Raw genomic sequence first — 72,089 nt, forward strand, 5'->3', positions numbered from 1 at the left:
AGAATTCATTTAGGTGACTCTCTAGTTACACACAGACATATGCAGTGATCTTGTTAACCAACTGAGGTTTCATACACCCCCACCCCTAATGTGTTTTACTTTAATTTATTTTTCATTTAAGGTGTGTGTGGGTGTGGTATTTCTATGCACTTACCTTATGTTAGAATTGTCAGTCTTACGGTGTACTTCCCCCAAACTGTTTGCTTTTTTCCTCTATTTTTTAGCTGATCTTGTTTTTGCTGGGTCTGTTAACCAGTACTAAAGTGCACATGCTCAGGCCATAAACATGGTAGCATTGGCTCATACCCAATTGGCATATTTAATTTACTTATAAGTCCCTAGTAAAGTAGCAATACATGTGCCCAGGGCCTATAAATTAAATGCTACCTGTGGGCTTGCCACACCGATTGTGCCACCCACTTAAGTAGCCCTTTGAAAACATATCTCAGGCCTGCCATTGCAGCCTAAGTGTGCAGTTTTAAACTACCATGTTGACCTTGCAAAAAAAAACCTTTTGCCAGGCCTAGACCTCCCCTGTTTACACGTATTGGTCACCCCTAGGGTAGGCCATGGACAGTCCGGAGTGCAGGGTGCAGTGTATTTAAAAGGTAGGGCATGTACTTGTAAGTTATAAATGGCCCAGTAGTGAAAACCTCTTAAATTAATTTTTTCATTAATGCATTTCCCATAGACTAGCATTAGAATAACCTTATAACATTTAATAAGCTATAATTTTCAAATGGGACCAGGTAACCAGCTCATATTTGGTGTCTTTGGAATTGTAATGAAAAATCTTAACATGCTGAAGTAGGATTTTTAATTAAAAATTTAAAAATGCCACTTTTAGAAAGTTGCCATTCACCTGCCTTAGCCCTTTTGTACCTGTATCCTATACCTGGGTCACATGACTGAGTAAAGCTGACAGTTGAGCCTTGCGTATTCCTCCCAATAAGCCACACACAAAGAGGTGCATACCCCGGGTAGATAGTCTGAAGCCAGAACAGGGAAGGTAGGATGTCTGGGAACCTCAAAGGGAAACCTCTAAAAGCTTTTCCCCAACTTCAAAGGTACAACTGAGTATACATATTGGACATCATACACCACCACTTCAGTGAACTAGTGGACCTGTGGATAATCCGCCAGAAAGAAAGACTGCTGAAGGACTGTCACTCTGCCAGACTGCTGCCCTGCTGGACTACTGCTTTGCTGTACTGCTGCTGTGATGTTTCTTTTGCCTGGGAGAGAAGGACTGGACCTTCATCTCTTGAACCCAGAAGCCCAGAGTGACTACAAGGGCTAGTTGGCTGGCCTCCTGACTTGAGCCTCGAGGACAGAAGCCTCCAATAAACTTGCTTCTGCACCTGGACTCTGCCATCTGTGAGTCCACTCTGCCAAGAGGTGCCAGCCCAGTCCTGGATGTTTGGAAATGGTCTCAAGTTGCTCTCCCAGTCTCAGTAGATGCAACAGAACTCCCACATCTGCTCTGTTGTGCAGCACAACCCGAGCAGAACCAATGCATTGTCACTGCTGCATGGATCACAACTGCCAAAAAGCCCCATGTCAAATCACAGCCCATTGCTGCATCAGAACTGTTGCTGCACAATGCATCCATGGCACAGGGTTTCACATCCCTCATCAAATGGCAGCCTCAACGATGACAAAGGGCTCCGCATCTCAGCCTTGCAGCTCCTTGGAACTGATACATCACCCCGACTGTGAAACGCATCCCTGACTCCAGACAGCACATCACCAGCCCTTGTCGATGGGATCTTTGATGACAACGCAACTGGACCTAGCGCTGCAGCCTTGCTGCATCTCAAAACCGATGCATTGCTTCAGCTGCGCAGCGGGTCATATACGTGGATCCTCGCAACGCTCCGCAGACCAGGATTCAAGGTATCTGTTCAGTGGGCCTCACTGGGGCCCTTGTGGTTGGTCTGTACTCTGACGCAGTCAACCTGAAGATGTAACTTTGTCCAGGTCCGGCAGATATTCAGAGTTGGCGCTTTTAGGTGCTATTTTGTACTATGACCTTAAAAACTGAGGGGCATACTATCAAGGACCGGGGTTAAAATTATCGCCGTTTTATCGGCAGGAAACTGCTGAGAAAATGGTGATAATGGGCTTGATAATACGCCCTTGTTAATTCCCATAGAAGCCCATGTTCTGATGCTAACATGGGCCTATATGGGAATTAATACTCGTACTTGATAATATGCCCCTGAGTATCTCCAATTTTTGTCAATTTAGTTTAGTTTTATATATCAACAATTACTCTATTTTTTTCTAACTCTGTTGTCGGATCCTTTTGTGGTGCATTTTCACGGTGTTTCTGTTGATAGTGTTGCACAAATACTTTACACTTTGCCTCTGAATTAAGCTTCTCTGCTCTGTGCCAAGCCCCCGAGGGTTAAGCACAGGTTTATTAAGGGGATAACTTTTGACTTCACCCAGATGAGAATTGTGGTTGCTGCTTGAGAAGGGTTTCACCTACCCCAACCAGTAACACAATTTCTTACACCTGAAGGTGAAAGACCAGCAAAATAGTAACAGAATATTTTGTTTTTCTCAACCATGTCTTTGACCCCGTCACCGCAATCACTGACCCCACCCCAATTGCACTGAGGATCGCAGTTTCCATACTTTTATGCAGAAAAAGACACAGCCACTGGCTCGCCATTTCATGGGCTTGCCTCACCCCCCTCTCACATAAAACCCATTGAGGTTTCGCATTAAATGACTTTCTCAGTCTTTAGTTGAAATAATGTCAAATCGGCAACTTTTTATATTTACTAAAAATGTGTTAAGAAAAAGGTGAGACCTGGAGACAAACATGCATCAAATTCCTCCTCTCAAAGTAGTTTTCTACTCCTAGCATGATCAGACCCGCAAGTCACATATATATTAAATAACATACTTTATATGATGTTAGTAGATAAGTAGAAGAATTTTCTGCCAGCCAGCTATACTTAAGCCAGTGATAGAAAACGTATTATATTTTAATGCACAGCAAAGAAAAATTGGCATTAGATTTGAATTAATGCAACCTGAAGCTATAGATCTGTGGAAGGAAACTGTCTGACATTTCAGATGAGTCTGAAAGTATTTATTAAGTTAAAACAATAGTATTTCAATTACAGATATTGCAAAACATGATAATCCACGCTCTAGGAATGGTACAAGGTAAAGATGAAATATATACCTTAGTATATATACAGTTTTAATACCGAGCACATTCCCTTCAAGAAAACCAAAACTGATATGAAGTAGTAGATGGCTTCCGTTTCGACTGTTCAGGCTGGTTTTCAGACTTTGGCATCTTGACTGCCAGGTAGCTGTACATTTGAGGCTCGGACACAGGCCCATCCGATAGGCCAAGTTAGCAAAAGCAGACAAGTATTGCTGCAGCAGGTGACAGTGACACTCAGACAGGCAAATATTTTTCAATTCTTCTACAGTTCAAAGACACCGCATGACTAAAATAAATTAAGGAGCTTTGGCAAAGCCAGTAGGTCATGGCAGTGAAACCTGTTGGAATTGCCAATACTTCTTTGTTCTAAACTAGGAACTGTGGATTTGCACTCATCCTCAGTGACGATCTTTGAATGGATGTGTAAAAACATTACAATTGCATTCAAGATGAGTGCTATGGACGCAAACACATTAATTGAGACCATATTTTAATACGTCAGTAATATTTGAAGAAAGGCTCTGAAAAAAGCATTTGTAGATGCATACACATCCATGGTGGCCATCTTTGAATGTGTTTGTCCAAATAATTCAGATCTGTTTTCTTTCTGTTCGCTGTACCAGAGGTCTCCGGAACACTCCTGGTTATGCATCTTGAAATGGGCAAAAACCCATTTTAGGATGAATGCCTGTCACCAGTGTGGTGACTGCAAAAAAAAGAGAGCAGTGGGGGATTTGGGCAACTACAGATAGGGGCACTTACGGTATAGAAACCTAAGATTCTTAAATGAAAAATATTCAAAACATATTTCTGTAATTTTGCACAACAGGTCGCACGAGTTCGGTGGTCCATTGGACCGCTAAACCCTTGGTGGAGGTTAAGTGACGGCAAGGGACTACCACACCAGCGGTCAGATTTCCGTATTACGACTAAGGCAGTCATACCGTTTTGGGACCGCCACAACTGACAGGGATCCGCGATCCTTGGCAGTCTTGCGGTGGTCTGGGGAAGCAATATGCTTGGCTGTTCTGCTGCTGCACTGGCAAGCATATTACGAGTTTCCCCATACCCAGCTTTTTCATGGTGGTGAGCCGGCCATAAAAAAGGCTGGCATTGAGGAAATAAAGGGGGCCCTACATGGCAACCTGTTGCCCTTGTGCATGTTGTTACCCCTGTCTGCATGCCTTTGCTGCATGGCATGAACTGAACAGCCTTAGGCACTCCTATTGAGGTGGCTTTTTAACCCCTTCCACGCTCATGACGAGCTGGGCTCGTCATGGTGTAGCCTCCTCGCACGCTCATGACGAGCCCAGCTCGTCATGTAACATGGGTTTTTTAAAATCTCAGCATACGGCCGTAATTACAATCGCGCCCATGAGGTTAATAGGCATCTCAATGGAACTGTGCGCCGCCCGCCCGCCAGACAATGAGGAACCTCATAATCTAGTGGATACTCAGCAGTCTACGTTAGTGGACTGGGAGCAGGGTGCTGGCATGGCAGCCCGCTCCCATAACCCCAAAGTTGTAATCAGGCCCTAAATGTTTACATGTCACACATCAGGAGTATATGCCCTACAATGCTTGGAATCAGGATCAACTAGGGGCATGTTGAGGATGCAAACCACACTCATTTTAGGGGAGTCATTCAAACCATGCTGGAAATATTGAAAGAATGTCGTCCATATTACGGATACATTACGAGTATGCAGCATACATTATCTGTAAACTGTAAGGAAGTAAAGCAAACTGAACATGTTCCAAGAGAGCCTGGCATACTCAAAAGAACTTTCACAGATGTACGCTTTGGGTGAACATTTACGTTGGTGATCACACTCGGGTTAGGTCTTCAGTACTTTAAGCACAGACTAGCTCTCATCCAAGGAATCATAGTATGATGTGTGAACACTCGGAGGACAACAAGTCTATAGTTTGTGCATACCTCATCAGAGGCGCAACTAGAGACAAATTTCGGGGGGGGGGCTAAGAAAAAATTTCGGGGGGGGGGCTGAACCTTTAATTAGTAGGCAGAGAGGAGCTGCAGGGGCTCTTAGAAGGGGTGAAACAACTGCAAGGCCTAATTAACATTCAAATGGTCTTTTAAAGACGTGTGAAACGTTCGGGTGCGGCTCTGTGTGTGCCCGGGATCTGTCTCATCCCGGGCTACCACACACGAGGGGGGGGGGGGCCTGAAGCCCGGTCAATCCAATGGGTGTTGTGGGCCTGTACCTCATGAAATGGTCACATTCTGGGTATATTACAAGAACTGCAAGACTTTTGGGAATATGCCATGTTTTGGGGTCAGGGTCATTCACATGTTGGAAAGAAATGTTTGAAAGGTCGAAGGGGAATTATAATAAGTACTCAGTGCTTTCTGGGCACATTTCAGATGGTTCTGGCACTGGTAGATGGTAGTATGATATAAGATGGGGCAAGAGCATACTTACCTTGACCTACAGGCTGTAAGAATCTAGGTAACAGATGAGTTGTACGGCTGCGCTATGGTTCCCTGTTGCTGTAGGCTCTTCCTCTTCGATTTCTTCCCCATTGCTCAGTGGCTTGGTCGCACCTGATAGGTGCTTTGAAAGCTGTAGCTAAGCTGCAGTGCACTGAGAGCACGGTGGGCGTACAGACTGGGCCAAGAGAATCCCTCCAGAAAATGCAGAGACATCTCTGGTAATTGGGACCCATGGCACATGACCATTAACAGGCTGTCTAAGGTCGTGGGTGTTAATTAGACCGTCAACAAGTGTAGGGCATGACAGGTATTTGACAGGTCATATGAAGGAGTGCAGTTGCTCGCCTGAACGCAGCTCCCCTGACAGGCTGGTAAATACAGACCAAGGAAGAGCGTCAAATTCCGGAACGCATAGCTGGCCAGGCCAATGCTGCACTCACATTGCAAGAGTACCAGTGGCTAAAGTGGGCTGACCGATTGCACCATGCTAAATACTTTGGGTTCTGTCTTGAGTTTGATTCTGCCTCACGGTTGCACGACTCCTTCTTATAGCAATTGTGCCACCAATGCAGACAAAATAATGCATATTAAGTAGGTGCCCTTAACAATGTTCAAAATGAAGGAATAAACCCTATGTGACAAAACCTCCAGTGACAGACGGAAGAAAACGTGAGGTGAAACAAATCAGTAGCTGCTGTGAAGGCAAATAGCAGAACACTACACTAACCAGGACTGAATTGTGAGAATCTGGAATCAGGAGACCTGCAAAAAAGATTTACAGAAGATTCTTGAATCCAAGGAAAATCCTAAGGGAAAAACAAAGGGACAAAAATCTAGAAAAAGAATGAAAGAACTCTACAATACTTTCAGTTCCTACCTGCGGCGCAACTGTCTCTGAATTCAGCAGCCTTTTATCCTGGGATGATTGTGATCTCGATGGAAATGGCGCGCTATCTTTACAGTGTATATTTTTTGGGATGCTGAATTTTGATTAAAGGTGCCCAGGGAGGGGGAAATCATTCAACACCCCACAATTCAGATCCACAGATCTGTACAAAATTATTAGAAAGCCCTGGCACTCTTATATAGGGTGTAACAAGTAGATAACTTTTATTGAGGAAACAAACATATCATAAATGAGTCAATTGAATGATTTATTCGATGAAAAACTCCAGCCAACACGTGTTTTGTCGATCGGGACAAGAGACCTGCGACTTCTTCAGGGCTTCGTGGTAATGACACAGTCTTTTGAGCCTTCTGGCTGGTTATAATTCTGTCCCAGCCTAAGTACAGCTGGGAAAGTTCCACGTGAGATCGTCACTTCAATATGAGGATTGTGCGCGTGCACAAGTCTGAGTAAAATCCCTGCAGATTCTCCATCTATGTATCTAGACAGTCCCCGGTACACTGTGTGTGGCAGCGTCCTGTCTGTATCCAAACGCGGCACCTCAGTATGGCGGCCATACTGAGGTGCCGCGTTCGGAGCTGTATCATGGACTCCCTGTGCAGCTGCAGTTCTGAGTAGTTATGGCACTACGAGCTATAGCACTGAGGAGGTATGGTATTGCAATGCAAGGTTATACGTCAAGGATGTCCAAGCTGTCCTGAGGAGCTTCAGGGTGCTGCATCCGGAATGAGTCGCGCAACTGCAGTTTCGATCCAGACTTGCAAGACATAAAGCGCAGGGTGTGCTAGGACCACATGCGGGCTGGCAGAGGACCTTCAGGCCCAGAAAACAGAGTCCAGGCGCAATTTTAGGTGGTTGGAGCCTTTTCTGTCCTTGAGTCTCTGATCAGGATGTCAGCCTCTGGTGGAGTAGCAGTCCTTCTTGCAGCAGAGCAGCACAGCAGCCCTTCCTCTAAGACTTCAACAGGTCCAGATATGCACGGAATAGTTGGGTCTGAAGGTCCACTGTTCATACATGGTACCTACTTTGAAGTGGGAGAAGCTTCTAGATCTTGGGTCTCCATTCTTTTGTGCTTAAGAGCTACATATGTTAAACAAAAATCCTTGTGAGGTACTATTGTTAGTGTTTTGATAGTGACCACATCACACAAGATTACATTAGTGACCACCATCTCCAAGATTTCCAGCAGTGATCACCTGAGTGCATCAGGATGGTCGCCAGCAGTAATGTAAATAAAAAAATACTTTGCCACTTTGGAATGCCTATATATAGTTAATACATGCCAGCCACAGCTGCAGTGCCCTTGGAAAAAAGTAATCATATATTAGTAATAAGTCTCCACACATGATTTATCACTCAAACATCACCTATAAATATTTAGGAAATTCTACAATTTTTCTCCAAACATCTGCTTGCGTGTTCTGACACTACATACATTTCCTTGTGAAATAAACAATACATATGTTGAAATGTGAAATAAACATACATATGTTGATTTAAACAAGCAAAAGTTTAAAATTCAGAAGGCTGGGATGCACGCAGGGGAGCTGCTAGCAGGTTGCTGGAGAGCTAACAGTAGCTCACAAAGTATTCTTTTGAGAATCCTGTTCTAGAGCCCTCCACCTAGAGAGGTGTTTAGAATTTCCAGCTCCCTGCCCTGTCCCAGCTTGTCTGGGGGCACAAAATACTACTGTGAAACCCTTTGTGAATGTGCTGAGGCAGAGTCTTTGTGATGTGCAGTGTGGTGGGTGACAGCTCCGAAACCCTATGAACTCAGATATGGTGAACGTGCTAAAACCTATTCCCACTCTGTCTCACTCTCTGGAAGTAATACACAAGGAGCAATTGCCAGCTACACCTAGTCAAGTGACCTAGGATACAGGCTGCACGTACCAAATGGCTGAGACAAGAAAATGTCAAGTTTCTAAAAGTGGCAGTTTCAGAATTGTAACTTAAATCCAACTATATATTTAAAACAAGTTTTAAATTACAATTCCCTTGAAACCAAACTCAATATTCCTACCTGATCTCAATTGAAAGTTATCACTTAATAAATGTAATATGGTAACTCAATTTTATGCTATGTACATCCCACTTTTTAAATTCACTGCACCCTGCCTTATGTGCTGTTTTGTTTGGGCCTTCTCTATGGACAACTTATATATAATAAAGAGGAAGTTTTAGGCATGGCAAAAGGTTCAAGTTTAAATGGCAGTTTATTAAACTGCACACCCAGGCTGCAATGGCAGGCCTGAGAGATGTTTAGAAAGGCTCCTTAAGTCGGTGGCATAATGTGTGCTGCAGGTCCACAAATATCATTTAACATACATGCACTGGGTGCATGTAGTACCACTTTACCAGGGACTTACAAGTAAACCAAATGTGCCATTTGGGTGTAACTAAGAATTGTTTACCTGCGCACACCCTTTCTGTGTACTAAACTACTCTTTTGATAAACAAAGTTTGAACTGTGTGTGTGTGCTGTTTGGTTGGAAGGCTGCCAGCCCTAATCAATGATCAACTTCTGGTGGAAACTCCACTAGTATGCCAGTCGCACTACATGGAATAAAGTATAACAATGATAAAAAATTGATTAATCCATTGACGGTCAACCAAGTATTCACTCAGAGAATCTTTTTGCAAAAAATGATCTTGTATTATTTCAGTCTGTGCATTTACATTACAAATTCTAAAAAAAACGCAAATTTATACATGATAATGGGTGAATCAAGTACAAAAACAGTGTTATTTAACGATTGTAAAAACGTTATCACACAATTGTTGTTTTGGTTTGATCATGAAGAGATAATATACAAACTTGTAGTTAAAGAACGCAACTTAAAGAAAAAGGCCCAATGCATTTCGGGAGGATCCCTTCTTCAGGGGCACTGAAAGAAATGAAACATTGTATCAACATTCTATATTTTCATAATGTACTATTCATAGCTCAGAAGAACTCACTTATGAACACTTTGTAAAACAGGCAGTTCAAGATTCGAAAATTGATGGAAAGAAACAACTGGACAAACTTATGTTTTATGAGCTTATTATTGAGGTCAAAGAGTGCAATGGGAATGTGAAACAAAAAGACATAAAAGGTAGGGCTACCACCTAATAAAATACCATGAAAAAATTTCGAATCTTGAACTGAGCTATGAATAGTACATTATAAAAATATAGAATGTTGATACAATGTTTCATTTCTTTCAGTGCCCCTGAAGAAGGGATCCTCCCGAAATGCATTGGGCCTTTTTCTTTAAGTTGTGTTCTTTAACTACAAGTTTGTTTATTATCTCTTCATGATCAAACAGTAATGCAGTGTTCTTGTCAGTTGGTTTTTTGTATACACTGGTGTGTATGGACTTGTCTTTGATTTCAACCATTACATCTAAGAATGGTAAAGCTTCTGTGTGCATATTGTACGTGAATTGAATTTGAGGATTGGCCATATTCAGACTTTTAATATTTTGGACTAGTGCTGCTGGTGATTTTTTCCAGATTAGAAAGATGTCGTCTATGTACCGTTTGTAGTACACGATGCCTTCTTGCCGTGTTGGATCTTGCAGGATGTAATCGAGTTCGAACTTGGCCAACTGACAAGAACACTGCATTACTGTATGGAAGCTTCCATCCTGCAAACTTGATTAATAACCTTCCAGTGTCCCAATTCATGCGAATAAAGAGAATTTCATCAGATCCAGTGAGTTGTGAAAGAACCCTGGAAGAACAAAAACAAAAATATTTGGACAGAGGGTACCCGAAAAAATTGCTTGAGGCGCAAATTGAGAAAATCAAAACTATCCCCAGGAGTGACCTCTTACAAAAAAAGCCCAAGAAAATGAATAAAAGAATGGTGTTTGTATCTAAATATTCCACAGTATCCTGGGATATAAAGAGGATAATCAAAAAAAGATGGGAAATTCTTCAAATTGAAAAAGACTTTGGTTCATTATTCCTCGATCAACCTTTGTTTGCTTACAAAAGGGCCCAAAATTTGAAAGAGTTATTAAACAAACCCAATAAATCTATAGGTAACATGGAAGAATCAAGACCCTACAAAGGGACAACAAAATGTCATAATTGCAAGAACTGCAATAACATAATTCCTGGGAATGTAATACTACATCCAAGAAAAGGTGAAAAAATTCCACTCAAGCACAACGCAACCTGTAATTCAGAGCATGTTGTATATACGATCAAGTGCCCATGTGGGCTCCTATACGTAGGAAAAACGGACAGGAAATTAAAAGTACGACTGTCAGAACACAAGAGTCGAATAAGAAACAAAAGTGCAACATCGCCACTGGCCCAACACTGGACAGAATTGCGACACACTATAGCACAATTAAGGGTCCAAATAGTAGAACAAGTTTCGCAGAAGTTAGGTATTGACAACGCCAAGACCCTTCTCCAGAGGGAATCCTTTTGGATACGGAGATTACAGACATTAGTCCCTTGTGGATTAAATGACAAGATGGAGATGATCTGCTTTTTATAAGCAGAAAGAAAGATAGCCAGTCCTAAGCACTCGTACTTCAGACCCGCGATACACAAAATGCATTTAGCAATAGGAATATAGCCATCACACTTACATAGTCAACAAACACAAAAAAAGTCCAAAAAGTACACATATTATTAATTCACGAAACTTACTGAGAATTTAGATTGTAAATAGGCAGGAAGTAAATGTCTAATAACAAGAAACTAATGCATGTCTAATGAAAAAACAAACAAAATGCAATGTAAATTATAGAAGATGTTTAGCAGATGACATATAATAAGCATCATGTACTGTTGATCAAATAATTGTATAGTTTTTTGTGAAAATCTCAATATACTGTGGTACTTCCTAATATTATTTTCACGTTCACCTAATTTCCTAGCAAGACCCACTTACAACATTCTCCAAATATACCTCTTAATAATGGCCGCCGTCTAAAAAAGCTTCAGTCCTTTTACCATATCTTTGACAAGTAGGAATAACTAGTGCAGCCTAAACAACCCGCAGTCCTTCTATTATATCGCTGATAGAGCAGAATAACTAATAACATAAAGAAGGGACTTCCAATTGTCATTGTAAGCACAAGCGACAAAGAGGAGCGTTCGTTACAACGAACAAGCCAGGATAATTCGGTAAGAAAGAAGAAGCGCAGCGCGACACTGTGCTAAACCGACACTAGATTTGTAATAGCGTCTAAACGCTAAATTAATGAACTCCTTCTTCTTCTTTTACTCTGCAGTCAGCTGCAAGAACACAGAGACCGCGGAACCGAAGCTTCACAGCGTAGGACCGCAGGTAATTAATTCAAGCGCGTGAGAGACACGAGCGTTGTACCCCACCGAAAGTAGACGAGAGATATTGAAATTTCACTTTTTCAACCCCCACGTAGGTCACTGTTAAAAACACGAAGCTGACGAAAGTGAAGTCTTTGAGATTTGGCTCGGAAGGTAAATAAAAGCTGTTATTTAATGCTTGCATATGATAGTAAAAGCAACAAACTCAATTTTAAAATCTAGTTTTCTGTTTTTTAGCACCAGATAACATTGTCCCAGCAAGCGAGTCCAACGCTACACAGCTTAGGCTCGCAGGTAACTCACTCAATTGATAACTAAATAAGACGTTTAAGCTTGGAAATTTGAAAGTTCTTTTAATAAAACTTTATTGTTATAAATAGGGAGAACACCACAAATAGAAACAACATTTTGATACTAACAGGTGAGCGCTAATAAATTCTTTTGTATAATAAAAGTATATTTTACTCAACTAACACAACAAAAAAGATACTAAAATAAAAGAATTCGCATTTATTTCAGATGAACTCGGCTCAAAAAACAGGTAAACATAACAATCCTTGACTCAAACAGTAAAATTTGTTCAACCAAAAGATGTGCCATAAAATAAATTGAACTGTTTTTATACAGATCACAATATAATAACAGGAATTAAACCTGTGAAAAGCATAAAGTTTCCCCTCAAAGTTTGAGGTAAGATTAAAATAGTTTAATTAAAGGATGATGCTAAACAGAAGTAGCAACTGTGAACCTGATAAGCATTAAGAGTAATACGATTTCCTTTTTCCCTCAACAGACCCCCGACGAAGGGGCTTTCTAGCCCCGAAATGCATTGGGTTTATGTTTTGAATATGATTTGATTATGTCATTATTTTGTCGATATTGATTTTATTGTAATCATGTTACGAAAATTATGAAAAATAAGTAAAGATAAATGTTGATTGTGAAATGAACTGAATATCAATGGTTAAATATAACTTAAATGACAAAAAGGAGTAATTATTCATTGCAAGTAGTGCGCTTTTGAGTTCTGGCAGCCATCAGGGGCCAGGCCCTATACATTTATTTAAAGGTGTTAGCAGGCACCAATCAAAGGCAGCACACAAATCGTACAAATGAATTAGTTAGATAAAAGTGTACAGTACCCACATACATTCATTCGTACCCAACAGAACCATTGTCTATACTGAAGTTATATCGCCCAGGTTCTGAGGGATACTGGGTTACCCCATAAGAAGTTTGTTTAGTGTTTGATGAACTTCAGCCCAAGCCCTCAATACCTTCTGGAGTTCCAGCTTCCTATTGTTCCTCCTGGCTGGAAATACCCTCTCTTTGCAGAACTATTTGAGCTCAATCACAGTTAGGTATACAAACTCCATTTTTGTAGGTGTTGCCTGAGGCACTGACAGTCAGGTAAAATGAGAGTAACTTTGGAATAAGCAAAAGGAGAGTGGAAAAAACCTCGAATTGATATCAATTTATTTATACTGATATTTTTGTGTTACACAAATCACTGTATGGCATTGCACAGCCACAAGCATTGCCTCTCACTACTGAGCACCAATGTAGGTGTGAGAAATGTGGTTGTTGGTTGACAGGGGTGTGAGTCCTGGTCAAGCAACAACCTTGGTTCTTTGCTGGGTGAACCACAACACGTCGCTTAGGTAATCTGTGCTTAACCCTGGGTATCTTAGCACAAAAGGTAGTCAGACTTAACTTAGAGGCATTTATGCAGCGCACAAACAGTAATAAAGTGAAAACATAACTGAAGAAAAATCCCACAATAATTTTGAAAAATAGAGTGTAGTATGGCCAGGGCCTTGCCTGCACACATTGCTATGTTTGCATAAACGTACTAGAAGTTAAAAGCCATTTTGCCACTTGACAGTTTTTGCACATGACACTACATGTAACTGTTGTTATACATTAGACTGCTTAATTTTTCCACGCATGAGAAAGGCTTGTTTTTAACATCCCTACATCACGACCTTACTCCGTACACTGTGTGCAGAAGTTTTCAAGGTCACCATAACAATGTATTCTGTTATTCAGGTTGATTGGCCTCCGCTCTAGACATAACATGAACACAGCTGCAGCTAACTGAAATTCTAGTGCCTTTAATATTACACTGCATGCATGATTTTGGCACTTGGAGAAAATCCTTTTCCAGAGAGAGAGAGATTGCTTTGCTGATCCTGTTGTGATTCACTTCTGCTCATCTTGGAGGTATGGGGTTCCCCATTCAAGTCTAAGAGACCTTCTATTATTATTATAAAACCTAGTTCTTAGCAGGGGAGGGTGGTTCACAAGGGACTCTAGGACCTGTTTCCACTATCATTATAATATGATTTCTCCCTTTGTGTTTTATGGAATAGTAACAATGCAGATCGTATTCTTTTTAACCATATGCCTGCTTATGTTAGCAAAAATGCTACATCTTAGAGCATGTCATTGAAATAAACTTTTTAAACTTTTCCGTGTCTCTAATTACTCACGTTGTGGACTGGTATGAGAATAAAACGAAAGAGTGTTCTTGATTTCCACCATTCCTGAGAGTACCCGAAGTCACATGTTCTGGGTTGTCTAATCATTGGTTGCTTTGCTATAGGAGGGAGAGCTAATGAGACACTGATGCTAGTAGGTTAGAGGTTCTAGGTACTGAGGTTAATTTTTGGTACACCGCAATTCACTGAGGTCCTGGGTCTCTGTGCACATTTCTGTGTATGAGCAGAATCCCCGCAACTAGAGTATATTAAATAAATTATTTGACACCAAAATAACAAAAATCAAATCAGTAGTTCATAGTAATTAATTTTTAAAGTTCTTAGTGAAAAAAGAGTGCTTGAAACATCAAAAGCGTCAACCACTGACATCTAGTTGCATGACACCAGGTCAAAGTAAAAAAATATTGCTAACAGCGATGGAACTTGGATCTCATACAAGAAGTGGATTGGGCTCAATCAGTACTTACTTACAGACTTAGAAGAAGTTTTGAGAACAAAGGTTCTGAAAAAGGTAAATTTCAGCAGGGCAAGGATGAAGTCGCTATCCGGGGAGGTCAAGTTGTCATAATGGAGCCTTGGGTCAAAGCCACAGTTAAGATTTCTACATACAGACTTAGTCTGTTTTTTGGGAAGTCGAAACATCCAGCAGGATAAGGCAGAGGGCTCTAGACAAAAACAGTTCCACAGGGCCGGATACCCCTTTGGTGAAGGACCAGCAATCATCTTGGGCAAAGAGGTGAACAGATTGGTCTTGGTCTCCTCATGGTTCTCAGAGCAGTGCTTTGCCAAAAATGTTCTAAGGCCCCATTTTGGGGTTTTAGTCATCTGGGCACCTTTACCACCACAACCAAATGTCCAGGACTGGTCAGACATCACATTACAGTTCAAGAATCACTTATGCTGGGTTACAGTGTGGGTTAACCTGGTAGGAGCTCTTAGTGTCCCTGTGGCTCGGAAAAGGAACCCAGCAAACTATCCCTTGGAGACACTCTGGTAGTCCTGGATTCAGATGAAGATGCAGGGCTCAACAGCAGGGCTGGACTCTCATGGTTTAAGACAGGCTCCAGGCAGTAAAACAGTCTCCTATGTACAGCAAAGCAGTCTTGCAGAGTGCACAGCAGGTAACAGCAGTCAACAGTCCTCTGAGAGTCCTACCAAAAGTCCAGGAGTGAACTTAAGAGTGGGTCTGAGGGTCCTATTTTTATACCCTGGTGTCCTTCCTCTGGAAAGTGAGAAAAGCCTCCAGAAAGGCTCTTTGAAGTGCATGGAACTTCCTGACACCCCTGCCCTGGCTCCAAGCTAACTGCTGTGACAATGTGGAGGTGGTGGGTCCTTTGTGTGAAGGCAGAGCATACCCTGTTTAGTTGCAAGTGTGGGCTGTGCTCAGCTATGCCCCCATCCTGCTAGCAGATGGCTGAATCAGGCACAGATAATACCTCTTTTATGTGACTGGAGGCATTCACAAAGTCTGTCAGTTGCAGCCAGTCATGAGACCCAAGAAAGGCCGCAGGCACCAAAGGACTATGGGAAGAAAAATGAAAATGTTCTATAAGTGGCATTTTCAAAAATGTAATAAAAAAACCTACTTTCCCATTAACAAGGATTTTTCATTACAATACGAACATGAACTGAACATGACCATGAACTCAACATGAAGTGGTTACCTGGTCCTAATCAAAGGTTAGCACATATTAAATGTAATAAGGCAACCCAATATTATCCATGTTTCAGGTAGGCCTCACAGTAGTGAAAAAACAAATTTAGTGGTTTCTCACTTCCAGGACGGGTAAGCTTACAATCACATGCCCAGCCTTTTCATTACAATACACCCTGCCCTATCGGCTACCTAGGGCCTACCTTGGGGGTAATTTATATGCAATAAGTAGGGAGGGTAAGACTTGGCAAGGGGGTTATATTGCCAAGTTGATTGGCAGTTTAAAATTGCATTCAGGCTGCAATGACAGGCATGGGACATGTTTTAAGGTTCTAATTAAGTGTGTGGCACAATAAGGGCTGCAGGCCTACTAGTAGCTTTTAATTTACAGGCCCTAGAAATATAGTGTACCACTCTACATGGACCTTATAAGTGAATTAAATGTGCCATTCATCTGTAAACCAATTTTACCATGTTTAAAGAAGAGAGTACTAGCAGTTCCGAGGATCTGCAGGGCTTCAAATTAAGTTCCTGAGCAGAGGAGGCATCCCACTCAGGTGGTCCCAAGGAGCTGCAGGGTCCTATGGCAAGGATGTGTCGCGCAGCAGTGGTTCCAACACGGCACTGTAAGGCGATGCGTCTCACTGGTTCAGTTCTGCTTGGATCACAGCTGGTCAGGTATAGCACATTCAGGTCAACTTCCAAGGGTCCAAGACTAGGGTGGCACCACATGGGTGTGCAGAACCCACAGAAGGAAGAGTCCAAGTGCAGGGTTCAGGGAGGTTGGAGCCTTTTCGGTTACTAAGGGTCTAATCAGGAGGCCAGTCAACTATCCATTTGAGTCACTATGGTGTTCCTGCCCTCAAGATGCAAGTCCAGTCCTTCTCACTTAGGCAGCAGGGCACTAGAGTAGTAGTCCTTCTTGTAGTAATGCAGCACAGCAGTCCTCTTCTGAGTCTTCCACAGGTCCAGCTAGGTACTGAAGAGTTTGATCTGAGGGTCTGCTACTTAATCCTGGTGCCACTTTGAGGTGGGGTAAGCTTCTAGAGTACTCCACTTACATAGATATATGGAAGACTTTACCATTGCTGAGGAATTTTCATTACAATTCCATAGATACTAAACATGAACTGGTTACTGGTCCCTATCAAAAGTTAGCACTTATTAAATGTAATGAGGCAACCCAAATGTTATCCAATGAGACAGGTAGGCCTCACAGTATTGAAAAAGTAATTTAAGGGGTTTTAACTATCAGGACATGTACAAGTTAAAAGTGCATGTCCTACTTTTTAAGTTACACTGCACCCTGCCCTATAGGCTTCTTAGGGCCTACCCTATGGGTAAGATATGTATTAAAAAAGAAGGTTTGAGCCTGACAAAATGTTTATTTTCCGAGTTGGAAATACCAGTTTTAAAACTGCAAACATAGGCAGCAATAGCAGACCTGAGACCCGATTAAAGAGGCTACTTAAGTGGGTGGCACAATACGTGCTGCAGACCCACTGCTAACTTTTAATTTAAATGCCCCAGGCACATATAGTACCACTTTACTATGTACTTAAAAGTAAATTAAATGTGCCAGCTGGGTATAAGCCAGTGTTATAATGTTTAAGCAGTGAGCACAAGCAGGGCCGGACTGGCCGAAGCGGGTACCTACAGTTTCCCTGGTGGGCCGCCAGGGCAGGGGCCGGTGTTGGGGCCCTGGAGGACCATTTTTGTTACAGGGGGCCATCAATATCAGCTCCCTGTAATAAAATCGTCCTAAACTGGCCCAAGCAAACAGCTTGGATGCCCCCCCTCAGGGGGGGGGGGGGCAGAGCAGTTTGCCAGCGCTGGTTTTGTTCCCAGTCCCGCCCTAAAACTGGTTAGCAATGGTACAGTGTGCAGTGTGCTCAGGCCAACAAAAACGAATTCAGCAAAAACAGTAGGAGAAAGGCAACATGTTGCACCCTAAGGCTGACAGGTGTAACAGTGAGCAAAAGCAAAACGTGAATGACATTTGAACAGACCCGTTGATGAAGAGGGCTGACTCAAACCCCCTCTGATATGTATATTTGTAACAATCTTTAGTTATGATACTTTTTGATTGCATTTGGCTGAAGAGATACAGAAAGCAAGACTGTAAAAATGAATACAAGTTGCGGCGGTGCATTTCCCGAGAGGCACAAACAGAGCCTTCTTAAGTTCTGGGTGATTTGAACAAAATCTGGATGAGCCAATAAATATGATGATGCAGCATTTGTATTGAACAGCCTTTCATCCATAATAGAGAACGATGTATTAACGATGGATGGACCCTGCCTAAAAGCCATACTGTTGTCAATGAAAGCCATGAATTAAGACATAAAAAAATAACAGGGAATCTCAACTGAGAACTGTTTTTCGAAACATTAGCTTCAAAATCTCTTCTGCTCTAGAATAAACATGTTTACCATACTGTGCTATTTCTAAATTAAAATGAGATTACTTCCGCAGGTCAAAATTCTAGCGTTTTCCTAACTGTATTTTAAAAAGAGAAAAATGAGCATTAGAATGAAAGATCATAAATCAGGATCTTAGGACATTTTCCAATGTTCTCTTATCATCTCTCTGCAAAATAAATGCTATTAAGGCTTTAGAAAGAGCCTGCAGCGCTTTCACAATTCACAGAAAATTAGTTCTATTATCCAAGTGTACTATATTGTTAAAATTGTTACTCATTGAAGTTGTGCATCATTAGACATTTTATTTTGTTTGCTCCGCACACATTTCTGAGGGGCTGTATATTTTGTGATAAAGGCTGAAAGGAAACAGTTTTTGAAAACATGCTTATTAGCAATTAGTGTAGCATATTATTCATTAAAGTAACAGAAAACATACTGAAATGGGTTGTGGTGGAGAGATCAAGTAAATTATTCCATTAGGAAATATACCATATATGTAAAGCCTTCTCGGTTTTGTAAGGGCTAGACAAAATGTCTAGAAAACTATCTCTTGGGAACTCTAATCCCCTTACTAGTGTACCATGGAGTAGCCAGGAGATACATAGTTAAGCTATGTAGACCAAGGCTGACATTGACAGCATGACTCAGACTCCTCTAAGCAAGTCATTGTACCTCCCTAAGCAATGATGCTCTATTGGATTCTAATAGTACTATCTCAACAGAAGGTTTACGACTGAACCAAAGGAAGATGTCTTCAAAGAAAAAGAGACGAGGGAGAAAAATTGGGGCTAGCCAGCAGTAGTTGAAATGGGACTATTCAGATACCCATATAGCATTTCAGGAGCATGGCATAAACAATGACGATACACAGAATACTGGAACACCCATTGAGACTAAAGAACCCTCACTTTACTACTGTATTTCTGTCTATCAAGAAAATGCAAGAGAAAAACTGGAACAAAAGCCGTAGGGCGAGAATTGCCACTAAAAAACTACAAGGGTGGATCCGGAGATTAAATACAACCTGTGGAGAGATTGCTGACTGATTGACAACTGTGAAGCTCAAACAGAATCCCTAGAAGCAGAGGTGGAGTTCTTGAAATTGTAAAACGCTTCTCAGGGAGCAGTTATGACTGAAGTTATGTTTATGCTGGGGGACCAAGAGGAGGAACAATCTATGCTTTTTCTCGGGATCCTAGAAAGAGTGGAGGGAGTAACCCCAGAGCCTATATTCTGGACTTACTGAAAGGCGCTTTCCTGGATCAGTCTATATGGGACTGGGACCTGGAAATTCAGTGAGCCCATCGATTTCCCTTAAAGTTGAAGAAACAATTGCAGAGTGAATCTGAAAGGCCCAGAGCCATGCTGGTGAATTTTAGTAACTTTTTGTCGAGGAAATGCTTTTACGATCAGGCACACCCTAATGCCAAAAAGACATTTGATGGAGTGTAATTTTTTGTCAAACCCGATTTTGCTCTTGCAACTGTTGAGCGAAGGTGGTGTCTATGACAGTTGTTTGCTCCTTTCTAAAAAAATGGAGGAGAGGTCCATCTACAAAAAGACTTAACATAACATTTAAAGGATCCACTCGAGGCTTCACCTCCAAGATCCAAGCTCAAGAACACCTAAAGGAGATTAGTCGGGTGAATGGGGGAAGTATTTGTCCTACATGAACTGTAGGGTGGTGACTGTTTTATTTTTTATGCTCCTTGCCTGATGGTAGCCGAAATCATTAGATCAATATCTCTTTTTGTCGGACATGGGGGATGGAGGTGGTGGGGCAGTTGTTCAAATGCTCATCGTTCAGGCTATGCCTGATTGCTTATTTTGTGGGGGGGATGGGGTTGGGGTATGTGCGGATCACACACAAGGGGTGGATTTGGTATGAAGGGTCAGAACTGCTTTACTGGGTGTTTTTCTTGTTTAGCAATAATAATTTGTTCAATAGAACTAGAAAAGTTATAGGGCAAAGGTACTATGGCCACTTTGACGACAGGAATGGGAAAGCTACGGATAGCCACACTGAATGTTTGTGGTTTGATTGATGCTAAAAAGAGGTAAATAGTTTGTCAAGAGCTCCAAATCCTACAGGCAGACATTGTATGCCTGCAAGAAACTCACATAGAGCAGGCATGAAAAGGCCCTTTAAAGTATGTAGACTATAGATTAGTGGGAGGAACAACTCGAGGGACACACATATGAGGGGTTGCAATTTTAGATCATAATAATACATTACAGTTCAATCAAGTCCTGGTGGATTCACTAGGGTGATGGGTTATTGCCGGGTGTAGGTCATTTGGGTCTGCCACTTTCATGTTATGCTCAATATATGGCAGTAATGTAGAGGACCTAATGGTGCTTCACTGGCTGTCTAATGAGCTAGCACACTAGTCGTTACCTATTATTCTATGGGGCGATTTAAATATTAATTTGCCAAGCGACTGAGCTTTGAATAAAAAATATATAGGGAGGAAGCCGAAAGTATTTTAATCTTTACTTAATCTATGCTATAAACATGGGCTAAGTGATGCATGGTTCAAGTTAAGTTCAATGGAACATGGGTTTACATTATATTCTGCCCCACATCAAAAGCATTCCTGGCTGGATTATTTTTTTGTAACGTCCTCATTAATTCAGGACAGTAGAATTTAACGCTACCCAAGATTTTTATCTGATTGTAACCCATTAGTCTTGACATTGGCAGGGATGGGGTTGAATAAAAAGCCTTATTTTTGGACCTACGAGAGTTAACACGAGTGGAGGAGAATCTAGTTATGGCATTATGGCAGAAGAAAATGGGAGAGGAGGCTCAGACCAAGGTTGCCTTAGCAAAAGCTATAATTGGGGACATTTTTGTGAAAAACTCAGTAGATAAATCAATATGTTACCAGGAAAATATATATGAGAGTAGTCAAAAAGTCAAAAAGTCAAAAAGGCTTTATTTCGACATATAACAATATCTTAAAAAGCGTGCATACAATTAAAATTCATTTAAATGCATTTAAAAAATAAAAACTGCAAATTTTTACTGTAAATAAATTTCCTAAAATAAGCATGGATTTTAGGCAGACCATAATAAAAACGTATTTAAACAATTTGTCTGAGTCTTTTTGACCGAATTCGCCAGGCCCACCCAAGGTACTTCGAGGTGGCACATGCGTAAAAGGTACGAGTGTCTGAAAGAAGAATTCTTAGAGCCACATTACAATGCCTAGTACCCAGTGTACGACACATGGGTTTTAGCCATTTTGACCGTGGGACTTTATATGCAGGACACTCAAATAAAAGGTGAGGGACAGATTCTTGGCGCTGTGGGCAGAAGGGACACCACGGAGCAGTCTGGTATGGAATTTTCCAATGACTAGTAAATTCCATTACGGGGAGAAGACCAGTTCTAAATTTAAAATACAGGGACCTTTCCCAAGGGGCTGAAATAATGTCCAAATACAGTTCTCTAAAGGGGATATCTTTGGACTCCATGAAGTTTCTGGTCGACTTGCAAATCGAGGTGGAAGAATTCCTTCTATTTGTCACCCAGTTCCAATAAAGCTGTTTTATCGTTGATTTGGGCGGGGCTGTCTGTTGGTACCATGCTTCTTCCAGCCCCAGATTGGTGAGTAATGCTTTGATATCCGTTAGCCACTTTATTTTCGCCCAACCTGTCGATCTTAATATCTCCCGCAGTCCATCCGCATAACTTGAGAGTTCGGGGACTCTCCAGATGCGGGCCCACAGAAGCAAAGGGCGTAACTTTGCTAGATCTTCAATCGCCCGACAGCCCATGTCCAATTGCAGAGGCAAGATGGGGACAGAAGGGCAGAGGGACATCAGGCTTCTCAAGAAGATGTTCTCAGCTCGAGTAAGGTCTTTCAAGTTCGACATTCCCCACAGTTCCGCCCCGTACAGAGCGGCACTTACTCCTCTGGCCGAGTAGATGTCCAAAACTGCAGCTATGGGTTTGGTTGAGGCTGCTCTCTGCTCTTTCAGCAGGGTCCCGGTTACTCTTTTGAGGTTTAACAGCATTTTAGTCAGATGCTGGTCCCGTTTCATGGAATCCACCAGCCTAATACCCAGATAATCGAAGGTCTTAGTCCTGTCCAGTGCCACGGAGCCCAATGTTGGCGGAGGGCCAAGTTTTTGCGAAGGGTTCAAGATAAGATACTTTGTTTTATCAGTGTTTATACAGAGTCCTCTTTGTTTACAAAAATCGTCAAAGCCCGAAAGAAGCTTTTGTAGGCCCATTGGCGATTTTGATAAGAGCAAAGTATCGTCCGCAAAAAGCAGGGTGGGGATAGAACAACCTGCCAGGCGAGGGGCATCTGCTGGTATCCTTGACAAGTGGTCCACCACCCCATTAACATAGAGCGAAAAGAGTGTTGGGGCAAGAACACACCCTTGCCGCACTCCTCTATTCACTTCTATTCACCGGGTCTTTTGACCATTAGGACCCCAGCGGATTTGGGCATAGTTGTTTACGTGAAACTTCATGATCAAATGAAGCAGGTAAGGTGGCAGGCCAAGATCGCTAAGGACCTTCCATAAGTTATTTCTGGGGACCAAATCGAAGGCCGTCCGGAGGTCGATAAAAGCAAGATATAATGTGCCCTTCCCAATCGTAACGACCTTCCAGTGAATCATAAATAGCCTTAACGATTGTTCAATTGTTCCTGTGCCAGTTCGGAACCCTGCCTGGAGATCCGAGAGTATCCTGTTTTCATCTGCCCATTGCTGTATTCTAGTTAGGAGGACCTTGCCTGCTACTTTTTGTGAGCAGTCTATCAGGCTAATTGGCCTGTAATTCCCTGGGTCTTCTCTTGAACCTTTTTTGTGCAGGGGGACCACTTCGGCGGCCATCCAGGAGGCAGGCAGAGGAGCACCCGCCATGGCAGCGTTCAATACAGATGAAATCAACGTACTCCAATCATCTAGGTCAACACGGAGCAGGTCGCCCGGAAGACCATCGGGGCCAGCCGCCTTGCGCGGGACGAGAGATTTTATTGCACCTTCCGCTTCTTTCTTAGTAAACAGACTTTCCTCAGGTCTCTCCTCCACTCGAAAGGGCTGTGGAAATGCGAAATCCATCGCTTCAGCTGCGGTTGCTGTATACAGTTTCGAAAAATGTGTGTACCATAGGTCCTCAGTTATGTTACAGGTGATAACTGTATCAAGGGGTCTGTTTTTCTTGCGTACTAAGTCCCAGAAACCTTTTGCGTTTTTTTCAGTGCTGGCAATTCGGAGATCCTGCCAAAATTTGTCTTCCCAGTCTCTCCTTGCTGTTTTAAGCTCCGTTTTATAGCTCTTCCGTTTGGTGGCTATTAGGGTAGCATCTCCACTTTTTACAGCCGATATCAGAGCTCTCTTCGTAGCACGACACTCCTTCGAGTACCAACCTAGTTTACCCTGCCGGTTATCACGGTTAGTGTTTCCCTTTTTTACTTTTGCCCTGAAAAGGTCCCCAATTGACAGCGAGACCTCACAAAACAGCGCTGTAATCTGATTTGGGCAAATAGGCTCACTTTCTAAAATGGCACAGGCTGTAGAAGTAACGGCTCTGATACATGCCAATTTCTCCTCATCTATTGCCACTTTGTCCCATTTCAGACGTCTTAAGCAGTTTGATGGAACCACCCCTCCCAATGGCCCTATCGCTAGTGTATCATGGTTTCCACTTGCTGGGGTAATCTCTTTCCACCAGTTTGATAGGGTCAAAGAAAGAGCATTATGGTCACTATCCAGGGAGGGTAGGACTATCATATCCTTCATATGTACCCACAAAGAAAAGTTTAAAAGGATATAATCAATCCGGGATGAATGACCGACCCTGTTATATGTGTGGGCCCCCGCTAAGTCTGATGGTGTCCTCCCATTGGCTGCTCTTAAGCCGTGCTCCAGAGTGAGGGAATTTAGCTGGATGATTCTGAGGGTCCAACTGTTTATGATGGGAAGATCAAGTGACGGGACACCTCTCCTAGAATCTTCATCATATAAATCCAGGGATTCATCGGGCAACAAAGGCTCGAATGTACAATTGAAGTCCCCCATAACCAAAATTAAAGAATCGCTACTACACTCACCCAGGGCTACCTCCAGGTCCGAGAGCGTTGGTGACACAGCTCTCCCGGAGGCCCCTCGTGTGTAGATGTTAATAATCTCCAGTTTTTCAGCTCTCCTCGGGCAAGTTACAGTGAGGCGCATCAAATCTGGAGATTTTTGGGGGTGGTGGCGTACCCTCCATCCCAAAGAGATGTCTACCCAAACTAAGAGACCACCATAGGGGCGACCTCTTCCCGAAGTTGGGATTTCTGCCGGGACAAAGAAGGTGGCATGACCCACTCGGTACCTTGGTTCTACGCACCACGTCTCTTGGAATGCACAGACTGAGTAGGGTTCGATGAGCGCCACCCAGTCCGGGACATCTAGCTTGCTGTTTAAGCCTGCCACGTTCCAACTAATGATTTTCAGGAATGCATGATGCTGGGGCTCATTGCGACCGCCGTTCCCACCCTGTGGACCTGGAGTTTGAGTTCCAACCACTGACTCAATTTTATCTGACCCGTCACCTAAAAGAACGGGCAGAATAGAGATAGGCGGGGATTGGGGCACAACATTATTGGACAAGGGTACCTCTCCAACTATGCATATTGTATTGACCCTGGGGGGGGAGACATTGATTGCCACTAAATTATCAAGTCACCAGCCCCAACCCTGTGGAGTGGCTGATTGAGTAGGAGTCCATGCCCTTGCTCTGGGGTCCAAAGTTGGATAATGAGGGAACCATGCACCTCTGCCCCCATCTTGAAGGGATTTGTTAGGCCCCATTAAAGGAGGGGGGTGATAGAAGTACCCCAAATCCCTAGTTTGTATGTCGCAGAAATTGTGATACGACTGCTGGCTACAGATCATACCAGCTGCTCTGGGATCATTGAAGTTGATCAACACACAGTCCCCGGTAATAACCTTACGTCTGTTGCCAATCCAACCCACGCGTCGGACGAAGGCTATTCTACCATCGATGTGCCCTGGGAGGGGTCTATTAGCTTTTAGCCAGGAGAGCATCTTGTGTTTAAGGTCGGAATAGGACTCACAAGAACCCTCTTCAAGCTCGGGGACCCCTGTTAAAATTACCACATAAGGCTTACAGCCAGGGGGAAGGCTAGCATTTGGCGTGTGCCGTTTTGCCCTGTCTTTAGCCGGGAATTTTACCGTGGTTTTTGCTGGAGGTTTAGGCACAGCCTGTATAACAGGAGTTGGAGGGGATGGGGTTGTAACACCCTTACTTGCGGTCACTGTGTTTCCAGTTACCTTAGTGTTAGGGACTATAGGCTTAGGATTTGCAGCAAATTTGACCTTAAGTGCCTTGGGAGCCTGGGTACTAGATTTGTTCATTGGACGGGCCAGACTAGACTCAGGAGTAGAAGTAGATGGGAGGGGTATGGTTCCAGTATTGGATTGCTGCGATTGGGGGACCTTTGCCATGGCAAGCGTTTTTTGGCAAGATGTGGGCTCAGGGAGGGCTGTAGAAATAGAGGGAACTAATGGGACAACACCACTCCTTAGCCCTCCATTTTCTTCAACCTGGGACTTAGCGTGAAATTTGACTAACGATTTCACTGCATAAAAGTTGTCCAGCATTGACTGCTCAAGTGAGGCTAGTTTGCGAGTAAGGCCGTCAATCTTATCTACGAGAGGCATCACCACAGACTTAATGATGCTCTCTACTTGAGGGAAAATGCTAGTATCTATAGGAGCCATTTGACCAGGAATACCCTCCAATACAGGATCTCCGGTGTGGGATGCGTGAGGTTTTGAGTAAGGAACCTGATTCAAAATAGTGCCCCCTTTTGATACAATGTTCCTACTTACTTTGCTGTGGGGTTTTAAAGAGCCTCCCCTGCGGGGGCTAGCGGGACGCTTTCTCTTCTTTTGTGGGACTGTGCCTAGGGCTGGGTTCCCTGCAGGTGCAGTTTGGGAGACTACTACTCTACGAGTGTTGAAATCAGTATGTCCTGCAGTGGATGGGGATTTCGCAGCTCCACTAATAGGCACACGGGGGCTAGGGACGCCAAGGATTTCGGGATTGCAATCTAAAGTCTGACCCCCTGGTGATGGGATGCTAGGAACGGAGGAAATGGAGTGTGTCGGGTCAAGTACAATACTTGGTGCTGTGGTGGTTACCCTTTCTAAACTAGCCCTAATCCGACTCACTCTCTCGTCGATAGTTGGGGAATCAATTATCAACAAAGGGGTTAGGGGAATATGACCAGGGCTATCAGCTAGGGCGATGGCGCCCAGAGATGAGCGCTTGTTAGACATACTCAAAGAATCCCGGGATAACCTTCGTTCTGCCAAGATTATCTCCTTCTCAACTATGGACACTGCTCGGGTTATGAACTGGTCCATAGTGCCTAGAACAACGTCTCCTGCAGATTTCTTTGTCTTACAGGATCGAGTACCTGAAGCCATTGTCCTGGTTGCTGGAGATCCGCTTTACGGAGCCAAGGGATGTGGCCCAGCCCGGCCTCCTCCGGCCCCGGACGGCCACAGACGGTCCCGCCCTTGTCCCAGGCTTCTCCCGGCGCCCTCCCGCGCGCTCCCGCGCAGCGGGGGCGACTCTCTCCTTTTGAGTCTACAACTGTTAGTACGTGAGGTGATAGGCGGGGGGCGTGGCCAGCCGGGAGAGCAGCCCAGGTGTTGCAGGTTGGGCGCGCAGGGGCTCCTGGATGCTGGAGTCCCTGCCTGTGCTCGCAGCCCCGCTGGTCGACTCGCCTTTCCCCGCGCTCCTCCTCAACAACCAGCAGTCACCAGCAGCAGATGGCGCGCTGCGGGACCCGCGGAGCGGGTCCGGCGAGGTGTTGGTCCGGAGGTGATGAGGGTCCGTTTCCCGCAAAGGACAGCAGAGAGTCCACACTCCTTCGAAATCCGGGTGAGATTGAGCAAAAGGAACAGCTTCCAAGGGTCCCACAGGGGCGAGAGTGAAGCCCGGTTTTCACTCTGTTGGCGGGGGGCGTGGCCAGCGGGGAGAGCAGCCCAGGTGTTGCAGGTTGGGCGCGCAGGGGCTCCTGGATGCTGGAGTCCCTGCCTGTGCTCGCAGCCCCGCTGGTCGACTCGCCTTTCCCCGCGCTCCTCCTCAACAACCAGCAGTCACCAGCAGCAGATGGCGCGCTGCGGGACCCGCGGAGCGGGTCCGGCGAGGTGTTGGTCCGGAGGTGATGAGGGTCCGTTTCCCGCAAAGGACAGCAGAGAGTCCACACTCCTTCGAAATCCGGGTGAGATTGAGCAAAAGGAACAGCTTCCAAGGGTCCCACAGGGGCGAGAGTGAAGCCCGGTTTTCACTCTGTTGGCGGGGGGCGTGGCCAGCGGGGAGAGCAGCCCAGGTGTTGCAGGTTGGGCGCGCAGGGGCTCCTGGATGCTGGAGTCCCTGCCTGTGCTCGCAGCCCCGCTGGTCGACTCGCCTTTCCCCGCGCTCCTCCTCAACAACCAGCAGTCACCAGCAGCAGATGGCGCGCTGCGGGACCCGCGGAGCGGGTCCGGCGAGGTGTTGGTCCGGAGGTGATGAGGGTCCGTTTCCCGCAAAGGACAGCAGAGAGTCCACACTCCTTCGAAATCCGGGTGAGATTGAGCAAAAGGAACAGCTTCCAAGGGTCCCACAGGGGCGAGAGTGAAGCCCGGTTTTCACTCTGTTGGCGGGGGCGTGGCCAGCGGGGAGAGCAGCCCAGGTGTTGCAGGTTGGGCGCGCAGGGGCTCCTGGATGCTGGAGTCCCTGCCTGTGCTCGCAGCCCCGCTGGTCGACTCGCCTTTCCCCGCGCTCCTCCTCAACAACCAGCAGTCACCAGCAGCAGATGGCGCGCTGCGGGACCCGCGGAGCGGGTCCGGCGAGGTGTTGGTCCGGAGGTGATGAGGGTCCGTTTCCCGCAAAGGACAGCAGAGAGTCCACACTCCTTCGAAATCCGGGTGAGATTGAGCAAAAGGAACAGCTTCCAAGGGTCCCACAGGGGCGAGAGTGAAGCCCGGTTTTCACTCTGTTGGCGGGGGGCGTGGCCAGCGGGGAGAGCAGCCCAGGTGTTGCAGGTTGGGCGCGCAGGGGCTCCTGGATGCTGGAGTCCCTGCCTGTGCTCGCAGCCCCGCTGGTCGACTCGCCTTTCCCCGCGCTCCTCCTCAACAACCAGCAGTCACCAGCAGCAGATGGCGCGCTGCGGGACCCGCGGAGCGGGTCCGGCGAGGTGTTGGTCCGGAGGTGATGAGGGTCCGTTTCCCGCAAAGGACAGCAGAGAGTCCACACTCCTTCGAAATCCGGGTGAGATTGAGCAAAAGGAACAGCTTCCAAGGGTCTATGAGAGTAGTGAACAGAAGGGACACCTATTATCCATGAGAATTTGTCCGGAATTTATTTGCAATGAGATTGTCACAATCAGAGACTGCACACTCAGTTTGGTATCAGATCCAAATAAAATCTGAGCTACCTTTCAGAAGTACTATCAGGCTTTATACTGGGAAGAACCTGAGAGTTTAGCTACTCAGAGGAAGAACTTAATTAATAACTATCTGGACTCCACAATATCGACTTTATTGACTAAGGCTGAACAGGAGAAACTCGAGATTTTTGTGGCAAGCTTGTCCAAAAGCTGCTGGTCTCAATTTAATTCTACTCAAAAATAATGGCTACCCATTTATCTCAGGTCATTCACAGAGTGGTATCAGAGTGGCAACTTGGATTTATTCCTGTCAGGGGAATGATAAACCATATTAGAAGGGTTAAATCCATGTTCAACGCAGGACAGGTGTCAGGAGGCCTTATGGTGGCAATTATGCTTGATACAGAAAAAGCATTCAATAGAATCTCTTGGCATTTTCTCTAGGCTTCAATGCAAAGGAAAAGGATAGGCCCTGAATACAACAGGGTCGTCAAAGCTTTATATGTAGATCCGACTGAAAGTGTTTATATTAACGGGGAAATGACAGAGCAATTTAAAATTACAAGAGGGACGCTGCAATGCTGTCCATGCTCTCCGTTACTATTTGCAATATATATCAATCCATTTCTTAAACGGTTGGATTTAAACTTAAATATCCTCCCTGAGATATTATAAGGGAAGGACACTAATTTATTAGCTTACGCTGATGAAATAGCCTTAGTCACTTGTAACCCTGAACAGGCTAAAATGGCAATAGAAGAAGAAGCTCTGACCTTTGGGTCGTTATCAGTGTATTATTTGAAATTTTTAGTTGATGTTAGAGTGGTTGAGAGAGCAGTCTACTTAGAGGTTAGTATAAGGGCCAAGTTGGATGAGCTTGTTAATGAAAACAGCTAGGAGAGGAAACTAAGCATTGGCTAGATTGGATAATCTGCATTTGACATTGATCGGTAGATTCAATTTAATCATGATGGTCTTTTTCCCTAAGATTCTGTACTTTTTGAGAGCTGTCCCCCTTGTCTTTTCTAACAAATGACTGAAGAACTTTGAAAATATCTTTTCAGAATTTATTTGGACTTATTCAAGACCAAGAAGGTAGTTTAAATTCCCGTCGCTCCCCAAAGAGCACGGGGATGGCCCTTCCTAATCTCAAACTATATTACTGGGCTGCTTCCCTAGCACACTGTATGAGACTCTTATAGGAATGTCCCATTAGCGAGGTGCAGAGGTATCCCTCTCCGAATGAATTTAAAATTGGTCCACAACCTGGGGTTGTTTATGGCGACAGCTGGACTTTGGCTACAATAAAAGGGTACGCTTTGAGACTCTCTTGGCTGCTTTTAAAGTTTGGACTTCGTACACCATTTATTGCGGCTAGTGAGAGAGGGGTAACTGGGGGCCCTTCAGAGCCCCCATTAAGGGTGTGGTCACGTTTCACTGTGATCTGGAGTACCGTATCAATAATGCACTGAGAAAGAAGGAACAATAATGTGAGATGACAACTTGTCACATTGAGTGGCACTTTATTAAACAAAAACACATGTATTTCAATAAAACGCATTGCTAGTGAACACTCTTAAGAAAACCTGGCTTCACTCTGCCAGGAGTACATGCTAAATAGAAATCGCTTCTAAAATGCTGCGATGCAAGCTGAAATGAGTAACTCTTAAAAATGCATAATGGAAAACTGCTAGAGATCCAAAGACATGGAGTACATTTGTTATGAAATCATGGTGCCTAGAATCAAGCCTTTCTGATGAGAACTATAAGGCAAGCTGGAGTGAGGATCCATTAAAAATCCATTAAAAATCTCATTTAAATCAGCTAGAGACTCAGAAAGACACAGAAAACATTCTATGAAAATATAGAGAACTTGAAACAAGCCTTCCTGAAGAGAATAATTCATGCAGGTTAAACATTTTAAAGAGACCCAGAATGTGAGGGGCCAGGATTATTAAAAAGGCACAATTGAAATTACTTAGGGAATGAAACCCACATTTCTGTAGTGAAGGAGAAACTCAGGGACTGCAAAAATATTTTAAATCTATTCAACATGCAAACTACACTTGACTGCAATGCTAGTAATGCACATGTTAGGTTAGGAGGAACAACGTTATTGCTTTGTAATTGCAATAGTTTTAGAATAGGGGCGAAGCAGAGGAGAGAGAAAAGGACAATTTTAAAGTGCCAGAAACAATTAGAGCTTCAGCCAAAGATGCTTAGGTAGAGGGCTGAAGGAGACCACACAGGCGTCAGTGACCCAAGGGGTCACTGCATCGAGGTAGTCTGGTGAATGGACGGAGAAGCAGATCTTTATACTCTTTCAGTGATGACCATTGACACATAATGACGACATTATCAGGTGTCTTTGACCTACAGGACATGACACATTTTGGTCACGCTACAAAAGGTTTTAAATAGGTCACAGGATGTTTGACCATGAATCATAATGAAATTGCACATCTATTGACCAGGATTTGCGTCACTCGGGGAAACTTTTATAAGAAAGAGAAACATTTAGGAAGATATTGGTTGCATGTCTTAGCTACATTAAGGCTAGCAACAGACAATATAATATGAAAGATGACAGATGGCAAGTGGCCCCAACCATCAGGTATTGCGTGATGTCTCTTTTAGCTCGGGAAGTTTCCTCTTCTTGCGGTATTGCTATTCTTGCGATATCTACGTGGGTGTAAGAGAAGAGGTGCAGATCGAGGAAGTGGGGGCTCCGAGGGAGCTGAGCCTCACTGAGAAGATTTGTATGAGAGAGACATTTTGGGGCCTATTCATAAAAACAGAACAGCTGGGACAATCGGGTCAATTTAACAGATTCCTTTTATGCTAGCTGGTGGGGGCTTATCAGGGTATCATGCCTCAAGGGTGGGCAGAATTGGCCTGGGGTATAAAATAGACCCTGTTTCACTAGGTAGATTGAATTTTTACCCCCCCCCCCCCCACCCTTACAGGAAAATAACAACCTGCCCAAGGTTTTTGATGATGAATTGATGAGTAACTGGTTTAAGATTGGGATTAATAAAATATGGCCTTTTTATTCATCATCCAGTATTATTTCATATGGTGATCTCAGATCAAATTTGAACATTACCCATAGAGAATTTTTTTAGTTCCTTCAAATTCGAATTTTTTTACAAAAGTTGGGTGTAGGTTTAGGGGGGTTTGATAAAAATGAGCTTGTAGAAAAACAAAGTAATTGAATTCCCCCCATATAGGTATCATCTATAACTTTCTGAACACTCTTATGAAAGAAGAAATGGAAAATTGCTCTGCAAAGTAGAAACCAAAATTAGATCTTACTGATGTGGCGTTTCAGAAAGCCTTTTCAGTAGCACAAACGCTTTTAATGTCCGCCATCCTTCAGGTTCAATTGTATAAGACCTGCCTCTCGCTATATATACACCCCACAAGGAATTGCTAAATGAGGTGATGAGAAAGAAACGCATTGTCCATGCTGTGCCTTTTATAGGGCAGATATAGTATATATGTTTGCAAACTGTAATTCTCTCTTCCCACTAATCGATGAATTTAATAGCTTTTTAAGAACTAACAGCCTGATTCATCAAAGACCCGTTTTGCGAGTCTATAATAGCGATTCATAAGGAATTGCTATTACAGACTCGCAAAACGGGATTCATGTAGGAATTGCAAAAAAAATTGCGATTCCTACACATTCCTTATTTGCGATTAGCAAATTGCTAATCGCAAATAAGGAATAACTCCCCATTCATTCCTATGGCCCAAAAGGCCCATAGGAATGAATGGGGAGTATTCCTTATTTGCGATTAGCAATTAGCTAATCGCAAATAAGATAGTGATTTGAAGGGTGCCAGGGGTGTCCAAAGGACACCCTGTAGCACCCCTGAAATGCAAATTTAAACAGGTGTTGCGCACACACTTGTCCAAAGGACATGTGTGTGTGCAACATGCAACTTAGAAAAATGCTTTTAAAAGCATTTTTCTAAGTTTTCGCTATTTACCACGAGGTTTGACCTCGCGGTAAATAGCGGGCCGAAATTGCGAAATCGCAATTTTTAAATGGATGATGAATTGCATTTAAGGAATCTCAAATAGAGATTCCTTAAATGTAATTCCTCGCAAAATAGCGAAATCGCTATTACCGATTTTTGCATTTGGGATGATGAATCCCAAATGCAAAAATTGCGCTCGCAAAGGGCCAGATTCTGAGAATCTGGCCCTTTGCGAGCGCAATTCACCTTCATGAATCTGGCTGTAAATTACTTTTGAAAATAGTTATAACTTCCCCATTAATTTGACTGGAAATACAAAATAGCATCAGTATAGAGGAGGGAGGGGCTTTGTTAAGTATTGCAATGTCCATATTTAGGGTATGCATTGCTTCAGCCTGGTTGGATTCAAATCCCCGTTCTTTTCAACATTGGCGGGCCCGGTTATTAACAATATATAATCTAGAAAAAGCTATATACACTTGGTAGGGCTACCGGGCAAGGATAAAAGGACTAAGAATTTGAAAAAGTTTCTCTAATTGGGTTGAACAACCAAATGTATGAATTGCACATGCACTTTATGGATTATTTGGATATAAATCTGAGGATATCAGTGTGTTTATTTTATCCCTAATTAGTTTACCTTTGGCACCTAAAACTGGTTGTTAACTGATGAATTGTACTGAGATTATGTTATTTTAGAATTTGTTATTGTAAATATTTTTGTTTTAACTATGGTTTATTGCCAATTTCTTTTTTGTGGAAAAACATTGGGTGGGCTAGGGTGGGGTGGCGTTAGGGCAGTGGGATAAAATGGAAAAATTGTTCTGTAAAGGTATTAAAAAGAAACCTCTAGCCTTAGGCTTGCAGTAAGTCCCCAAATCCTAGTTTCAGGCAGACCTGCTAGATACATGCAAGCCTTCTATTATCCGGTATTCTACAGTTCTGGGTAATGTGTCAGGGCAGGGCAAGCTCTGCAAATAGCAATCATGGGAAAAATGCTAACAAATACTGGTAAATTATAAAATGGGGCATGAGGGCATGGCCAAAAGCCTTGAATCAAATATAAGCTCTAGAAGATGGATCAGCTACTTTTCCTCCCTGAATCAAAAGGCCTCCAATGCCACCTCTGTAAAACAAGTAAAAGAAAAGGATATGGAGGATGAAAAGAAGTAAAATCTATGCTCATAGAACTAAATGATGCTGCGGATAAGTCCCAGGAGCGAGAGGTAGCCAGAGCTATCCAGGCTCAAAAATCACCCAAAGTGGAATTCCCACTGATGTGTTTAAGAACAACAAGGATAAATGGGTCAAAGCCTTAACAAGAGTCTTTAATGCAATCTCGTCCCAAGTAATGGTCAGAGACTGATTAAAGACTTCTATTATTGTGCCAGTCTGCAAAAAAGGGAGGCAAAATAATCCGGCCAACTATCCACCCATCTTGCTATTAGATGGTGTAGCCAAAATATTTGCGAAGCTGCTCTTGCAGCACCTGAAGATAGGGATGGATGATAAACATATCATATCCATCTCAAGGCAAGGTTTTGCAAAGTGCAAAGTACAACAGATAAGGCGATGAGGATGTACCTGATAATCCTGAACTATGTGGTCTTGTGAAAGTCTGCATTATACATGGTCTTCATTGACCTAAGGACTACTTTTTACTGTGTTGACAGAACAGCATTGTGACACTGACTGGAAAACCAAGGCTTACCAATCAAATATATAACAATACTGAAGGATCCGCAGAATGGCAATAAAGCAAGGGTAAAGTTTAGGAACAAGGGAGAATGCACTGATAAATTTCAAATACATACTGGAGTAACATAGGGTTGTGTTGCTGCACCTGCATTGTTTAACATTTAAATAAATGGAGAATGCAAAGCTCTCATCAATCTTAAACTCAACATTACAAAAGTAGAGGGAAAATGCATACCAGTCCTGCTCTTCGCAGACAACTTGCACGTAAAGAAAATTCTATGAATTTTCTACAATGGGGTTTTGAGCACTTTTGCTGCAGTACGAATCTTGCCTTTAACATGGATAAAACTAGGTATATGATCATTAAACCTAAAGTAAAGCTCACTTCATGCACATGTGTGGATGGTGGTATCCAGACTGTAGAAACTCATCACGAATCATTTATTCTCAATAGTGATATCTAAACAGTTAAACGATTTGTGGTTACTGCGCTTACAAAAAGAAAACCTGGATGACACCTGGTCTGAATTCATGGCAGGTCAAGGTAAACCTCTCAGGGAAGCCCAAATGAAACAGCTTCTACAAAATCTTGCAAGGATGGCACAGATGGCACTAGTCCTCGAAGAAGCAGAATGAGGCTGGATTGTATAAGTAGCAGTGCAGTGGAGAGATCAACACCCCCAAAAAGCGACATTGTTCATTTGTTCTGGGAATGCCCCATTTGAACCAATAATGGACGGAAGTAAGAAGAACAAAGAGGAAAAAAACTAACATAGAGGGGCCTTTGATGAGTCAATCGGTCCAAATGCATGCCTTGGATCCTTATCCAGAGGTCACATGTCAATGGAGACGATGGTTCCCCAACCTGGGTGATGAGGACAGAGCGTAATGCTGGCTAATCAAAGGCCATCACAGTCATATGTTTTTTTTCTCCTATCAGTGAAGGCTGCCCTCTGGTTTAGCCGATTCACATCAATATCTGATGGAGCTTGTAAATATTGGATTCCATGCTTCATTGATGGTGGCTATGAAGAAGATCAAGGGTCCAACCTCCATGAAAACAAGTATAATTTCTGAGCCAATCTATATTAATAGTAAATAATGGAGTCAATGGGAAAAAAGGTCCTTTATGTGGCTCACAAGTGTCTGTATCATCCGAGAGAATAATGAGCCCAATGTTTTAGAGGGTACAATGGAATGAGAGCATGGTCATGAGTGTGAGCATTTTATCTGCCTTCAGAATGGGACAACATCCTCTTTCATGAATAGTATATTATGTATCTCTCTTAGAAAACATTTGCTGATCCCAATGTATCTGTGGCAGAAACCAGCATTCTAGTAGTTATAACATAAGGCTGCCCCAGGGGATGTCATTGGTAGACATCTACAGACCCATCTTTGTTGCTTTTCAAACGAAGTCAGTTACAGTCACGTTGTTACTGTTCACTTCAAAGTATCAATGGTATGAATCTTATCAATGTAACCTGAACACAAACAACCGAGGACTGGTTTTGCCCCTTGATTTGGGCTTGTCAGCCGAGTATAGCTTGGATCCAGTGGCACAGTGTGCACTGCACCATTTCCATTACACATAGGGCGACATGTTAAAGTGTACAAACAGGACGGGTATGCCCAGATGTGGGTCCCATACACATTGTGTCACTGGACCTAAGCTGTACCCGGATGACGAGTCCATAATGAGGGCAAAACCGGTCCTGAGTTGCTTGTGTTCCAGTTCAGGGAGGACCTGGCTTGGCAGTTCAGGCTGGACTGTTCCCATGAGGAGCAGGGTCAAGACTGATTTGTATTTGGTTGGGTCCAAACTGAGTTGGCATGGTGTACCAAATAATGATGAACTGGGATGCAGCCCCACGTAATTACCAATGGATGAGATTAATTCAAGCATCCCATGCATCATTTGTTGAATACTGTAATTCGACAATGAAGCATGCCAAATAGAAACATGTGGCTGAGAGTCTGCTTAAATTAAATAGAATTCTTCCCTTCTCCCATCTCCCTTTTTGCTGTGAGAGGCTACCCATTTAGTTGGCTTACTGTCTTTATTTATTAGAAAACTGTTATATCTCTTTTGTTAAATAATTCCTCACTCCATTGTCTTTTGATTTGATATTGAATGTCCAATAAGATCTACTACAAAAGATTGCCATTGTTGGTCTATTGATGTGTAGACAAAGTTCCACTCTTATTTAAGAACAAACACAAAGATTATGTGGTTGACAGCCCGAGAGATGCTCAGGCTGACTGACATCATAGAGGTACCATCCTTTTTTTTACCTATAAATTAACATGTTTAATGCATACATGATACGCTACTGAGATAGACTTGCCTTTTTGACCCTTGCATTGATGATTTCAGTAGTATGCAATGTCACTTTGCCATTCCATTCAAAATAGAATGTGTCAATGTCTTGGACAAGGAATTCTAGATCAATGGAAGACCAAATTATGCAGCTGGGCCAAAAACACACATAAGGCATTATTCTATGATAGTATTATTTTCTATGTTGTAATTTTAACACATAATAATACTATACAGGCAAGGGTTCACCTCATTAGAACCAGTTTACAAGCTGGATATGACAATCCCAACTAAAACATGACCATTTATTATTTACAAAGTGTCTGCCAATGTGCTGCACAACGTGCAGCATATGTTTAGGTCTTGGCTACAGACAGCTTTAGTTTTCTGTTCTCCATATATTTATACTTAGAGTGTGCTTCAGATCAGCCCCTTGTTCATGGTTGGATGGCCTTTTTTGCATATCTCAGCTGTATTTTGATGATTTAATGGCTTTCCTCCCAATATATGTAGATGTCCCACCCAGGAGCTTTTTAGTTTCACAATTTTCTCATTGGTCATCTTATATCTTTCCACTGATGCCCTTGCTTGAATGCAGTAACTCCTTTTTAGGTGTCGCCTGCACAGCGCTTGCACTGTGCTTGTAAAATCTCTTGTATTTAATATGTCTTAAAAGAGGGCTCTTATCTGATTGCATAGCCGAATTTCTGTGTTAAATTATTTTTGTGTGGAACGTTTTTTTCGTTAATTTTCCCTGGCTGCACACATTTAACATATGCCTATTAAAGCTGTTCACACTTTTTGAGTGGCATTCACTGTCAAGAAAATATTGCTTCCCATGGAAAAGGGAGACAACGGCCCAAATATTTGCTTTTTATTACCTAGTTGTGTAAAGCAGATGCCTTAGCCTTAGAACATTTGTGGCCTTTCCTATTCATGCCTCAGTACATTTATTTGCACTTTGTAGACATTATCAGATTGATTTTTTCAACTTCATCTATTTGGTTATTATGATCAAATTCTATATGTTGTAATAAACATTGCACATAAAAAAACTAAAGTAAATATACAAGAGCTATGCTATATTTTACTACTACACAGGCAGCCAGAAGTGCAGTTACCTTGCAGACAACAGGGTCATGATTTGAATGGTGCAGAAGGTGCAGCAGCACCGGGACCAAAAGATGTGAGAACTCTAAACACATAATACTTCTACATTTGATGACTAAACAGGCAGTCACAATTGCAGTTACCTAGCAGTTAAAAATGACTTGATTTGAATGGTGCAGCAGGTGCTGTGGTGCCGGGGCTAAAAGCTCTAGGGACCCCCCTAAATACAGATTATTGCTCAAATGTATAAGTAAGCAAGCAGTCACAAGTGCAGTTACCTTGCAGACAACAGGGTCATGATTTAAGTGGGGCAGCAGGTGCAGTGACACCAGTAACAAAAGCTGTAGGCACCCCACTAAACAACTTAAATGCTGTATTTTGCTACTAAACAGGCAGTCACAAATGCAGTTACCTTGTAGGCAGCAGGTTGGTGATTTTAATGGTGCATCAGGTGCACTGGCACCGGGCCCAAAAGTTGTCAGACTCCTCGAAACATCTAATATTGATTTATTTTACTACTAAACAGGCAGTCACAATTGCAGTGACATTGCAGTTGAAAGGGCTTGCTTTAAATGGTGCTGCAGGTGCAGTGGCACAGGAGCCAAGATTTCTCATAACTCCACTAATTACAAAATATTGCTATATTTTACTACTAAACAGGCAGTCACAAGTGCAGTTAATTGCAGGCAACAGGGTCATTATTTGAATGGTGCAGCAGATGCAGTACCACCGGGCCCAAAAGTTGTCTGAACTCCTCTAAACACCTAATATTGATATATTTTACAACTAAACAGGCAGTCATACGTTCAGTTATCTAGCAAGCACTAGGATCATGATTTCAATAGTGAAGCAGGTGCTATGGCACCAGGACCAAAAGCTCAATGGCACCCCACTAAACATCTGATATTGCCATATTTTATTCGTAAACAGGCAACCACAAGTGCAGTTAACTTGGAGACAACTGGGTCATGATTTGAATGGTGCAGCATGTGCAGAAGCACTGGGCCCAAAAGCAGTCAGAACTCCTCTAAACACAAAATATTGCTATATTTGACTACTAAACAGCAGTCACCTTGCAGTTAAAAGGGACTTGATTTGAATGGTGCAGCAGGTGCAATGGCACTGGGGCCAAAGGCTTTAGAGACCCCACTAAACCCTGGTTAATGCAAAATGTTACTACTCAACAAGAAAGTCACAATTGCATTTATCTAGCAGGCAAGAGGGTAATGATTTTAGTGGTACAGCAGGTGCAGTAGCACCAGGACCAAAAGCTCTAGGCATTCCACTAAAAACCCCAAATTGCTATAACTGACTACTAAACAGGGAGTCACAAGTGCAATTACCTTGCAGACAACATGGCTATGATTTGAATGGTGCAACAGGTGCAGTAGTGGGCCTACAATTCGTCATGACCTCCTCCAAACACCTAACATTGCTATATTTTACCACTATACATAGCCCCAGGTTGAGCTACTTGTTGCTACAAGCTTTATTTTTGTGAATAACCTATTTGTGATGATATCTTGACATATGTATGGTGGATCTTTGTCGTTTTGGTCTTGTTGTGTTTAGATAAAAATGTCCTATTTGTCTAAACTGGTGTGGTGTCCATTTTTAGTGTTTTCACTGTATTACTGAATGTGTGCACAAATGCTTTACACACTGCCTCCGACTAAGCCTGAATGCTCATGCCAAGTTACAGGGGTTGTCTAAGGGCGTAACTCCTTTACCCTGATTAGAAGCAAGGGTCCCTACTTGGACAAAGGTGCAAACCGTTGCCAACTAGAGACCACTGCATACCCTAACCAGCTTCCCCCAGGAGTCATTTGAAAAATAGGTTGGCCACCATCCGGTATTTGTCATAGACAGTAGGTCATTTAGACATCAGGGAAAAATGGTTCAAACAGAGTTTAGACAGAATAAAATTCAAGTCAGCATTTCTAAAAACCAGGTGCAAGACTTAAGTCTTGACTGTTAACAATTCAGTAGCCACACTCTTAGCTTCTCCCCCCTTCCCTGGTAGACCTAAATCTAGGCTTACGTGGTTGTGATCACTGTAAACAATAAATGTCCTAGAGACCCTGGCCAAGAAATTACGAGTAACCGAAATATCAATAGTTGAGGAATGCTCTCTGTTAGACCTGGCATCCTTGGAGTGGTTTCCCCCTATCTCCTTGCCTCTACCTCCTGTATTTTTGATGCTGTGCTGGATTTCATTGTTGCTGGTTTAGATGCTTTGGGCACTCTGCCACTGCTGATCAGTGTCAGAGTGCAAGTGCTCCCTGTGTAAATTGTTATTATGATTGGATATACATGATTGGTATATTTGTATCACTAAGAGGTCCCTAGTAAAGGCACTGGGTGTACCAGAGCTGGTATTTCAAATGCTACTAGTGGGCCTGCAGCACTGATTGTGCCACCCACATGTGTAGCCCTAAAATGGTGTATCAGGCCTGCCACCGCAGTGCAGTCTGTGAACTGCCATGTCCTCCTGGTCAGTGTCCCCACTGACCAGGCCTAACCCTTCCCTTTCTGTGCACATTGGTCACCCCTATGGAATGCCCAAGGTACCCTCTTGGGCAGGGTGCAGTGTATGTGAAAGGTAGAGCAGGTGACATGCTCCGGTAGTGAATTACAGCCATTTTCGTTTTTTTACTATTGTAAGTAAGTATGGGTGAAATTTGCGAATTCGCGGTCCGCAAATTTGTGGGCAAGCAAATTTGCTGTCCGCAAAACCCGCGAATGAGTGCGAATTTGCAGATTTTTTTATTCTTGCATATTTGCGGGGCGCTTTGCATGTTCGCGGGTTTTTTTTCAGCGCGCCGACCGTGCGGTTACCCATGCGGTCGTTCATGGGTGCGGCCATCTTGTTTTCAGTGTTCGCGTTGCGTATTTCCATTTCCTTGTGCTAGTTGCATGCTCGCGTTGGCCATTTCCTACGTGCGGGGCAAAATTACGTGATCGAGTCCATTTTTGCCTCGTCGTGGGGGGAAATATTGCGCAAACTTACCTACGCGGTCACAATGGGCGTGGCCATCTTGTTTTTCATTCATTGCTATGGTTCTGGGCATGCTTTTTCAATCGTCCCTTAACCTTTGCAATCCTTTGTTTTTATTTTTTTTACTCATTATCTATCTCTTTATTTTTCTCCATCTATATTTTGTGTTTTTTTCTACTTTTGGTCACTTAAAACTACTTTTTTTAACTCTTTTCTTTTCTTTTATTTACCTTTTCCCTATTCTTTCTTTCCTATTTTATTTTCCTTTCCTGTCCAGGACAATGGCAAAGGGAGCCGGGAAGAACATCAAGGGGAAGGGTCCCGAACCCCGTACCCGGCTCCCTTGCCGGCCCTTAAGGGGGGAGGCAGTAGTAGCCCGGGAGATCTTCAGCGCGGTAGAGGTGGCTGCACTGATTTTCTAGGTCCATCGCCACCTCCCCAAGACCATTGCGGCAGGCCCATTGCCAGGTACGGGCTCCGGGAGCGTCGCCAGCTATGGGGGAAGGTGTGCCGGGCCATGTATTGGGAGTCTGGGGTCCGGCGCACCTACAACCAGGCGACTCACCGGTGGTCCGACATCCTGGACCGGGAGCAAGACCTGCTCGACCTATTTTGAAGTCGAGATCCCGGGCCTTTGTGAGTAGTAGTAGCTAGTATTTAATCACTACTTTGTTTTCTCCTGCTGTGTTATGATATTGCAATTTTTTTTTTCCGAAGAGCAAGAATGCTGCTGATTACATTGCAGGTAAATTATGTTTCAAAAGCTTCTGTGATTGCAGGTGCTCACCTGCTCACTGGCGGTGCTACTGTGCTTACTTGTTTTCAATTCTGTGCTCATTTGGCCTGAGTGATTATGTACGAGTGAGTACTTTACAGAACTGCGTAATGCTAGAGAGACTAGAGACTCAAGTCTAGTCCTTCCTTTGTACTCCTGCTGCCACTAAGAAGAGATAGTGGTGGATTGACAAGGTAGCAAGCGCTGTGCTGCAGAGGCGCGCTGCGTGTTTTTACCGCGTTTTTAACTTTTCTCTAGCTGCAAATTGGTTGGTGTGCGCGCAGGCTGTGGGGTAGTTTAAAATTTGCCCTCTCACACGCACCGTAAATTGTGCCCCCCACCGCCGCTTGGCGGGCTTGGTTCCCGGGGTGGGCGCCATATTGGAGTGGGGCTGAGGAGCTTCATTCTGCTAGCGCTTACTGCGCATGTGTGGGTGAGTGGACGCCTACTAAAGGCGAGTCCCTCCGCGTTCCCAGCTGACAAGGTAGCGAGCGCTGTGCTGCAGAGGCGCGCTGCGTGTTTTTACCGCGTTTTTAACTTTTCTCTAGCTGCAAATTGGTTGGTGTGCGCGCAGGCTGTGTGGGGTAGTTTAAAATTTGCCCTCTCACACGCACCGTAAATTGTGCCCCCCACCGCCGCTTGGCGGGCTTGGTTCCCGGGGTGGGCGCCATATTGGAGTGGGGCTGAGGAGCTTCATTCTGCTAGCGCTTACTGCGCATGTGTGGGTGAGTGGACGCCTACTAAAGGCGAGTCCCTCGGCGTTCCCAGCTGACAAGGTAGCGAGCGCTGTGCTGCAGAGGCGCGCTGCGTGTTTTTACCGCGTTTTTAACTTTTCTCTAGCTGCAAATTGGTTGGTGTGCGCGCAGGCTGTGGGGTAGTTTAAAATTTGCCCTCTCACACGCACCGTAAATTGTGCCCCCCACCGCCGCTTGGCGGGCTTGGTTCCCGGGGTGGGCGCCATATTGGAGTGGGGCTGAGGAGCTTCATTCTGCTAGCGCTTACTGCGCATGTGTGGGTGAGTGGACGCCTACTAAAGGCGAGTCCCTCGGCGTTCCCAGCTGACAAGGTAGCGAGCGCTGTGCTGCAGAGGCGCGCTGCGTGTTTTTACCGCGTTTTTAACTTTTCTCTAGCTGCAAATTGGTTGGTGTGCGCGCAGGCTGTGGGGTAGTTTAAAATTTGCCCTCTCACACGCACCGTAAATTGTGCCCCCCACCGCCGCTTGGCGGGCTTGGTTCCCGGGGTGGGCGCCATATTGGAGTGGGGCTGAGGAGCTTCATTCTGCTAGCGCTTACTGCGCATGTGTGGGTGAGTGGACGCCTACTAAAGGCGAGTCCCTCGGCGTTCCCAGCTGACAAGGTAGCGAGCGCTGTGCTGCAGAGGCGCGCTGCGTGTTTTTACCGCGTTTTTAACTTTTCTCTAGCTGCAAATTGGTTGGTGTGCGCGCAGGCTGTGGGGTAGTTTAAAATTTGCCCTCTCACACGCACCGTAAATTGTGCCCCCCACCGCCGCTTGGCGGGCTTGGTTCCCGGGGTGGGCGCCATATTGGAGTGGGGCTGAGGAGCTTCATTCTGCTAGCGCTTACTGCGCATGTGTGGGTGAGTGGACGCCTACTAAATGCTCCTCCCTTCCGTAGCGGGATCGCGGAGCGGGCGCGTCCTCGCGTGGCCGGAGTCGTGCCAGAGTCCTGCCCGTCTGCGCCCGTCCGCGACAGGACGTGGCTGGACTCTGGCCCCCCTCCTGGTCGCACTATCTTTCGTCATGCGGTGCTACACCAGAGATAGTCTGGTTGCCATTGAGAGGTCGTGGACGTCCTGTACTACACCCAGGGTGGACCCCCTATGCGGCCCGTGTTCGTGTGACTGCGGTTGTTTCATGCTGACCGCCCCCGTAAGCAGGAGCTGCAGGGACGTACCGCGTACGCCCCTAAGCCCGTCGCCTGGTATTTGTATCTGGAATCTTAATGCTAGGTCGCTTGTCAAGCACCATCTCGACATTAACGATCTGCTAGGCAGGGAGTTACCTGACCTATTCTGTATAACAGAGACCTGGCTGCAGGATGCTGACACGGCCATTGTCAATCTGGCCTTCCCGCCGGAATACTCGGTATTCACCTTGAATAGGACCTCAAGAGGCGGGGGTATAGCTCTTGCTGTCAAATCCTGCTATTCCAGTACATGGCATGGGCAAAAGATCCCGGGGTGTGAAAGCGCCCTGTTTAAGGTCGCTATTTCATCCAACTTCACCCTGTCGGGACTAGTGATCTATCGGCCCCCGGGGAGTGATGTGGCCTTTAGAGCTGCTTTACCTGATGCTATCAGCAATCTGGCTACGGGGTGCTCCAATTTTACCATCATCGGAGATTTAAACCTGCACTTTGACAACTCCAGTAGTCCCTCAGTATCCAGCTTCCTGGCGGACCTTGAGGCGTTACAGCTGAATCAGTTGGTGACGCAGCCTACACACTCAGGGGGTCACACCCTTGATCCGTTTTTTACCAACCTTGCGGAAGCCTGTGTCACCAGCTACACACCTCTGGCATGGACTGATCACTATTTGATACAGTTCCACTGCCCTATTGTGGCTAGTCCACCCAAGCCAGTGGTGTGTTCGGTTCCAAGACGACGCTGGAACAAACTCAAGCTGGATGAGTTCTTCCATCTCTTATCAGCCGACCCGCTTGATGCCTCGGGCCCGCCTGATCAGGTGTACGACAGGTTTAGCGACTGGGTCTCTAGGGCCTTGGACACCCTTATTCCCTTGGTGACCTGTAAAACTAGAACTGGCAAGGCCAGCCCCTGGTACGATGACTCACTGCGGGCTCTGAAGGTCTCTTGTAGGCGCGCAGAGCGGGCATGGCGCAAAGCCTATTCCAGCTCTAAGAAAGCTACGTATCGGTCAACAGTGAAGGTGTACCATCGGGCGGTATGTAGAACTCGTGCCGCTTTTTATGCGACACAATTCAGGAATAGTTCGAACCCGGCAAAGGCTATCTTTAAGGTAATGAAAGACCTTACTGCCAAAAAAGTCACAACTTCACATCAGAGCTCTGTGGAGCACTGTGAAAATTTGGCAGAGTTTTTCTTGGAAAAGGTGAATGCCATCTATCGAGCCTTTCCTGTGGTCGCTCCCTCGGCTAATCCATCTTCTAAGCCACCACCATCTGAGGGACTATATTCTCTACCTTTGTTAACCTCTGATAGCCTAGGCACTTTGGCTCGCAGAGTGAAGTCTGGGTCCCCAGAGGATCCACTTTGCCCCGAAGTGTTCAAGGACCTGGCGGTACATGACATCTCACCGCTTTGTTCCTTGGTCAATTTGTCACTTACATCTGGCGAAGTTCCACTGAAGTGGAAGCGAGCCATGGTTCGTCCTATCCTGAAGAAACCTAGCCTGGATGGGAGCAAGCCGGAGAGCTATCGGCCTATTTCACTCTTGCCGTGGCCAGCTAAGGTGATGGAGGCACACGTAAATGCTGTTCTCTCGGAACATCTCCGTCGAGCTGATATACTCGACGCCACGCAGAATGGGTTTAGGGCAGGTCATAGCACGGAGACGGCTCTGCTTTATATGGCGGAGCACCTTCGCTCCGTGCTTGACGCGGGACAAACGGCAGCGCTGGTGCTATTAGATCTAAGCGCTGCCTTTGACACCGTCTCGCACCCTATCCTTCTGCTGCGTTTAGAGGAGGCTGGTGTTACCGGCACTGCTCTCGAGTGGTTCCGGTCGTTCTTAACCAACCGGGCCTTTAGCGTGACCGTCCCGCCTTATCAGTCCAAATTCCATCCGTTGAACCTGGGCGTCCCCCAAGGCTCCTCGCTGAGTCCTACGCTGTTTAATCTTTACGTAAGGCCGCTAGCTGAGGTTGTCAAACAATGGGGTATGACCATGGTGTCATATGCCGATGACACCCAGCTAGCGGTCACGATCAGCGGGGATGCTGAAGTCGACGCTCCCAGGTTTCAACAAGGACTGAGGGCGGTCGCCAGCTGGATGACGTGTAATTGTCTCCAGCTAAACGCTAGTAAGACCGAGGTCATGGTATTTGGTAGACAGCCGGAACTGTGGGGAGAGAGATGGTGGCCGGAGGAGTTGGGTTCTGCTCCCATCCCAGTCGCCGAGCTTAAGAACCTCGGGGTCTGGCTGGACCCTTCCCTTACGTTTGCATGCCACACTAAACGCACGGCTGCATGTTGCTTCGGCATCTTACGTGGGCTCCGTCCTGTGCTAAAGTTCTTCGATGCCCCCACTCGGCAACTCATGATCCAAGCTACCGTCATCTCCAGGCTGGATTATGCGAGTTCCCTGCTGGCCGGGCTAAACGTAGCTGAGATCGGGCGCCTGCAAAGGATCCAGAACGCCGCAGCGAGAGTGGTGGTAGGCCTCCCAAGATTCTGTCCTACCTCCAGCACCATACGAGCGCTGCACTGGCTTCCGGTGGCTCAGCGGATTCAGTTTAAAGTCCTCTGCGTCGCCTATAAGATCTTGAAGGGGTCCCCGGCAACGATCCTTACGACCCTCATGGCCAATTACATCCCAGCACGACCCTTGAGATCGGCAGATCTCGAATTGGCCGTGGTGCCGCGCTTTAAGCGAAGCAGGGCCGGTGGACGCTCATTCCGAGTGCGGGCCGCTGCTTTGTGGAACTCCTTACCCCCGGCAATTCGCGCTATGAGCGATTTGCTTTCTTTTCGTCGCGCTTTGAAAACGTTTTTATTTCCTTAGTTATTTGCGTGTGTTGTTTTATCTAGTTGTGTTGTGTAGCTGCCTTGTCGGGCGCCAGGACGCTCCTTAGCTGGAGCATCTGTGCGCCAAATAAAAACCACATAACATAACATAACATAACATAACATTGATAGGTTGAGTATATTATGACTTGGTATTTAGTAGTAGGACATTTTTTAGTGGTCCTGCAATCATGATGACGGACTGTGTCTGTCATGTCGCGTGCTGCTGAGTGCTGGCTGTCGTAGTAGAACCTTTTTGTTGTTGGTTTAGTTAGTGATTTACATAACTTTCCAAGTAGACTGTCTGCAAATCCAGCAATACTGTACTATCCTACTAGTTGACCAGATCAGATAGGTCAATACATGTAGTGCAATTGTTGCTAATTTGTTTCCCCAAGATAATTTTAGATTGTGGTCAAAGAAATCAAATATTTAAAAAAAACAATCATCCATATTTGTGTTTATTTCATGATCATCAGCAGCACCTCCCAGGGGCAAGACGACAGAGATGCCGGTGGAACAAGGTGGGCAGGATCGATCCTCAGAGTTCTCTTCTGCTGTCCCCAGTAAGTTGTTCTGTTGTTAATATTAATAATTATACTTCCCTAACTTTTACAGCACCTATTCATTCCAAACTGTTTCCTAATTCTATTTTTTACAAAATAGTCTTTGATCTTCTTGTAGACTGTTTCTACTTCTTATCCTGCCTCTACTATCACTCTATGTGCTACTACTATTTACTATTATTATGAGTCGGTCTGTGTAGGTATCTAAGCTTACCCAGTCGGCAAACGGTGTTAAACAAAACTCTGATCCAGCAATAGCTCTAGGCACTGAGTGCAGTCCGTTGGGTTGCCCTTGCTGTCTATTCCAGTCTTCTTACTGTTAGTGCTTTGACAATTCCCAACAACAAAATGTCAATGTCCACCAAGAATAAGCTAGTAGTTGGCTTTTTGATTTGATAGGAGCACATACCATACCACTAGTGTTTCAAGGTCTATTCTACACATACAGAAGTATGGACAAGAGAAATAGGACATTGTTGATTATAGGTGCAGTTCAACTTTCCACATACCTCAGTCAGAACAGAAGTTGAACCCCCAATCCCCTGACTGACTATCTAGTGTGTCTGACCAATGATTATACGACCCAGAAGAACAGAAGAAGACTACCGAGTCCTGACCTATCAGAGTCACGGAAGCATGCTTGCAAAGTGCAGTAGTGCAACTGCAAACCCTTCCGCTCACTCACTAGTGAACAAAAACCACACATTGTTTTTTAGTTTTAAAGTTTTAATTTCAAATAACAAATAAAAACACGATGTCTGTATTTTTAATAGCGCAGTATTCCCAGCAGACAGTGGTGATAGATGACGTTAAAGTTTAAACACCCTTCCCTAGTATATACTTCAACTTAATACATCTAATTATTATAATAACTGTGCAGGAGCCCTCACCTTGTTTGAACTTCAAGTACTGGTGGTGATGAGGAGTAGGTGGTAAAAATGGAAAAGCTCTTGTTGGCAGAAGAGCAATGGAATCTTCAGTCTGTAATTAGAAAAAGCGTGCTTGGTAAAAAGCAAGCATTCATCCATCAATCAATCAATCAATCAAAGCATTTATATAGCGCACTACTCACCCGGAGGGTCTCAAGGCGCTAGGGGAGGGGGGGTCCGCTACTGCTCGAACAGCCAAGTCTTGAGCTGCTTCCTGAAGGTAAGGTGGTCCTGGGTCAGGCGGAGGTGGGTCGGGAGGGAGTTCCAAGTCTTGGCGGCCAGGTAGGAGAAGGACCTTCCTCCTGTGGTGGCTCTTCGGATGTGGGGGACGGCGGCGAGGGCGTGGCTGGTCGATCGAAGCTGGCGTGTGGGGGCGTAGAAGTTGAGGCGGCTGTTGAGGTATCCTGGGCCTTGGTTGTGTAGGGCTTTGTGTGCGTGGGTGAGGAGACGGAAGGTGATTGTCTTGTTGACCGGGAGCCAGTGCAGATCTCTCAGGTGTCCGGAGATGTGGCTGCGATGGGGGATGTCCAGGATGAGTCGTGCTGAGGCGTTCTGAATCCACTGGAGTCTCTTCTGGATTTTGGCGGTGGTTCCGGCGTAGAGGGAGTTGCCATAGTCCAGACGGCTGGTGACGAGGGCCTGGGTGACCGTCTTCCTGGTCTCAGTGGGGATCCACCGGAAGATCTTACGTAGCATGCGCAGGATGTTGAAGCACGACGAGGAGACGGCGTTGACTTGTCTGGTCATGGAGAGGGAGGAGTCCAGGATGAAGCCCAGGTTGCCTGCGTGGTCTGTTGGTTTGGGTGCGCTGCCCAGGGCGGGGGGCCACCAGGAGTCGTCCCAGGCGGAGGGTGAAGATCCCAGGATGAGGACTTCCGTCTTGTCCGAGTTCAGTTTCAGGCGGCTGTTCGTCATCCACTTGGCTACGTCTGTCATCCCTTCGTGTAGGTTGGCTCTGGCGGTGGCAGGGTCGTTGGTGAGGGAGAGGATCAGCTGGGTGTCGTCGGCGTAGGAGATGATGTTGAGGTTGTGTTGTCGTGCGATGGCTGCGAGGGGACTCATTTAGATGTTGAAGAGGGTTGGGCTGAGCGAGGAGCCTTGAGGAACGCCGCAGATGACTTCGGTGGCTTCTGATCTGAACGGGGGGAGGCGGACTCTCTGTGTCCTTCCGGCGAGGAACGAGGTGATCCATTCCAGTGCCTTCTCCTGGATTCCGATGTTGCTGAGGCGCCGCACTAGGGTACGGTGGCAGACAGTGTCGAAGGCCGCGGAGAGGTCTAGGAGGATGAGGGCCGCTGTTTCTCCGTTGTCAGCAGGGCTCGGATGTCATCGGTGGCTGCGATCAGGGCGGGCTTGGTGCTGTGGTTGGCCTGGAAGCCAGACTGCGAGAGGTTGAGGGATCCGTTCGTCTCGAGGAAGGCGGCCAGCTGCTTGTTGGCGGTCTTCTCCATGACTTTTGCAGGAAACGGGAGCAGCGAGATGGGGCAGTAGTTCTTGAGGTCGGTGGAGTCGGCTGATGGCTTCTTTAGTAGAGCGCTGAGTTTGGCGTGCTTCCAGCTCTCCGGGAAGGTAGCGGTGTCAAAGGAGGTGTTGATGATGTCCCGCAGGTGGGGTGTGATGACAGCGTCGGCCTTTTTGAAGACGTGGTGAGGGCAGGGGTCGGTCGGAGATCCGGAGTGGATGGAGTTCATCGTGCGGATGGTGTCTTCGGTGCTGATCGGGGTCCAGGCACGGAGGGTGGTGGTGGGGGGTGGTGGTTAAGTCGTGGCGTGCGTCGGTTGAGTGCTGAAGCTGTTGTGTATGTCCGCGATCTTGTTGTAGAAGTAGGAGGCGAGGGAGTTGCAGAGGTCTTGCGAAGGGGTGATGTCGTTGTTTCCGGCGTTGGGGTTGGAGAGCTCTTTAACAATGTTGAAGAGTTCCTTGCTGTTGTGTGCGTTGTTGTCCAGTCGTTCCTTTAATGCAGTTTTCTTGGTGGCGTGGATCAGTTAGTGGTATTTTCGGGCAGCAAGCTTGAGGGCAGTCATGTTGTTCGGTGTTGGGTCTCTGCGCCAGGCTTTCTCGAGTGCTCTGCAGTTCTTCTTGGAGCTCTTGAGTTCGTCGGTGAACCATGGGGCTTTCTTGCTGCCGGGTCTGATAGGCGGGGTCTTCAGAGGGGCGAGTTCGTCTGCGCAGTTGCTGATCCACTTCGCGAGGTTGGTGGCCGCCTGGCTTGGGTTCGTTGCGCTGGTGGGAGGGTACATGCTCAGGGAAGTTGCGAGCTGGTCGGCTGTGATCTTGTTCCAGCTTCTGCGTGCAACCTGTTGCTGGTGGTGGTGGATCGTGGTCCTTCTGAAGCTGAAGTGGACGCAGCTGTGGTCCGTCCAGTGGAGTCCGGTGGCGTGGCTGAAGGTGATGTCCTTGCTGGATGAGAACATGGGGTCGAGTGTGTGTCCGGCGTAGTGGGTGAGGGTGGTCACCAGCTGCTTGAGACCGAGGTTGGCGAGGTTGTCTAGCAGGGTGGTGGTGTTGCGGTCGTTGTTGTTCTCCAGGTGAAAGTTGAGGTCCCCGAGGAGGATGTAGTCAGCGGAGAGGAGGGCGTGCGGGCTGATGCAGTCGGCGATGTCTTCGCTGAATTGTGTGCGTGGTCCCGGGGATCTGTAGATGAGGGTGCCTCTGAGGGTGGTCTTAGGGTTGATGTGGATCTGGAAGTGCAGGTGTTTGGCGGGTGCGAGGGTGTCGTCGGTGTTGGTCGTGATGCGGATGGTGTTTCTGTGGATGATGGCGATGCCTCCTCCTGTCTGGTTGACGCGGTCCCTCCGGATGATCTTGTAGCCGTCCAGGATGGCGATGTCGGGCGCTGAGGAGGCGTTCATCCAGGTTTCCGTGAGGAAGGCGACGTCTGGGGCTGTGGTGTCGAGCAGGTACCAGAGCTCGACGGCATGTCTGTGGATGGAGCAGGTGTTGAGCAGGATGCACTTGAGGTGGTTGCTGCTGGTGCTCGGCTTGGTCGGTGCTGGTGTAGTGCAGGTCTGGATGCAGGTGAACTTGCAGGAGTGGCAGCAGAAGGGTCCGTGGGTGCGTCTCTGGGTGGCTCGATAGCAGCCCGGGATTCGACCAACGTTGAGTGCATTGAGTTTGGTGGTGTCGTAGGTCCGGCGAGTGGGTAGGTGTCTGCGAGAGCCAGGGGTCATCAGTTGTGCCAAAAAGTGTTGCATGTTATGGCTCAGCATATAAAAAGTTAAGTCCCTCCCCAAAACCATCACTTTTTTTCAGTCCCAATAATTAAAAATTGTTTATGTATTAACATTTTCTTCCATTACGAGACAAAATAGGGGGTGGTGTATGGCATCTAATGACATGTTTTTTCTAGGCGTCACAACATCGGATGTGGCACCTACCACCACCAGTGCCAGGGCCAGCAGCGCGGAGGCGTCCACTCCAGGGGCTGATGCGGCGGCGCCACAAGTGCCACCAGGAAGAGCTGCTGTGGGGGATGGCTCAGCAGCGGGGGACGGTGGTAAGTTATTATGCTCCTTACTTATTGACATTTAAGAGTAGTCTCGCAAAGGGGTGTATGATGTACTGTACAGTAGACAGTACACTAGTACAAGTACACTGTACTGTTAAGAACAGTTACTAATTTAGAACTACATTTTTGCCAATCACGTAGAAGACAGTCACCCTTGACTTAGCAATAGCATTAGCGGCGGTAGTTCTCGAGTAAGCAATGGCCCCCTCTATTTGACTTCAACTCAGCTGTGAAACTTTTATCGTGAAGCCAAGTCAGATCAGATGAACTTGAGGGATGTGATGAACTAAAAGGGAAAGAAAGGTGTTAAGAAGAATGAGCGAGTCATAACATTTATGACTGTAAAAAATTATACGTGTTTTTGAATGCATGCAGAGGTGGCTGATAGGAAGGAATCAGATGCATGACTGCTTGACGCACGGATGGTTGGAGGAGAAAGAAAAGATGACTGCCTGTGTGGGTGAATCAGAAAATGCATGTGTGGTGGGCATTGCAATATATCATTTGGGTGAAACTCAAATGTAAGTCAAGACGGTGGTTTACCAAATAAAATAAAAAGGATGTTAGTTGGCTGTTGAGAAAAAGTAAAGTTGGTCCAGTTGAGACATTAACCCCTTCGATGCTCATGATGAGCTCAGCTCGTCATGAGGCACGGTTGAGCTGTGCTTATGACGAGCTGAGATTGTCATGAACAATGGGAAAGCCTACAAAGCAGCACAGGAGGGGAAAACCATCAGCAGCGATGGTATTAAGAAGAATGATAGACATTTACTTTGGAAGCCTGGATGGTATCTTCTTCCTCATAGATAGCAGAGGTGTATGTAGAACAGACGCTCAGTGGATGAAGAGTGTTACTTTGAACAGCATATCCGTGCCAGAGTAGCAAATCAGAGGAAATCCAAATACTAGAAGTTGTGATTGTTCAGAAATACTCCCTTGGCTAACAGTACAGTAGTTTAATTTGCAAGCACAGCATATATTGTGTATGTATTGTATAGTTCAGATTATATCAAGTCAAATCCCTTTCTCTGGCAATTATGGGTACCACACTTCAACCCTATGTTAATAATTTTCTTTCAGCTGTGTCAATCATGGTTGGCCTATCCATGTTGTTCACTCAATCTATCACAACAAAGCACCTAAAGTCATCCTTCATATAAGCAAAGATCATATGATCGGCTGGATATATGATCAGAAATGAATAATCTTCATTTTCCTTTTGTAGTAGTCAAGGCCCGGGGGGGCAGTGCTAAATATAAATTACATTGAGCAGTAGCCATTCATGTAACCGAGTATGGCCAGTGCCACCCCTATAGACAAGTAAGAGCTTCTCTATTCCCACCTGCATGTACTGCTTAAAGTAATGCGAGTCTGCGTCATCATGGCTTGTGTCTGTTTTTCTTGGGTGCAAGCTGACTGAGCTGGCATTATGCCGGCTACCACAAGTTCACGTACAAGTAATTTTTTTGGTGTACTCTCTGACTCTCTGACTATGTAGTGAGGCCATAGTGCTGCTAGTAGGATTCCTGAAACTCCCACTAATGTTACAGGCCTACAAAAACGGCGGAAAGATACATGCCAAAATGTTATACTGTGCTTGCAAGTTGCTAGTGTTACTGTGAGACAACTTTCTGTTGAATTATTTTGTGTTAATGTTAAAGAGTATTGTTTACAGTATTTTTCTTACTTTTTTCATATAGATGCTCCACAAAAACTCACCCGGAAGGAGATGGCTGTCTGGGCTGCATCCTGCTCCAGTGCCCCTGGGTCCACCAGCCAGCAGCCTCCAGTGGTACGGCGCCGTGGTCCAACAGCCTCCCACTGCCGCCGCGGAGCAGCAAAAAGAACAGCAGCTGCCCACCCCCAGAGCCTGGATGTCACGTCAGCGCCGTCTCCGCCGGAGAGTGGGATACCTGGAGCGCGTGGTTGAGAAGCTGAAGCGCCCCCTCCAGGACCTCCGTAAAGAGATGCGGGACCACCTGTCCACAGGACACCACCGGAAGTGACCGTCCCTTGCCCCTTTTTTAAAGACTGTTGGGGGGGTGGGAATTTGGCGTTGGGGATTCAGATGGACTTTTTGAGGGACATTCCTATGGACATTGGTTGGGGTTAGGGAGGGGGGTGGGTTGGGTCTTTTGAATAGTTTATTTTTGTTAGGGGAAATATAATTATTTATTTTACATACTTCAGCATAGTGTACACGTTCATATTTTTTTGTGAGGTGGTGGGCGGGGGTTACTGTACATTTGGTTTCCTCAAACTTACCAGCATGAATTATCTAAAACGTCCAAAAATGTACAAAAGTGCCACTAACAGGGTTAGTGAATTCAATTGCCCTACTAATACTTTACTAGTACTACTATCAGTCTCTCCTCTCCTCCGAGTCCTAGCCCATTATTCTACCTCCCCAAAATGCTTATCTTACCTGTGATTCATGTTTGAGAATAGAGCTAGGCACAGCGCTGGCTGCATGGCAAATGGCGATTTTGGTTGCCCATGAAATCCATCCATCCAGGACAGAAATTCCATTGTTGTGGTGGTAGTAGGAGTGGTACCACACTAGCAGTGATCCTCCTTGACCTCAGCGCGGCATTTGACACAGTCAGCCACGACACCTTGCTCTACCGTATGTCTAACGCCGGGATCAAGGGCAAAGCCTGGCTGTGGTTTAAGTCCTTTTTCGAGGACAGATCCTTTCGGGTCTTTGAAGGTGAGTCTGTGTCCGCCAGCAGACCTTTAAAGTGCGGAGTCCCCCAGGGCTCTTCTCTAAGCCCCGCACTCTTCAACATGTATATGAGGCCACTGGCTGAGGTCGTCCGCCCTTTTGGTGTCAAGATCATCTCTTATGCGGACGACACGCAGCTGGTGGTCTCACTGGCGCAGGAGACCAACATGCCTGCGTCAGGTGGGCTTAGAGAATGCCTAGCAGAAGTGAAGAGTTGAATGTCCTCATCATCCTTTAAATTGAATGGGGACAAAACGGAGCTGATGCTCCTAGGCCCCCCCGACCTTTGCCTCTCCAACTCTCTGTGGCCCCCCTGTCTAGGCCCCCCTCCAACCCCTAAAAATACCATCAAGAGCCTCGGGGTTTGGCTGGACAGATCCTTGTCATTCAATGTCCAGGCCACAAAACTCTCTGCCACCTGTTTTGGCCTCATGAGGATGCTAAAGAAAACCTTCCCTCTCCTCCCCATGGAAGCCAAACAGGTGGCTATACAGGGGCTAATACAGTCACGCCTAGACTTCAACAACGTGCTCTATCTCGGTGCCCCAGAGTACACCCTGCGCAGACTCCAAATAGTGCAGAACTGTGCGGCCCGCTTACTGCCTGAGCTCCCTCACAGACAGTCAGTGAGGGCTGGACTGGTCAACCTTCACTGGCTGCCGGTTTGCCAGAGAATTCTTTTCAAGGCCATGTGTATCGCCCATCAGGCCTTATGGGACACAGGCCTGAGGTTCCGTGACAATTGTAAGTGGTGTTTTCGACTCACACGAATATGGTCGAGTCTAGTATCTATGAACCGCAAATGACGAGTTTAGCAAGTGTGCGCAGTTTCGCTGTGCTAACTTAAACCGTTCGTTTGTTATGTGGGTTTGTCATCTGTACCCACGGGTTCCATCTTAGATACGGCATCCATTTTGTCTCTTGCCCTCAAGTAGCCAGCGAACGGACGCTGTCCGCTTCGCGACCCTGGGACTCCCAAGATATTTGCGGAAGACACATGTTCTTTGAAAATGTCTTTATGACGAGGGGGATGCTACTGTAAGGCAGATGGCGCCGCTCGAGGCTCATCTTGCCGCACGGGCTTATTGTCTCAGTTGTGCATCTCATTAGGCACGTCCCTTTGATGCCTGTATCTCGTGCTTCTCGACACTCCCCTTTTACACCCTTTCCGATCTCCCCACTGTCTCCGTCTTCCTCTGCACCTGTCTTCGTTCCTGTTTCGATCTACTTTACTGCTGATTGGAATTTGCTAATGGTGGGAAGATGGGTTTTTACAGTTGGGAACCGCCAAATGTTTCCGCACTTATGTTCCGGATCTTGTGTGTTTCAAAGTGATCTAAGCGACCCCTCTGAGAGCGACTTGTGGGAACCAGGTTGTAAACTATTGTGTATCATGTTATCCTATGGGTAGAAACTGTATAAAAGGAGCGATCCACAAATACAATTTGAAGCAGTCTCCCCGAACTACACTCGATGTACTTCTTGTGACTTCTGTGTTCCCTGCAGTAAATAAACCTTGACTCTTTGACGCCGAAGGAAGTGTCCCGTGTCTCTGTGATTTGTACGCCGGAGCAGGTTACCCACGAAGGTTTCAGGTGTTGTGCCCTGGCACCGCTGGGTCCAAAGAACCCAGTCCTTCAGTTGGCGCCCAACGTGGGGCTGCATCAGTGGTACCGGTCCAAGCCTGACGATCGTGAGGAACTTCGTGTGAAATCTCCGAGGGAAGGTGCACCCCGCTTCATCGATCCTGTTGTCGAAATAAGTGGCCCGAAGACTTTTCCCGCGAAGATTCCCGCCTCCTAACGGCTGCGACGGACTGCTACCCTGACTGTAGACCTGTTTTGGCGCCTGGCGTAGACCTTGGTATAGCGAGACGATTAGACGGGCCTTCCTGAGGACGCCATTGATCTTTGAGTTAAGTATTTGTGGGTCGCTCCCAGAGTTCTTGGTTGTAGACACTTTAGCGAGTGTCTTTGTTGTAAACACTTTAGCGAGTGTTTTTGTTGTAGACACTTTAGCGGGTGTCTTTGTTGTACACGCTGTGTGAGTGTTTTTGTCGGTGACACTTTGCTAGCGTACTTTGTTGTTGTTGTATTTGTTTGACGACTGCAGCCGCCAAAGACCGAGGGTTTAGTTCTTTGCTGGGACTTGGTAAATCCCGAAATCCCGTAACCCTTGAAGTTTGTGAAACTCGGCTAGTGTGCAAGATGCCTGGTCGCAGTACTTTGTTCAGTTGCTTTAGACCTTGTGGTGCGGATTCCCTGCTGGAGGACTCGTGTCCGATACCTCCGGTTGGAACTCCTACATATGACTTATATAGCAAACATGGGCTAGGCCCGATTGCTTTTAACGATTATTGGATCAAATATACAAAGAAAGACGGCGATCTTCGTTGGCCACCTCACGGTAGCTTCGAAGCGTCGATCTTAGATAATTTGGAAATAAAGTTGTTCGAACGTAAATCAAGGCCGGCCATGTTTGATGCCTTTCGGTTCTGGCGCAAAGAAGCCCGACAGAAAGAGATCAGACAAAATAAACGTAGTCAGCGAGATACTGTTGCTACTATAGTGAAGAAAGCTGAGCAGTTTCAGCGTGATAAGGAGGATAAGGATAAGGAAGTGTTTGAGAGATTACAGCGTATGTCCATAGACAAATGCTATCCTGTTTTGTCTACGGAGTCGGATAAGAAGGAAGAGGCAGTTGAGGATTCTTTAATGTCCTATCTTATGAAGTCGCCACCTCCGTACGTACAGGGTACCGCAGCTCCTGTGGTCCCTGCCGTACCTGTTCCACCAGTTCCTCAACCTGCACTTGCTCTTCCGACTGTTCCTGCTCCTTTGCCTCTTTCTATTCCTACTGCTCCTCCGCTTCCACATACTCCTGTTCCCGCTACTGCTCACGCTACTGCTCCTGTGTTGTTAACCCCTGTTGCTGCTAACGTCTCTACTCCTTCTCTTGTTAGTCCTGTGTCTTACTCTTCTCCCTCTACTCGTAATCGTGATTCTCCCCTTGCGACAAACTTCTTTCAGTCGCTCGGACCTGTTTTTGGGTCTGCAGGTTCTGATGGTCCACAGAGACGTAGCCAGCTTCCTGGTAATAGAGAACGTGTTGCGCTATACAATATGGCGATGGGTTGGATGATAAACCCTGTTAGAAATCCACCTCGTGTTGTCCTCGAAACGTTTGATCAATTCAACATACCTACTCAGAGATATGTGTTTGATGAAATGTGCAAGTTCTTACATGATCAGATAGCGGCTGTTGCGCCTGACGAGGTGCTGACCGCCCTGTCTAATCTTCGGCTTCAGTTCGCAACTGGACTGATAGTCGACACTAATGTCCGACGTGCTATTGAACGGTTGCTATCTCTTCGTCCCGCTCCTATTCCTCATGCATTGTTCGTTGAGGACATTGAACAACGAGATGGGTCTGGCCAATATCCTATGCGAGAAGTTCCGCCAGTTTGGGTACCCGCTGATAATACTAATGCTAATGCTCCAATACCAGCACATTTCCAGAGAGTGTGGATACACCTCCCTTGGAAACGATCGGAAGTGCTTCAGGTGAAACAAACTTTGCCTGATCCTCGCAAAAATCCTGCGGGGTATTACAAAGAATTATCGCAGCTCGTAGACGCTACGATAATGAATCTGGCCGATATCGACATGTTGTTTGGCAATGTCGTACCGCAACCGGTATGGGCCAAGATTCGTCACCAAGATCACGCGAATGAATTAGGTGGTGATTGGGCTGCCATTACAGCGGCAGACGCTGGACAAGTGGCTGCTACTAAACCCGATCAGTTGATTGAACTTCTTCCCCAGCGAATCATTACGTTAATGAAAACGCTTATGCCAGCTATGAGGGTAAATTGGGACAAGTTGTCAGCCTGTAAGCAGAAGAAAGATGAGAGTGTTTCAGACTTCTTTACGAGGTTCGAGGAAACATTCGTCGATCATAGTGGGCAGGATATGGGTACTGAGGGTGGACAGAGGTTGTTTGTGGATAAATTTGTATCGAACTTATTGCCCGACTTGTGCAATAAATTGAAAAATTCAGAAAGTTCATGGGCCGTTTCTACCTCAGCTCAGATTCTGGCTACGGCACAATATTACGAAAATAGAGAAAAAGAGGAAAATGACCGTGCCGATAAAAAGACGAAAGAGCTGAAAACTAAAGTGTTGTTACAACAAGCATATCCGCCGCGTTCTAATCAGAATGCGCCTCAGCAGAATAGATCGCAGTCGCAATCAAATCGATCGCAGCCGCGTAATGATTCATCTTTTCAGAGATCTTCGTTGGGGTACAACCAATGTGCTTATTGTAGACAGGAGGGACACATTAAATTCAATTGTCCTGCTTTAAATGACCGTAGTGGTGGTAATTCGTCTAGAGGAGGTCGTGGTGGTGCACAGCACGCATCACGTGGTAGAGGTCGTGGTGCTCAGAACGACTGTTCTGATAACTCGTCAAATTCTAATAATTGTTTCGACCAACGTGGATCATCGCAAGGACGATCTGCGCAGTACAATGTAGACGATTATTACGTCGATCAGGGAACTGACGATAGTAATTACTAGGACAGCCAAAGACAAGGAGAGGGAGTGGTATCAGTTCCGGTTGATCAGAGAGGGCCTTACGTCGCAGTTGCTACATCGGGCGTCGTTGAGCCTTTTCTGTTGGACACTGGTGCAGCGAAAAGTTCTATCATGCATTCGAAACTCCCTGGCGCACCTTTGTCTGGCTTAACAAATGTATCTGTTGGATTCTCTGGCGCCCCCGTTAGCAATCCAGTTTCGCGCCCTTTGCCCCTTAAAATTGGGCCTCGTGAGCTCGAAGCTCCGTTGATTTTAACCACTGGTTGTGGTGAAAATCTTTTGGGTCTGGATTTGCTTAAACGCTTGTATGCGACTTTGTATTGTTCTCCTGCGGGTATAAAGCTTACGTTAGGAGAGAGGGTAGTCTCTCCCATGTACTTGTCCCTCGATAAGCTTCCACCGGAATTGAGTTCTCTTCCTGCATCTTTGTGGGCGACGGGTCCAAACGACGTGGGCCTACTTGATGTCTCCCCTTATGTTGTTCAGTTGAAATCGAATGTGCGATTGCCACGTATTCCCCAATATCGTATCTCCCTGGATGGTGAACGAGCTTTGTTAGCGATCATCTATGATTTGATCGAGAAAGATGTCATTGAAGAAACTCGGGGAAACGTGTGCAATAGTCCTGTACTGCCCATTCTTAAACGTACTGATCCTACCAAACCGCCTGTTTATCGTTTTGTTATTGATTTGCGGGAGGTGAATAAAATTGTGGTTCCTCAATTCCCTGTTGTGCCTGACATTACGGCGCTACTGACTCTGATTCCAGCTACGGCTTCATGGTTTTCGGTGATTGATTTGAAAAATGCGTTTTTCAGCATCCCGATTGCCGAAGAGAGCAGGGACCTTTTCGGTTTCTCTCTTGGTGGACGTAGCTTCCGGTTCAAACGCGCTCCTCAGGGCTACTGTGAAAGTCCATCGATTTACAGTCAAGCTTTGAAGGGTCAACTAGATGCGTTTAGGTTGCCGGTTGGTGCGGCTTTAATCCAATACGTCGACGACTTATTGGTGGCTGCTGATACTCAGGACATTTGCAAAATTGCTACAGTGTCGTTGCTGCAACATCTCTGTGAGTTAAATCACAAGGTGTCACCTTCTAAACTCCAATATTGTTGTCAAGAAGTAACCTATCTAGGTCACTTATTGTCAAAGGAGGGAAGGAGATTGACCCCAGAGAGAATTGCAGCGATTGCGCGCATGGCTGTGCCACAAACCCAAAGAGATGTGCGTGCCTTTCTAGGTATCACATCGTACTGCAGGCAGTGGATTCCTAATTTTTCATTGCTAGCGAAACCATTGGTGGCTCTTACGTGCAAGGATGTTTCGACTCCTTTACCATGGACGGAAGAATGTCAGAAACGTTTTTCTGAATTACGTGATTCATTGTGTTCGGCCCCTGTGTTAGGTACCCCTGATTACAGCAAGCCGTTCACGTTATATGTTCACGAGAGGGAAGGTTGTGCTTTAAGCGTCTTAACGCAACCTTTTGGTGGTAAGCAACGTCCATGTGCATATTTTTCCTCGACCTTAGACCCAGTAGCTAGAGCATTGCCGAGTTGTTTGAGAGCAACTGCGGCAGCTGCGGTCTCCATCCGACAATCAGCAGGATTGGTCATGGATAATATGCTTACGGTGATGGTTCCGCATGCAGTCGATACTCTTTTGAACCGTACGAAAACTCAGCACTTGACGAGTGCGAGGTTATCTGGGTACGAATTGACGCTCTTGGCAAGCCACATTCAGATAAAACGTTGTAATGTCCTAAATCCGGCAACTTTGTTACCAATTAGTGCAGAGTCAGATGCAGTAACAGAACATGACTGTTACTTGCGGACAGAGGAGGAAACAAAAGGTCGTGTGGACCTTAAAAACACCCCATTGGAAGACCCGGATGGCATCCTGTATGTGGATGGGTCATGTTTTAAATTGCCGAATGGTGATGTGACTACTGCTTATGCTGTGGTGACATTGAATACTGTTGTTGAGACTGCGAGATTGAATCAGAATTCTGCCCAAGCTGCAGAGCTGATCGCTCTTACTAGAGCATGTGTATTAGCAAAAGGTAAACGTGTGAATGTGTACACCGATAGTCAGTATGCTTTCGGTGTAGCGCATAGTTTCGGACGATTGTGGCGAGAACGTGGTTTCTTGACGTCGCATGGCACGAAAATACAGCATGGCCAGCTTGTGAACGATCTTTTGGATGCATTGACTTTGCCTGCTCAAGTTGCAATTGTTAAATGTAGTGCGCATCGTAAGGTGACGGATGATGTTGGTCGTGGTAATGCGTTTGCAGATGAGATTGCTAAGGAGACTGCCCGGAACCTTAGCACTCGAATGTATGTGACGAATTCGGTTAGGTGGCCTACAGAATCAAGTATGTGTGAGAATACTATAGAGAGTGTGAAAGCAATTCAGAATGAGGCCACCGACACTGAAAAGATGAAGTGGAAAGAAAGTACGGGAAGGTTGGATGTGAATGGTTGCTGGATTGATTTGTCAGATCAGAAAAGATGGATGTTGCCTGATGCGTATGTACTGGCCGTTGTGCAAATGGCACATGGGTTAGCACATATTAGCGCGAAAGGTATTTGCAAGTTGTTGGCTGATGTGTGGAAGAATGATGGAATTACTAAGTGTGCTGAACGTTTGGTGAAGAATTGTATGGTGTGTATAATGTACAATCCTGGCAAAGGAACCCCAACTCCCCCTGGCAGTTTTGCTCCTCCTTCGTATCCCTTTGAGGTGATCCAATTGGACTTCGTCCATATGGAGCGATGCAATAACCTGAAATACGTTTTGGTTGTGGTTTGCGCATTCTCCCGATGGATCGAGGCCTATCCCCTCAAAGATAATACTGCTTTGTCTACTGCGAAAATCCTACTGAAGGAATACTTTCCTCGGTATGGAATGCCTAGAGTCGTGTGGTCAGATAACGGAAGTGAGTTTGTTGGAAGTGTGATGAGGAGTGTGTGTAAGGGCCTTGGAATTAGTCAAAAATTCCATAGCGCCAATCATCCCCAGTCAGCTGGATTGGTTGAAGGGTACAATGGCACCCTTAAACTAAAATTAGCGAAGATCCAGGCTACGACTGGACTTTCGTGGCCTGACGCTTTGCCTCTAGCATTACTGTCAACTAGGGCGACTGTACACTCCCGAATAGGGCTTAGTCCCTATGAAATAGTGTTCGGCCGTCCTGCGAATGTGTGGGGGGTTCCTAGGCCAGGTATATTCGTTGATCTTGAGTACCCGATGTTGATTGACTACTTACATGACTTGACTGCTAAACTGAGGTTAATTCATCAACAGGTTTACGACGCCTTGCCGACGCAGACGGAGGGTCCAGGCCACCAGCTCCAGCCTGGTGATTGGGTTGTCACCCGAAATTTTTCGCGCAAGAAGAATCTGGACCCCCGCTTTGTTGGACCTCACCAGGTGCTTTTGGCCACGAGGACTGCCGTTCGTCTTGAGGGACGGAAGAACTGGGTACATGCTACCCATTGTAAGCGAGTCCCTATTCCTTTGCCGGCAGACCCGTGGGTGAGGAAAGGCATTGCGTCAACAGAAGCAGCGACATTGCCGGCGTTTGTACCTTTCAGTGACGCACAACTAGTTGGTGAACACTCAGTGCAGCAGAAAGCCATTGTTGGAACATTGTCAGCAAAAGACTCAAGACCAAATCAGCAAACTGATCAACAGGACGCTGTCTCTTCGACAGATCCTTTGTTCGACGTGCAGACACGTCCCGGGAAACATCGATATTCTTTGCGATCTCACACTAAGGACAAATAAAAATTTTTGCTTGCTTTGCTGAAACTGATAACTGCAATATCTTCGTTTCCCCTGATCAACTGTGAACAATTCGTATCACTGAAAATTGTTTTGTACATATATCAAGATTTTTTTCTTGTATCTTTTTCCTTCCACAGCTGAATTATTTGTGCTAAATAAAATACATATTGTGTATTGAGGGCCGTAGGGCCGCGCGCGTACCTCCTTCTGGACAGTAGGTCTTGACGCTAGGTTAAAGGCCGTCGGTTCCTAGGAACTCCTGGGAATTGACTATTGCTGCACAGAACGAAGTGCGTCAAGAAACGTTGCGGACGGTCGTAGGGAAATGGCATTTTTGAAGCTGAATGATTTGGAAGGAGCTCAGGCATATAGAGTCAAGCTGCAGAAACTTAGTCGTACTAAATGTTTTGTATTCCAATTGTTTGTACTGTTTTTAACTGCTTCCGCATTTTTGGCGGGTGGGGTGTATTACACTATGTCTTACTTCTTACTTCCTACCCCTACTCCTACTCCTTACCCTAACATTACTTCTACTGCTTCTCCTCATTCCTTTCATATGTTACCAGAACACGAACAGGCTAGACGTGTAGAATTCCGCAACAATTCCTTTATCCAGCTCCTCCATCAGCATCAGTTAGTGGTTAACACTACTAATTGTTGGGTGTGTGGGTTGATGCCACATACTACGGGTAAGGGAATTCCATATCTGGTGTTACCGTATAGTTCCCAAGGGTCAGCTCGAGCATACCAAACAATGCTTCGAAGCGCACTAGGTTTCCACCCCTCTCCAGAACGTTCCCCCAAACCGGGTCCTACCTCATGGCAGTGGGTGGTATCGATGATAATACAGGATTTGGAAGATGAAATCTATGATGCTTATCTCATCCCTAAGGCAGAGGTACAAGCCTATAGGGCACCGAATAAAGGGGAATATAGTACGTTCACTAATGAAAAGCAGCTTAAAAGCTCGTCTCCAATATGGGTCGTACCCCACACTGGTAATTTTTGTCTTGTGGGTCGTGGCTCGCAAGCCTCACTTGGAGTAAATGCTTGCACTGAAAGTTACGTTCTGTCAATGTCCCCGATCCCTGTGCTTCTGGCTGCCAAGGGTACGTACTTCATCTGTCATGATCGTGCATACACATGGTTGCCCGCAGACTTCATGGGCTCATGTTTTGTTGCAAATCTGTTGCCTCCGACGTTTACTGTAGATGCCGATTATCATAAGACTAGAGTTGTACGAGGCGTAATTAGTGAAGAGGATACTGCCGGTCAAGAGGCAGGAGACTTTTTCAAGGGTTTCCTCCCGTTTTGGGGACCTATGGTTAATAGTAGGAACCTGAGACATTTGACTCGAGTGGTAGAATCGACAGCTAACATTACTGCCAGTGCCCTTGGTAATATCACCACAGAACTTCAGGCGGAGAGACTTATGACATTACAAAACCGTATGGTTTTAGATGTTGTCTTAGCAGATCGCGGTGGGGTATGTAAAGTGATCCATTCGAGCTGTTGCATTTTCATTCCAGATAATGCTCCTACTGTCTATCAAGCCATCTCGAAGTTGCACAAGATCTCCGAATCCATACACGTGGATGTAGGGGATTGGACGCTACTTGGTTGGTTTTGGGGCCTGGTGTCGACTTGGGGTTGGAAGATTCTGACGATCATCGGGGTTGTGGTAGTGTTCCTGTTCACGTGTTGCCTTTGTGTGCAGTGTGGTCCTGCCTTATGTGGCCTCTGTGCTACAACGTGTATGAGACAACCATCTGTTACCAAGGGGACTCGGTTGGACAGAGCTATGCTACAACGACATCTTGATGGTCTGATGAATATCGAGTATGATTCCGACTAGTGCTTGCCTACATGAGGGCAAAAGGAGCGTCTGAGGTTCCGTGACAATTGTAAGTGGTGTTTTCGACTCACACGAATATGGTCGAGTCTAGTATCTATGAACCGCAAATGACGAGTTTAGCAAGTGTGCGCAGTTTCGCTGTGCTAACTTAAACCGTTCGTTTGTTATGTGGGTTTGTCATCTGTACCCACGGGTTCCATCTTAGATACGGCATCCATTTTGTCTCTTGCCCTCAAGTAGCCAGCGAACGGACGCTGTCCGCTTCGCGACCCTGGGACTCCCAAGATATTTGCGGAAGACACATGTTCTTTGAAAATGTCTTTATGACGAGGGGGATGCTACTGTAAGGCAGATGGCGCCGCTCGAGGCTCATCTTGCCGCACGGGCTTATTGTCTCAGTTGTGCATCTCATTAGGCACGTCCCTTTGATGCCTGTATCTCGTGCTTCTCGACACTCCCCTTTTACACCCTTTCCGATCTCCCCACTGTCTCCGTCTTCCTCTGCACCTGTCTTCGTTCCTGTTTCGATCTACTTTACTGCTGATTGGAATTTGCTAATGGTGGGAAGATGGGTTTTTACAGTTGGGAACCGCCAAATGTTTCCGCACTTATGTTCCGGATCTTGTGTGTTTCAAAGTGATCTAAGCGACCCCTCTGAGAGCGACTTGTGGGAACCAGGTTGTAAACTATTGTGTATCATGTTATCCTATGGGTAGAAACTGTATAAAAGGAGCGATCCACAAATACAATTTGAAGCAGTCTCCCCGAACTACACTCGATGTACTTCTTGTGACTTCTGTGTTCCCTGCAGTAAATAAACCTTGACTCTTTGACGCCGAAGGAAGTGTCCCGTGTCTCTGTGATTTGTACGCCGGAGCAGGTTACCCACGAAGGTTTCAGGTGTTGTGCCCTGGCACCGCTGGGTCCAAAGAACCCAGTCCTTCAGGCCCCATGATTACCCATGACCTAGTCACCCACTACCTTCCCAGCAGAAACCTCCGCTCCAGCCAGACCTTTCTGGCTATGGCCCCAAGGATAAAGAGGACCAAAACTGGTGGGAGGACGTTCACCTACAATGCATCCAGGACTTGGAACACTCTCCCCCTGCATCTCAGAGCGAATTCCAACCTCACGGTGTTTCGCAAACAGCTAAAAACCTTCCTCTTTAATCTGCATCACTAACTTCAGCTAGCCTCCGCTGTAGGTTCCTAGCTATCTTAGCGCTTGGACGCCTCCGGGCAGCAATTCGCGCTTTATAAATTCACATCCTATTCCTATTCCTATTCCAATAGCAGTAGCAGTAGCAGCATATGAAAAAAAAAGGAAATGAGACATTGAGTGGCCTTAGAGGAGTATTAGAAGGAACAGTATGCTGAAGATAAGTATGGGAAAAAAATATTTGCATGGAGGATTATGGCTACAACAAGAACAGTGACACAGCAGCGTAACCTTTCTTCACGTGTAGGAGGATGCTGTTGACGATGGATCCAATCGATGGTGGGCATGAAATTCAGAATTGATTTGAAAATACTCATAGGTGTTTTTTTAAGCAGAATTATAATATCCTAGGATTCCTCTAGCTGCCTTAAAATTGATTTGAGGAGGTTGCTTGCACCTTATCCTCCCCAGCAAGTGTGTGGAAATATTGTTGTCATTTAGTCACACCTCAATGAAAACCACACAGCCCGGGGGAAGAGGCCTAGGGTTTGAAAATTGGATGGGTATGGGGGGGTTTGGGAAAGTTTTGTGGAGAGAGGAAGAAAACACAGCATGGACAAACAACAAATGAAGAAAAACAAATCTTTGTATACAAAGATATCCATAAATCTTTTAAGGGACATAAAGGAAGTGCATGCACCACTGCATGCATGAAGTTGTTTGCTAAATGGATGGTTAGGTTTATGAAAAGTAGTACTTACTACAACTTACTAACTATGAAGAAACAATGTGACAGTACAGGGTTGCAGTAATTACGCAATTTGACTTGCCTATCTGCCCTCAGAGAGAATAAACACTTATTAGTATATTAAATTAGTTTTCAAAATAGCAAAGAAACTTATTAATTAGCTTGAGGGATGAATTCGAAGCAAACAGCAAACAAATGCATAGAGTCACACTCATAGAAGGTCACAACAATAACATTATTTAAAAGATAAGGAGAAGTGAAGAGGCTACTGTAACTGTATGTTGTAGTTGTCCTGTTCAATTTGGGAAGTTGCATGTATCCAGCAATTCCTCTTATTTGCGGTACTCCCCCATTCCATCTGACGCTCCGTCGATCAATCTTGGTGACCAAACACACTGTCCACTGCCTGCCTGGCGGAGGCGGAATTGCCGATCGCTAATGGTAATCCTCAGTTAATCGTCTTTCCCATTGCACAGGGTAAAAGCCGGCCGGTAATTGTTGATGGAAAAACAGGAAGTGATATTAAAACACCAAGGAGAACAAAATATAAGGTACGGTGTGCAGTGCAAAAATAACACTTTCAGTTTCAGAGGCGACAGTATTACATACAGGCATAATTTCTAAAGTGCGTACTCTGAGTCTCCTTTTAAAGGATAGTAATTAGCACACAGCAGGCCAGGGCCATGCAGACGGTCAAGGCAGGCACCACTGAGTGAATGAAGCAACCTGATGTAGCATACCTCTTTGACACAGACAGACAAAGCATATCTAATTGTATGCAGCAAGCCACATAGCCGCAATTTTACATGAACTGCTGTCTGGTTCTGGCATAACCACACTACACTGGCTCGACCACTCCATACCACGACTAGACAGACATGTGGTTCTGCTGTAGTTGTTATTGACTGGTTTACCTGTTTGCCACTCACAAAATGGCATAGCTCTTCTGTAAACCGACAATGACGATCCATCCATCCCAGTGAGTGACTGTAAAGAAAAAAGATATTATGTAACTTTGATCTTCAAGACTCATCATCATCATGGTATATTGGCAAACTCAATGTTGTTCATGCAGTCGCAGTCTACACACACAGTGAGTCCAAGGACATTTTGCATATTAAAAAATGCAACATAGTGGCCCCTGCAGTAGAAGTAGTATTTGAAATAAACAAGGTAAAAAAAATAGAGTAGACTTGAGTTATATTTAGTGTGTAAAAGATTAAATAATAACAGAAGACATATTATGATTCATTTCATGCACAACAAACAAACAACAATTGCTTTTATCAGAGCCAGACAGCCAAGCTGGTCACTGCATGCCATCTCATTATTCATTACCTGTTCCACTTTTTGTCCCCATCTTGTTCTTAAAGTAGAGGCCCACAGGGCAGCCTCTCGTGTCAATTGCAGAAGTAACTGTCAGCAATCAGCATATAGTCAGTAATTCCAGTCCCACTTCTTTTGAGGGGACTCGTCTACGAAGCGACAGTTTCTTGATTCTGCGTAATCCAGCCATCTGCCTTGAGGGAAATGGATATGGGGAGTCTGGAGGAGGAGGAGAGAGGAGCATGACTGAGTTGTGAACTTGTGAACTTCAGGATTGCAAACAGTGGCACCTTCTATAAGGAAATAAGACAAAGACAGTGCTGCTGATGGATTTGTTGTGGTAAAAGTTGCAAAACAAAGAAAGACACACAGTAGTAAAAGTGAATAAGGAGTCAGGACGAAAAAATAAAAAGGAAGTCAGTTTCAGGCCTAGGTGTCAGGGAAGTAGAGCTCGTCCTTAAACTCTGTGAATTGAGACAGGAGTAGGTCAGCTAACAGAGAAGAGCTTCCGTCACCTAAGTCGGTGCCCTCTTCTTCCTGCGTGTATTCACATATTTTGTAATCTGGTGGTATGAAGTGCTGATTCATCTTGATCATTGTTAACCTCTCCACATTTTTGGGCGAGAGATGGGTCCTTTTTGAAGTTACAATGGCACCAGCAGCACTGAAAACACGTTTAAAAGACACGCTTGCGAGTGGGCAAGACACATAATTTAGAGCCAGCTTGGCGATCAATGGCTAGTGAGGCCTTTTCCCATACCAATACACCAATGGGTTGTGATCAATGTAGATCACTGTTGGGTCATCCAGATAGGCCTGCACCATCCACTCAAGGTCATCCAGGGCTGCTCAACTTTGCGTACCATCTGTGGCCTTTGCATCGGCACTGGAACGAGCAAACCCTTGATGAGTTATCCAATCCACTTCCGGGAATATTATGGCTGGGCCTGGTGCAGGTGAGGATGATGATATGGTTGCTGGTGTAGGTAACGGCTGTGAGGGAAAGTGACTGCCTTCAGCCACAGAAGTGGACCTTGTCGCCGGATGGCCTGCTGATTCAGTACTTCTGCTGATTCCTTCAATTTCCTGCCGCTCCTTTCCGAACCGAGTGGCTGACAGAGCTAGCCGATGTTTGTACTTTGAAACATCTGCTTCAGTAAAAGGAATGAATGCTTTGCTGGCCACTGCCTTTTTGTACTGTGGATCTAGAATAGTGGCACAAATGTAATGTTGTTCTGTATGTATTTTTTTAAGCCTTTCATTGTCAACTAGGCAGGTTAATAAGCTCTCCGCCAACTGATATGCGTCTTGCTTGTCAGTATCATCTTTGAACGTTGAAGACACCACCTTCAGTTGGTGCTCTAGCATGCGCAACAATGGGATAGTCCTCCCTGCTGACTTCACGTGTGAAGACCTCAAAAGGACGAAGCATGTCTGTCAGGTGTTTAACTAGGTCCCATTCCTCCAACTCTAGCCTCATGTCTTTCATAGTAGTACCCAGTGCAAAGACATACTCATACGCACTGCTCAGACAGACGCTGAAGCATGCAGAAGGTAGAGTTCCAACGTGTTACGACCTCCTGGATGAGTCCTCTGACTGGCACTCTATGTTCATGTTGAAGTTTCCTCAGCTGCTTCCGGGCCTTAAAAGAATGGCTGAAATGTGTGCAGATTCTTCGGCAGGTGGTCAGTAACTTGCTGACTGTGTTTTCTTTTTTCAAGAAATCTTGAACAACAATGGTAATTCTGTGCGCCAAACACGGCACTATGAAATAGCCACCATCATTCATGGCCCTAACTATATTACAGCCATTATCCATGGAAACATAACCAATCATGCGCTCTCTTGGATGCAGCCATTTAAAGACCTTACTGTTAAACTCCTCCAAAATGTTTACTGCAGTATGAGATTTCTTGATGGCAAACATGGCTACTGTTGCATGTTTCCGACTAGCTTGAATCAAGGGCTTGGCAACTGGTCCACATGTCTGTTGTCAGATGGATAATGTGAATAGCACTCGTCTGCAAAGCTGCCCTAATCACCTCCAGCACATCTTGATGTAGTGCTGGAACCGCAACTCTGGCAAAATAGGACCGGCTAGGAACTTCCATTTAGGGCAGACTTTTGCCACAAATTGTCGAAAATCCACCCCTTCCATGAAAGAAAAAGGGAGAAGGTCCAGCGCTAACATTTTACCCAGCATTGCATTATAAAGACGTGCCATTGGGTTATTGCGTTCCAATGGCGCCTCCGACCAAAACATGCTTTTAATGGTGGTCTGGACCGTTTTTATATGTAATGAGGATTCAGACCTCTTCAACCCAGTTAGGCTCATTGATGTACTTTTTCGCGTTGGTGTCTCTACCAGGCTACTGTGCCTCCTTGATGTTGTTGGGGTAGAGGAGGGTGTGGGCGCTCCCACTGTAGTGCCACTGCCAGGGGTTCTGTGTGTACCAGAAAAAATGTCTCTAGGATGTTCACCTCCCCCCTGCACGATCAGCTCCTCTTCATCATCAGATGCAATATCAATGTCTACATTTGGATTTGTACTTTTGGCTTCCCGGATCTTACTTAGGTGCGCCTCCCACTGGATAGTCTGGTGTTTTTGGAGATGACCTCTCTGGCCTCCGGTACCATAGTTGGTATCAAGCTTACCGCGACTAACTACTGCTTTACAAATCGAACAAATATTTAGGTTTTCCGCCTTTTTGCTAACACTAAAGAAGTCCGAAACTGGGGAGTTGAGATGTCTGGTGGTGGTGGTGGAGTTGCTACTTTCAATGCCAGATGAAGTGGAGGATGGGCGTGGCCGAATTTGACTCTGTTGTGCACTTACAGTTACAGAACCATGACTTGAGGTAACGGAGGTCGAGCTGGATGGAGGTCTCTGCCGTCCCTTCTGAAGAGAAAATATGGCAGCTGTAGGTCGTGTTGGTGTAGTGGTTACCTGTGTTGGTGGTGGTACCAGTGCCACGCCGCCCACATCCCGCTCAGCAGCAATAGGGTAAAAATGTCTGTCTGCTGCATGCCCGCTGGGGCTGGAGTGACGACTGACGACTGTGATGACTGGGTCGTCATCGTCAGACTGTTCATCAGCAGCAGAATCCACCAATTCTACTTCTTGTTTGTCGTCATCACCCATAAGTGAAAGCCTTGCAGGAACCTTCCTTTTAGCCTTAGCTACCTTTGTCGGCTCATGGAGTGCCTCCCTCTCAGACTGCATTGGTGGGTTCCAATCAAGATCAAGATCATCAGAAGGAAGGGGGCTTGAAGAAGAACTTGTACTAGACCTCCTTGACCTTTTTCTTGCTGGGGATCTGGAGCACAATGGATCATCAGGAGGAGTGGCTTGCTCGGATGATACCTCCACTTGAATCTCGATTTCCTGATGTGTCCCTACTTCTGGAGGAACAAGCATTGTGGGCAGTTGTACCTCTCCATGCGCCTCTCCATGCGCCTCTCCATGCACCTCCACTTGCACCTCTACTTGCAGCCTTTACTTGCGCCTCTACTTGTGCCTCTACTTGTGCCACTCCTTGGGCCTCTCCTTGGGCCTCTCCTTGTGCCTCTCCTTGCACCTCTCTTTGCACCTCTCCTTGCGCCTCTCCTTGTTGCACTTGTGGTTGTCATTGCGGCTGTGGTTGAACACTCGTCAGATGAGTTACACCCGGCGTTGATTGGATGCTACTTTCTTGCGATGAGTCAACGCCAACATCACTGGTCGATGGTGATTGAGCAATTAAAGTGGCTCCCTCTGCGGCACTCATGGCCTTGGGCCTAACTTGCCGTGGTGGCACTGAGACCAATAAAGCTGAGGTGCTGCTCCCAACTTGGTCCCCGGTGGACACCGCTGCTGCAGGCGTAGTTATTTTTTTCCCAAAAAAAGTGTCTGTGGGCACACCAGTCTCCTTGGTAAGTGGCTCCACTTGCTTCTTCAGCTCCTTCTTACTGGCAGTGGCACTGGCAACTTTCTTGGTAGAGGAGCTATGGCCACCTTTCTTTGGGCCCATCTTCTTAAGATGTCAGAAGAACAGCAGGCCGCAGTTGCACGAGTTGCAGAGTTGTCTGTGGCCACACGTGACGTTGTTTTGCACACACCGCAGCAGGACTTCTTACTGGCACTGATGATGGACGATGAGGATGATTAATTTGTGGTTCTCTTTGTGCACCTAAAAGCAAAGGAAGTCAGAGGAACATCAGTTAAATAAATGTTGCATATGTCGTGCTTCAATTAATATTTGCAACTAGGCATTTATTATTATTAATACACACCCAAAACTTGAAAGACCAAAAATAAAAATTACAACTATTTCTAATCAAAAATGGATGTTTACATTGATAGAAGAGAGACCACACAGAGAGAGTTGGCACAAAGCACACTGCCTGACTTCAAAATGGCCCCTCGACCCCCACCCGCTTCGACAGGCCCTGCCTG

The sequence above is a fragment of the Lissotriton vulgaris genome, chromosome 3_2 (assembly GCF_964263255.1).
Source record: "Lissotriton vulgaris chromosome 3_2, aLisVul1.2, whole genome shotgun sequence".
NCBI classification, from domain to species: domain Eukaryota; kingdom Metazoa; phylum Chordata; class Amphibia; order Caudata; family Salamandridae; genus Lissotriton; species Lissotriton vulgaris.